At 32.1% G+C, this 72089-nt stretch overlaps 1 protein-coding gene across 1 annotated transcript; it reads right to left on the minus strand.

The window, feature by feature from the left end:
* Positions 1–14304: 14304 nt before the first annotated feature.
* LOC131851079 (spondin-2) lies at positions 14305–53762 on the minus strand. The gene is made up of 8 exons (XM_059201508.1): positions 53549–53762; positions 34954–35230; positions 22005–22204; positions 16865–16969; positions 16195–16374; positions 15416–15633; positions 14834–15018; positions 14305–14595 (listed from the first exon to the last, which is right to left on the minus strand). Exons 2-8 carry the CDS (start codon positions 35144–35146, stop codon positions 14384–14386), a joined length of 1293 nt encoding a protein of 430 aa, XP_059057491.1. The 5' UTR covers positions 35147–35230; positions 53549–53762; the 3' UTR covers positions 14305–14383.
* Positions 53763–72089: the final 18327 nt, after the last annotated feature.

Consider the following 72089-nt stretch of genomic DNA (forward strand, 5'->3'; position numbering starts at 1 on the left):
TTGAGTTTCTTGCCAGTTCATCTGAACGGAAAGGTAAAAAAATTTCAATGAAAAAAATTTAATAAATGATATTTTTTTGAAGTAAGTTACAGAATAAATCATAAAAACAGATTATGAGACTTACAATTAGTCATATGGAATTGCAACGCATGATTAGTATTACGGGTGTCATAATGTCGTGTTCCTGTAGGTAGCTGTCTGGTACTGCATACTGTTAATACTCATAGTATTAACATCGCACATACTGCCATGACGCGGTCGACATCCTACTGCGGCTGCGCGCCTTGCATATTGTGCATCTGTGGCGCTTTGCGTTTGCGCGGGAAATAACTAAGTAAAAAAATGGCTTCTTCTGCAGATATTCTTCTAAACTATTGTACCTACTTCTGATCACAATTTTTTTTATACTGTTCTTCATTACTTTATCTGCCTGTAAATTACTTTTATTACAATAAAATACTTATACACAACAAAACTGGCATATAAATAAAGCCCTATGATTATAGATCATACCGCTAACACATACAAACAGGTTAGTCATCTCCTTGTTTTCCATTATATAGGTACAATCCTTACTAATATTATAAATGCGAAAGTAACTCTGTCTGTCTGTCTGTTGCGCTTTTACGCCAAAACTAGTGAACCGATTTAAATGAAATTTGGTACACTGTTAGTCTACCCCAAGAAAGGTCAATGACAGCCCCGGTGGTCTAATCTATCCAGGTTAGTTTTTAATGCGAAAAAGGATTGTAAGGGCAGATAAAAGTTATTTTGAGGCAGTTGATATTTAATCAACATGACAATAAAAAATATGACATTTAAAGATTGTAAAAATTTCATATTTAAATAAAATAGGGATGAAAGTTGGTATTTCTTTGGTTGGTATTAAGTTTGTATATATGATTGGTTGGTATATAGAAATTCGTCATTCGTCGTTTATTCCACGCAAACTAAGCAGCTGCCGCAACTAGTAATTAAATTAAAAAAAAAACGCATCGTCTTTCAAAACGAGTGCGTAAACGAACTCAGGCGCGATCCACGGGCCGTGTTCATTATCATTTGTATTCAGAACTGAGAGTGGGAGGCGGGTGCACCTGGAGGACTGTCAGCTCAACAAGATTTATGTCCCTACCGTAAAAGTGAACAAAACTCAATGCTTTTGTATGAAAACGCCCGTTATTCTCCCGACACGCTCTTCAAGATTTTTCGCACTTTGAATTTTAAGTGCAGTATCGCTGATGCTTTTTGTCTTTGATTAGTTATTGTTTAGTTTTGACCGACTTCGGAAATTGTGAATGCTTTCAATTAGACTGCATTGAGTATCTTAATTCTTAATAATATTATAAACGCGAAAGTTTGTGAATAAGGATGGATGTTTGGTACTCTTTCACGCAAAAACTACTGAACGGATTTTGATGAAACAGAATAATATATAGGCTGTATTTTTTATTAAAAATTATATACTGAAATTTAACACGGGTAAAACAGCGGGCACAGCTAGTACATTATATGATACCTTTAGCTAATTTTGATATGATCGTGACTCGCGACTTCGTCTGGTTTTTAGATACATAATATTAATAAAATATAATATCTGGATAATTCAAACAGTGCCATCTGGACTACATAGATACTGGCACTAACTACAAGCTAAGTAAGTGTGTACAAGTAAGTGTGAGATAGGTACTAGACAACTGATATGATTCATAGATATTTTTTTGTAACTACATACATAATATACCTAGAAAATACCCAGGTAGATACAGACAATAATACTCTTGAATATAAATGTTTATACCTCGCAAGGAATCGAATTCGCGGCCATCCAAACCATTAGACCACTGAGGCTGTGACAGCCTATGTCCATCCTCGTGATCTATAATTCCATGTAGCCATTCAGTTGTAAAAACAAAAATTAGACAAACAGACAGACATACTGTTGAACTTATTATATTATTATGGATAGTGATAACTTTTTAATAAAAGGTTATCACTATCCATAATAATATAATAAGTTAGACAATAAGAGTGATCTAAATTGAATGATAGATCAATTTAGATCACTCTTATCGTCTAGATCTAGTCTGATCTAATGATCTGTCTTATCTAATGATCATGTATCAATCAAAAAACATCAAAATGTATCATAATGTAAATGTATCGTAATGTACATAATCTGAGGGAGGAATCAAAAGTTTCCGGAATTGGCGTGAATGCATCAGACGAGTTATGAATGTGAATGAAGCAAGAGCTGTATGCAAGGATAGAAGCCAATGACCTTTCTTCTCTCTTAATAATATCTTTACCATTTAACTTTACCAGTGAGTAACTTTAGTGTTCATAACTTTGTTAGTTATGTATATTAACTTATTGTACAATCTATGCCACTTTGGAGTATAAGTATAAGTTTAGAATAATAAATTTGGAAGGGGGATTGTTAGCAAAGTGGATTAATATAATTAGTTAACATAACTAGCAATGTGCTAGCAAAGCACCATGTCAGGTTGACCTTCACGCGGTTCACACGCCTGTTACTTGTTATTGTGTTTATTTATTTACAATAACATTTATTCAAAAGAGCAATACTAGTAGAATAAAAAAACATGACTATTCAAAAGTGCTTGTATTTTATCAAAACAAACTGACAATATTATGTATAGATTTAAAAAGAAATTGAGAAACTGAAGTGGCAATGGGCAGGGTATATAACTCGTTAGACAGATGGCAGTAGGGGCAGTAAAGACCTCGAGTGGCGACGGCTCGTGGCAGGCCGAAACACCCAGCGTGGAAAGGCCTACAAAAGGGTGGACCTACGATCTGGTCAAGATCGCTGGAAGGCGTTGAGCGCGAGCAACGCAGGACCGATCGTCGTGGAGATCTTTGTCCGGAAGACGTCCACTGCTGAACATAGGCCAAGGCGGCCTGAAATGATAATGATGTTGATGATTAAAACAGATCCCTACAATAATTGTATCTACGTAAAGCGGGGGTCGCTATATAGCGTAATTATGGGCAGAAATTTAAAATTCTATTCTCACAGTACATCCTAATATTTGCACCCCAAATTGTTCCCTTCCGCAATGCGTTAGCCGCCCCCGCCCATCAAATTGTGCGTAATATCCCGTCCCCAGCATATTTGCAAGAGGATTTGCATTTATCAAATTGCATTATTTGCAAAACATTAGCTGTCAGTGGTTTAGTTTATCATAATGTCTACATCAACAGTTTGATATCCAATAAGGAAATAGTCTCTTGAATTAAATTTAGGTAATTATATAAATATATGAATATATATATTTTAAATATATGTATTAATATATAAAATATATTTATAATATTGTGATGTTCTCTATATACTATACATTTTATCCATAACGTTAATTTAATTTTAATATTTGCAGTACAATAGTGAAATTAAATTAACATAATAATAATAATTATTATTATTATTATTATAATAAGTAAATATTACGAAATAAATAATTAATAATAATACCCTTGGACAATATAGACACAACGTCGTCTAGTCTTAATGTAAGCGGAGCTTGTGTTAAAAATCAAGTGCAAGTGTAAATTTAAAAAGCGGTTTATGTTAGAAAAATATAGTATTTAAATTTACAGACGGCCTCAGTAAAATTAAATAAATATTTTTATTATATCCGCATCGTCAAGTGTGTTTTAATTTTGCTTTAAAAATATATACTATTTAATAATATAGATCTTATTCAAATATGATATTAAAAAGTCGTAACTAAGAGCCGAACGTGAAAAACAGAACAACGAATATAAGAACATTTATATCACCGTTTACCATCGACAGGGCATTTATCTTCACATCCTAGAACCTAAGTGGTCTAGGACAGTGAGGTTTCAGAAAAACATCCACAATGTATATACTTAGATTGTGAAATAAAGTATCTGCCGAGAATTTTTCTAGAGACTACATAATGAAGTTTTTCAAGAAGATTACTTAAGGTTCCTTAAGGGTGAGCAAAGCGCACTAGATACCTCTGGTGTTTTAGTCGTCTATGGGGAATCGTAACCGTTTACCACGAGACGAGCCGTATGCTTGAGTGCTATCATTGCTATCATCAACATTTGCCAAAAAATTGATTGATTAATACTGATAATGATTTTACTAACTTGCGCACTAATTATAACCCCATTAACACTGTTACTGTACAAAATCGATAAATTTTAATTAATTCGACCACCTGAAATCCTATCGTACAAACTTCTATCCTTGTCTATATTGCACAGGAACTTATAGCCACAAACTTGTAGCTAGACTAGCCAATTCTGCGAGTATAATTTTAGGGATTTATTTTTCTTTAGTAAATAGAAAATTATAGTCGCAGATAATTCTTCAATTTTGCACCCGTTCCAAACGGGTAAAAAAATGGATTACTAGATTATCTTCTTTTTATATTTTATGTTTTTTGTACAGCTCCCGAACGGGTAAAGAATAGGTTGCTAGATTTTTTTTATATTTTTTATGTTATTGTATTTCAATTAACGTTTTTAATATCTTTAGTTGTCTATACAAAGATTTAGCCGTTGGAGTGGAGTACACGGAGCTTAACAAGCAACCGTGGATATCCTGCGTGGAGGGTAAGCAATCAAGAAACTCGTTTAAAGCGTTAAAAAGCAACAAAAGAACACTGCCTTGTGTTATGACAAAATATATATTGACAGAATACATATTTTACTAACCCAAAAGAAAGTAAGAAGTGGTTCAATCGAAATGCAGTGATTGTATTTTCACTGTATTTCATCCGAAAATAGGCGAAACAGGCACGGGGACCACTTTGTATAAAGTCTTCTTCTTGTTCTCAGCGGGATCGTCCCGAATAAATTAGAAGAGTTGACAACCCTACTTGTGGCACAGATTTGATAGACATTGTATTAAGGAATTAAACAGTTTTGGTCCTATAACTTTCCCCAGTATCTGACAGGCCGCAGCTCAGCTATCACTATTGGGGTTTCATTTCGGGTTCTACTGCTCCATTTGTTTGACATTCCTCACCTAGTGGCTTACCACCCTAATCCAAACTAATATCACAGATAACATAATATTACATACTAATATTATAAATACGGAAGTGACTTTGTTAGTATTGTATGCTTTCATGCTTTAACGGCAAAATACATAGGTTACTTTTTAGCTCGATCAATTATGGTAATGCCTATATATTTTTGTGCATCTACAGGTTTTTATATTGGAATTTAAAGAAAGTCACTACCAGGGGAAACTTAATGGGACCTACAGACCTACAAACTTATGTAGTCCCAGACTGTGTGGCAATAAATACCCATAATATAAAGGTGGCCACTGAACTCCAATCCAATCGATAGCACTGTTAAAAAAACATCCAGACCAATACAAATAATTATACTCATGAATACAAATATTTATACCGTGTCAGGAATGAACCCGCGACAATTGGAAGTAAAGCGTATGCTAAATCGCTAGATCACTAATGCCGTCAATGTCCTCAGGATTGGTAACGCTAAACAATTTTTTTTTAAACTATTCTAATAGCGTTAGTCGTAATTGTCCTTTAATTCTTTATCTGATGAAAAGGTGGGCGAGTGGAGTAGGCACTCCAGACTCGCGAATATATGAAGGGAATTTCATTTCTGACGGATCCGATATAGTTAGAAGGTACCACAAATACTTTTGGAGTTCAGACATCATAATTCTGTTTCCAGGTTGAAAGAAACCCTACATATAATAGTGTATGTTATAATTGGTCTTAGTGCTGCTCATGTTGTTATGTAACGGTTACGATTATTAATCAGATAAGGTCGTCTGTTTCTCTATTGGTAAACAACAAAAAACAGGATATACATAAGCTATAATGTCCTACATGATTAAATTATTTTTTAATTATCCTTAACTTCATAAAAAGTAGATAATATAGAAGAGAGCTAAATAGGAATCAAAAAACAATTAGGGCTACGAGTATTGCAGACGATAGCTGTTTAAATACATTCCCAAGATAGCAAAACAAATTATAACTATCAAATTGAAAGGAACAAGTTTTAAACTTCGAACTGATAAAAGTTCGAAATTCAAAGCAAAACGAGTAGGACGAGCACAGACGAGTGAGCCCCGAGCCTTTGAACCGTACCGGGCCGGATGCCGTTTTGATCCAACAACATTATTCATAGTGAGTTCACGAATGGAAAACTTCCGAAGGCATCTTGATGATGTCTTTAAATATATTTTGGTTGGTATTGCTAATTTTATATTGTTGCTCGCTTTTAGTAGCGGCTTCAATCCCGTTAATGTTGATTTGACAATTTAATCATTAAACATACTAATATTATACAATGAATGCGAAATTGTGCCGGTCTTTCTGTTTCTTTGGTACTTTATCACAACTAAAAACTGAAAGGATGCTACTTAAATGCATTGTAAAGATTGTATTACACAAACGGACATAGGTTATCACTATCTAAGTCATAACTTATGGTTATTTTAGTGATTTTCTACAGTAATAAAGAAAACCTAATTTTAACAAAGTTGCCTTAAGTGCTAAATACAATGTTATTATTTTTTACAAAATACAATAGCATATGCTGAATTTCATGTCCCTTCTTCTTAGTTCGAAGGGTATCCAAAATGACTGTAGATTTGACATATCATAAGAGGCTCTAATAGACCTACATGAATATATATTTATTAGCTGATTAATTATTATTTTTAAATTTGGAAAATTCATTGACATGACACATTCATGACAAAATCCAGTATAAAATAAATACGGTAATATCCGTTTAAACAAAATAATAACATTAAACATAAGATATAGTCCTACTGAACAGTTGGAACTAGAAAACATGTCTTTTTCAGTCTGTTAAAAATCGTCCATAAGGGGACAAACGGTATCTCACGAACCCTTTTAAAACTTCCACACTTGAATGGCTCTAATGACCCTTTATAAAACGAATGACACTGACGCCAAAGTAGGAAATTAAAGATTGTATCTACTAACGAACTCCCCAACGCGGCAAACAGAACAAAACTTTAAGAAAACGGTAATTTTATGCCGTCAGCTCAGACCAACAAATAGTCGAGAGAGAACATCTTTACATATAATAAAATCGTAAAATTTGACGTCGTCAATACTGTTTCTGTGTTAAGGTTTCGTCGCAATGCAGCTACTGTGTATACAGTGTTTTTATTCGAGGATGATACGCGTAAGTCAGTAAAATTATGGACGCATTTTAGAACCCTGAAGTAAAAAACCACCAGGTGTGCTACGGATACACATAATAGCGTGATGTCTGTGACGCTCTTTATGTATATAGGTTGCGACTTACCATAAAGTGGCCAATCAGCTTACAAGTCATTTTTATAATTATGTTCACAAAAAAAACTATAATTTTTATTTCATCACCCCTTTGAATTTATTAAAAATAAGTTATTAATAGAATGTATATGTTTATAATGTGTATATATTTATAATTCAATTAATATAATATATCGGGTGTCTATGATCAATACTTGTAGAATATAAAATATCGCAACATTTTAACATATTAGAGAAACTTACTGTAGCTTCACTCTGGTTAAAGTTCATGTTCCGTCTTGAAATTATCTTGCTCAGAGCTGTTCGTAAACTTATTTTGATGAAATTGTTTTCTTGCCATTTCCATCAGAATTTTATGCCTTATCTTCTTGTTCTATAAGTGATGTTACCCTTTCACATTCTTGCAGGTCACAACTTTGTATATTGCATTTCTTTGCAAGAAATTTCCTCATGAAAAAAGGTTACTACAAAGGTTAGGACTAAATTCCGTAACTCTGTTGCAAATTATTCTCGTTCGAAACAAATTTGTACAAATCGACTTGTGTTTTTCGAAGAAAGTAATTCCACTTTCATGATTACTATAGATGTATTTTGATTTCTCTTGTTGCTCAATTCGTTATATTTTGTTTATTTTTTTATAGAATTGGAATTTAAAATATGTTGTCGATATTACTTAATGGTAAACAGTAACCGTCATCTATATAGACCACGGTAAAAGAAAAAAAATTAGATAAGTGAAAAAGTGCTAGTAAACATTTTTTTCCAAAACTGAAATTCATAACACTGTGCTCTATATAAATTGGTGAGGCTATTTAACAAGTTACCCATTGACTAGAAAATTACTGTCTTTACAAATTCAAGATAAAGCTTTAAGTACATTTGTTGAAGGGTTGTTTCTACTCGTTAGGCGAATATAATAATTACATTTTTGACGTTTAATTTTGATTAGTAGAACGAATGGTCCAACAAAATAATTACATTTTTTACATTTAATTCTTATTAGTAGAACGAATTAATAACTGTTTATCAAGGATCCAATTTAATTATAATCCTTACGTTGTTATTATTTTCATTTCCAACACAATTGTAAAATTGTAATTAAATACATAAATGAATATAAATATAAAATTTACAACTTTTTAATAGATAAATATTAAAAAGTTGTAAATTTTATATTTATTTAGTAATTTAATAATGATTAAATTACTAAATGATTTCAATTATTTCATTTTTAAAATATATTCAAATAGATTCAGATATCTATCTATCTGTTACGGAAGGACTGTATTAAGGCTGGTTTAAAATGAGACAAGTTCCTAGATCTGGTAAAATATGTGTAATCAGCTCGCTATCAAAAATGTAAAGACAATTAATATGGCATAAGAAAACATACGGTATATAAAAACAGAAAATATAAAAAACATAAAACTATCAAAAAGTTTCCCATCGACAACACTATCTATAATTCCAGGACATCTCTAAGAGCTCACTTTTAACGATAAGGTCTCCTTTTATTGAGTATCCTTGTTCAGTATCCTTTTTGTGCTATTTTTATTGAGCAGTCATTGTCTTCCCAAAGAGTTCTTTTGTATTTATTTATAGAGGGTAATTATTTTTTAAATTTAGAATTATGTAGACACTTTTCCCGTTGGAAACAGCGAGTTAAACGTAAGATTGTGTGACTGTATCCCAGCTGCGTCCATCTCCTGGTATGTAGTCTACAATATCCTGCTCCTTGATGGCGTAGTGTAGGCAGGGCAAGTACATTGCCGGTTTAGCAGCACGCAACAGGCTCAGGCCAGGCAGGCAAGGCAGGCCCAGTGAGTGCAATGCCAAATGGATTTTTGGGTCCTTCTTGTGCCTCTTCTTCTGTACCATGACGAATCCATCATTATGACGGTCACTAGTAACATACGTAGTAGATCTTTGATACATCTTTGGCAGACGCTACTGTGATTAGTTTACTAAGGCTACGGTGGCAAAATCTCAAAAAAAGGTGGCAAGGCTATCCTGTCGACAATGGTAAGGCCCGCCTGCTATAACGGTATACGTTGACAATACTGACTGTTGTGGTTGTAGGAATTGTTATATTATATACTAGCTGTGCCTGCGGTTTCACCCGCGATAAATTTCAATATAAAATATACCCTATGTGTTATTCTGATGCTATATTACTGTAAACTTTAATTAAAATCCGTACAGTAGTTTTTGCGTGAAAGATTAACAAACGTCGATATTTACAAACTATCGCATTTAGGTATAATATTAATAAGATGCTCTAAATATACTCGAATTATCGATGCTATAAGACAATAATATCAATCTGAGCATATACTCGCAATCGCAATAGCAGCGTTGATTAAACGTGATTAGTTCTAGAGTAGATAATCGTGTATCATATAAATCAATTGAGTATGTAAATCAACATTCTAATAGTTCTAACATGTATTTAGTATTATTGACTACATTTACATTCTTAATAAAAACAGCATTAATTAATAAAAGAATTGGGAAGTTATTATATCGATATCCCAATTTTATTCAATTACTATACACTTTCAATTCACTTTGTCTACTTCTCTTTAAAAAGTATACAAACAAATGTAATAGTACTGAAAAAGAGAGAAGCCAACCTCCACGCTGTCTCCTGAATTGCATCCTTATGTTTTTTTTTTGCTTTATTATTGTAGATCATGTAGGATATATTTTATTAATAGAAATTAAAATACCTACAATAATTGCCCTTGTGTAAAACCGGGGCGCTTCGCTAGTTACAGATACATTGTCATTAAGACATTGTCTTTCAGCGATAAGGCCGCCTTTTGTTGGCATATTAAGTTCTTTTTGTAATTTTTTTATGCACAATAATGAGTATTATTGTTATTGTCTAAACCTTGTGTATTTTATCATATTGTTTACTTCGTTATTTAGCTCCGAGCGAGTACTTTTAAATTGGGGCGTGTAATTACGTCGACGGATGACAATGCTTTTTATTCCAACGAAATGAGGGCAAAAAACAAATAAATAGTCATTATTTGCATGTCTCACGTGGCCCAATTTCAAACTCACTATACGAGAGGCACTTTTTTCAGGGTAATTTGTCAGTTGATTGACGGCCAACGCGATGCGACGCAATCCAACTTTAAAAGTTTTGGAAAGCAAACTACATTTTTTTTATTACAGGTAATAATATTTTGTATAGCCATTATCTTTACAAACAACTTGCACTAATTATGACACCGCTTTATTTCCGATGTTCGCGGGTTCGATGCCTCGCACGCTGCAAACATTTGTATAAATGCGTATGATTGTTTGTATTGGTCTGGGTGTTTTCTGTGTATGATAATAATATTTTTTATTTTTCATCCAAGATTTACAATTTACATTGTTCCCTAGTACCTAAACGAAGTAGAAACCTTTATTTTAGGTACCGTCCCTCCTCTTAATTCACAATTATTGGAATACAATTGATCGAAAACATAACAAAAAGTATAATATCTCTATATTTACAAAACAAAATATCTAAGTATTTATATCACTTGTCTAGTACCCATAACACAAGTTCTGCTTACCGTGGGACTAGATGGCACTATGTTAATTGTCCAGGGATATTTATTTATGTATTTTAGAATTTTTCTTAAACATAATGCACTTGAGAAATAAGTATTCCTTCAATGGTATAACTTGAAAATATTTTCTTACCAAAATGGACAGTCAGAAGTACTATGACATAGTTTTTATCATCTTAATTATGATAAGGTATGCAAATAAACATGTAGGAAGACACTAGTAATAAAATAAAACCACATAACTGTTATTTAAGATGTTTTATTATTGAAATCAGAATAATTTACATTGTAAAAAATACACATACTCCAATTATTTATACGCTAAGGTTAACATTTTTCAGTTTTCATCAGCTCTATTTTACACTTCCTATGGCTTTAATTTCATTTACTAACCTAATTTGACATTTTACATCTAATTTATTGAAGATCTTCAAAAATCACCTCATACATGTACATTCAACTACATAATTATAGTACCAGATAGAAGAGGGAAGGGTATTTTTATTAATGTGGTAGTAATAACACCATTTTTAGTAATATCAGGTCGACCTCCACACGGTTCTCTAAAAACCGTCATGATAAATTTCCATTTAGCAAGAGGCTCATTTTATCATCCTCCGCTAGCGTAAACTGTTAGCTTAAGCGGGTGCATCATTCAATTATTATTCATAAAAAAATGTCTGATAAAAATAAATTAATATATACATGTTAATTTTGTATATATTAGCATATTTTTACTTTTTTTTATTTGTTTCTGCGTTTACCTCGACTGATTTTGATATGGTATTTACTATTATGTAGAAAATTTCATTAGGAAGGTTTATTTGCATAATACTTGCATTTAGTTATATGTAGATCTACCATTATATACATATCTGTGAGTAAGGACCATGAGTAAGGAGCTATTATATAAGTATTTTTTAAACGTGTGCTATTCAGTTATTACAATAATGAATTATTTCTTTTTCATTATAAAATCACGTGAATTCGATTGAAATCGTGTCCTTATAATTTCTTTTTCTGTACTGTTTCCACCGATTATTAAGGAAAGAAGGAGGTATTAGACCTTTTTTTTAAATTATTAGTGTGTTTTAAACTCTATTAAAATGTATAATTAATGTACATGTATGAAATGATTACACTTAAATTACATATAAAGAAAATCCCTCGTAAATTAAGCATCCATTTTCTTTGGCATAAGCGATATTCAAAATATTTGGAATTTTAATATCGCCTGTTTGAATTGCGATAATTTATATAAACAATCTAGTTATATATTTAAATAATGTCACGAAATTAACTAGAATTTGAGCGATTTAATATCGTCTTTGAAATAGAAAGAGAATTATTGTTTAAATCATTTATATTGACAAATTTAATATTGAATATTAAAATAAAATTTAATTACACCCATCTTAGTATCTGTGATCAACGCGACGGTTTACTGGTGGAGAATGCCATCAGGCATTAAGTCCGCCATTTATACCATTTTGTGTGCAAAAGAATAAATAATAAATACGTTTTAAACGACTTCATTCGTTTTAGTACATTTTTAAATCTAGTTCAAGTTAAAATGCCTGATAGAATAATATTGTAAAATGAAAATGGTAGAATAATTAATCATCCATCTTGATATTAATTTATTCTGAAAGTCTGTATAGTTACTTTTTGCTACCTGGGGCAGGAATATAAGGAAATTAAACAAGATATTTTTCATCTGCTGAAGCTGTAAAATTGTTTTTATAATACAAAATACTGCTTGGTGAAATATTCCTCTTAATACATGCTGGTATACAATAATAATACATTTTCACGACTACTCACCCGGAGGTGGTGGTCAGAGATTACGGTTACCAAAATTCATGGAGACTGCAATACTTACCATGCTCACATTTCGCTATATTAGAATCATAACGTGACGGGGTGTGTTATGGGTGTTTACAACACTAGTCACTAGAGAGTCATATAAATTGATTAAAAATTAAGTTTTTTTTGGTGTTGTGGCCAAATTTGAACTCACGATCATTTAGGCGCAATTGAGAGTAGTAAACATCCTAGACCACGGCGCTCTCTCTAAAGCTGGTATATTATATATAGTGTAGATTTGCTGGTTATAAATTAAATTTGATACATAGTATAATTAAAATACAGTACATAAATTAATAATCATATCTAAAAACATATTGTTAATTTTTTAATAAAAATAAAATTTGTTTCTTTGGATTCACTTTATTATTGCATCTAAATTAACAATCGAATATTTCTCAAAAGTCTTAGGTAAGCGATATGTGTTTTTATTACTATTTTTAAATCTCTTAAACCGCTTTCTACGAGAGATTATCATAAGATTTATTTACTGTAGCGAATCGACGAATTTTTTCTCAAGTATAACGTCACAAACTAAATAAATAGCATACCCTTCTCTAAAATACTTAGTTAATAATATTCTGAATTTATTTAGTCATATTACAGATGGTAATTTTGAATAATTTAGTTTATTACATCATAAGACACAATAATATTTTGTACTAGAGCAGAAAATATTTATTCATGTAGTTTTAAAATTACGTTCAAAAATAGCTCAAATCAATAGAAGCATCTATTTTGGCGGGAAAAAACTCTTTACAATAGTTTTATTTATAAGTAGAGGGAATATAACAGGAGTATAATTTTGAGACTTCCTAATTCAGCCGGTAAACAGTGGACATGTGTGAACATGAACATCCATTGACGTATTATGTATATAAAGTAGATAGAGCAGACGCTTATACACAACCCACGCAGTAAAAAAGGTAAAAATTTCTCTTCTGTATTTGATTACATAACTGTATTCATATTAATTTTATTTCTGCAGTATTTTGTACAGATAACTTATTTTTATTAAAATACTTATCCATAGCTGTGAACATAGATATATGAAGTGATTTAGTGAAATACAGTAGTAATACCGCTCTAGACTGAAACTGCGGCGGCAAGTGCGATGTCATCTCTATATGTGTATAAATACATAATACCTCAATTTGAACATCTAGATAATGATGAGAAGAAAACTCATTACTCTTTTCCATTTAGCCTAAGTCTTAATACTAACCATAATTGACAAACGAAAAAAATATTTTAAGAAGCTTACATAGATACAGCGGTAAACAAGGTGTATCTCAAACATCGACAGTCATCTCTTATTAAATTTATTTTATACAATAATTTTATTGAATAGTTTTCTTTACACACTGAATTTACATTAAAACATTGAAACTAAAATGGTTTTGGAATAGAAACAAACTAATACCTCTGGACGGACAGACAAAGATTCTAAAAAATATCTATACGTAAAATGAAATAGAAACATGTATATGAAGAATTTAGTTACTTATTATTTCCTTCATTATAATTAGAATTAAAAAAAAACTACAGTTTGAATTTCGAAAAGGGAATTAAAAAATTTCAACCAGCATAAATTCGAATAACTTAACCATTTTAAATTTGAAAAAGGAATTACGTGAGATTATTTCGCCAGTCTTCGCGCGGCTGTGGTAGGGTGCAGTTGGTTGCACACCACCGTGATTGCGCTGTTGGAGGACACGGTGCACCACCGGGCCGTTGGCGGCGGAGTATCCTGCGCGTACGCAATACGGATCCGACGCAGCCGCCATCACTGCGGCATGGACTCCATTCTCCCCACGCTGAGACGCGGCAATCTAGTAGCTCTGCGATATGAAAATTATAATATAGTTTTTATCGTTTTTTTTACTAAATTGTAACATTAATTTCGTCGTCCATAATCAATTCAGAGTAATGCAATAAATTTCAGATATAATTTATTCATGCAGGACATCTTAGTCACTTATCCAGCTATCTTAGCTAAGTTTTTTTTGTATTATTTATTTCCTCTAGTAATAGGATAGACAAACATAATGAAACTAGTTTGAAATATGAGAAACGTACTAGCTCTTTTTCGCTTTCTCCTCTCCGCTGGGTCAGCATTGTCCGCGCGTAGCTTGCGTCGTCGCCTAGCCCGGTACCGGCGTGCTAGGCTGCGTAGCGCTGACCTTTCGCTGGCAGTAGGCCCTGACGTTGGCAGCTCGTTAGCTGATCGTGGTTCTTCTGTCGTGTTGGCCGATGTATTCGTACTATATACAAAGATATATACATTTGATATAATATTCTGATTTACTTTTGACAGACGAATGCTTTAGCAATGTTCTTTGTTTCTTTGTAAAGAAAGGTTTCATAGAAATATTACTATCATTATTATCATTGTGTATATGATCTAATATCAATCTATTAACATCTCTTAACTGGATATGGGTGTCGTTACCTTTTTGCTATAATAATTATACTTGTTGGCTTCTAGTAAAAGTTATAGTATAACTTTTGATGAGTTCTATGTTCATCGTAATAGTAAAAAGTATTTAAGCTAGTTTAATTTTAAGTTCTATTTCGATTAAAAGATTAATGTTCTCTTGTCAGACCAGAGAAAGTAAGATTCGAGAGAAATTCATACAATAAAAACCTTAATGTACTTACACAGTGTAGTAAGAGTAAGTGCCATCAGGCGTGGTCATAGACCCCTCAGAATAGATTTTGGGTGCTTCAGCACGTTCAATTTCCTCAGCAATGGACAGTGCTCTGTTACCATCCAACACGTCGATACTGTTGTGGCTGAGCTTATCCAGTTGAAGAACGTCGTACCTTCGATCATCACTAGATCGGTGAAATACTTCGGACAGTTCGTATTCTCGCAGCTATAAACATATTAGTTCCATGTTAGTTATTGACTTATTTCTATACGACCTGCAATGTCTATCAATGGCTGACGTAATGTAAAGTGGAAAATATTGTCTATAGGAGTAACCAGCATCGTAAATATCATAAATAAGATATTGTACATAAAATATGGTAATATTACTGCTTTCTACTTATCTTGTTACTCAGTTGCAGAACTAAACAAGTGGGACATAGTAGCAAAATAGTCATCGAGGTGTATGAATCAAATTTTACAGAAAATCTAAAATTCTAAAATTGATTTTTACACTGTGTAAAGCGCAACATATTTGTAAATAAGTGAGACGTCTTCTCTAATCTATTTGTAGATAATATATCAATGACTACAATATACATGTTGCACCTATATAGACATGTCTGTGAGAGTATACATCCAAATTTTACTATGGATATTTAAATTGAACGTAGTACGAGGTCAGTCATTACATGCCATTGGATGTTCTATTAATTTTTTAACATTTAAAATTAAACCGTGAAGTCAAGGAGTTAAGTGACTTTTGTTGTTTGACAATAAACTGCACCTTAATGAACTGGTAAGTGGCTATGGGCGGCAATCTTCTCAGGTGAGGATAGAAGAATGATCCAGCTGGGTGTGACGGGTACTTAGATGTAATACGATAAGCGACGCCTTGTGGTGCAGTCGGCCAGTTTGGAGCCGTGAATGTGAATCCGTTGTCAGTCCCAGCGTCTAATGGATCCACCTGATATAAAAAACTCGAATTATGAGATGAACTTCTTAGTACTCCACGACGCCGTATGAATACCAGATGGTAGAACACACTGTTTTCGGAGGAGATAAAAGGTCTTGTAAAACATTATATATTTTCTTTATAATAAGGGTACTTGTTTACCCCTGTCCGGGAAATCCGGGAATATAATATACCAGGTGAATTTGTCACGACAGCCTAACTGAACTCATATCATGCTTATCTTAGCATACTTCACTGATGCTCGGGCAGCATAAATTGTTAGCGCAGGCACATGGACTTTCATTCCATGAGCATCCATTAATAAAAACACATTATAACAGGCCAATATGTTGAATAAAAAAAAAATTATTCGTCTATTAGTTTCTGTGTGGAAAGATACACAATCATCCATCTATTCTTGCAAACTTCCGCGTTTCTAATATCAATAGGATATAAGCTTAGAGATAATTACAGATATAATTAGATCATTATATATACATACCTCAATAGTAATACTGTCAAGCCAATTTCCGTCCACGCAGAGATCAAAGCTGTCTATACCTATAAACCAGTCCGGAGATGGAATCATTCTGGCCATCACAGATACCTGAAACAAATTAGATTTAATGAATTGATTATTGCCTCTATGTATTGTCTAATACGATAGATTTGATAGATTAGTCAGATACAGTCTAATATTAGTTACCTATTTATTTTATACGTAATGAGAAATAAAATAATAAAAAAAGGATTTGCTCACAACTGGTGAAATTTTTGCGATACATCGCTGGCTTAAGAAAATTAAAAATATATAAGGAATAAAGTTAATATAATTATAATAAAGTTTAGTTCCAGATTACGTTGGTACAGTCAAGTCATGAGAGGACCAGAAGATTAGAAAGATACTAAACGTCAATCCTGAACAAAAGAAGCGTAGAAGACTACTCGACTTACATGGATAGGCGCTATCCAAAAAGATATTCCATGTGTAAATATAGCCCCAACGACTATCCAGACAAGAAACCTCAGGAGACGTATGATTAGGAGAGTCGATCCCAATTAAGATGTGATAAGGCCGAAAATATAGTAGTAGTAGTAATATACTACACTAAAATATGTACCTACCCTTCACACTGTGTAAAACATTTGTTCACGACCTAAACTAAGATAAAACAACTTCAGCAGGTTTAAAAAAAGAACTGTTTGTGTAATCTCGTAAAAGCAATAAGACTTCTTTAGAATTGCACTACGTTACAAATATACATATAAAATAATTTGAATAAAGAACTATATTCAATACAATAAGCAGCCAATATGTCTAGGATACTCACATACAAAAACAATATGATTAACGCAAATTTAATAACTCTACATTACCTTATTTTCATACACTTTCAATATTATAATTTACAACGTTAATTTTAAAGATTGAATTACTTTGTGGTTACACAAGGAAAAACTCGTCAGAAAGAATTAACGACGAGTTTAATTATGCTGATCAAAAGCTTTCCGTGAATATAATGACAGATAATTATTTTATATCTGACTGCGGGCTTGTTCGTAATAGTCATTATAACAATTAATCTGTGGATAATCTTCTTTTGACCTGGGCTTTCACATTCGATAGCGCAAACAAAGTAATTATTATATTTCAATGAACTGAATTCGTTGCTTTCGTGTACTTTAACAGAAAAGTCTGTATAATTTATTTTTATATTCACCTATTGTAATTTTAACTTATTAATAACTTTATCTTTAATATAATAAGATCATGATGAGGCGAGAACTATTATTTTATTGTTATTGTTTAACTGTTAATGTGGAATACAGGCCACTTATTTAGTTTATAACCTATTTTATATACTTTATATTTCGAATACCAAAATTCTATTCTAAATTGTCACTGGTTGATATTTGTCCTTTCGGTTTCCCTTCCTGGCCCTAGTTAGTAGTGTTTCTTTATAATATACTCTTATAATAATATATACAATATATATATATGCTACAATTCTCTGGTTTCCTTTATCGCCCACAGTTAATGTTTCAACGTCTAGAAGAGATAAGATGATCTTTCATTACAGAATCAATATTCCTATTTCTAATTTTGATTGCAAAATTAATTTGTGACCATGAATAGGATATATAGTATATAGAAAGGTACGAAATGGTACAATTCAATTGTAGCGAATCCTTGATGAATATTACATAATTTTTTAATTTTGTACTAATATTTTTTTGGCATACGCTTTTTTTGTAACTGATACATATCGCTATCATACTAGTTGCATCTAAATTGTATCCGTATTTTTCCTCATAAAACTCTTACTCATCTTGTATATCAGATATCTCCGCTACATCAATATAATTAAATCAGAATTCACTTTTAGAGCAGAATCGTAGTTGTTTCTCAATACAATTACATAATGAAATCGAAACTTTATATATAAGTATTGATAATATCGCTGACAAATAATGTACGAAATACAGTACCAGATACAAAGATATGTCACTGATATCGAACGATATCGAGCTGTGTATAGATATGGCTCATCTCTTGCATTGACATCAAAGCGTGTACGTCACTCATAAAGCGACAGCATATCATAAGCTACATCTGTATTGACAGGTTACTCACTAATGCGGGCTGATTTTTTGTTCGATGTAATTTAAAATCAAAATAAAAAATACTTTATTCATCTAGGTATACATTTTAGCCGCTTAGGAATGTCAAATGTTTTGTATTATAATTTTTTTTCTCTGCCGTCCAGTTCAGTATACAGATTCAATTGAGAAGAACTGGCAAGAAACTCAAGTGTATTTCTTTTAATTTGCAAGTACTGATAGCCTGACTGTCGATAACCGTCGCCTCATGGTCTAGCTCTTTAGCATACCGCCTTACATTCCGATGGTCGCGGGTTTGATTTCTCGCACAGAAATCTAGTCTGGGTGTTTTCTATGTACATTATGTATCTATTTGAAAAATATATTTATGTCAGTTGTCTAGAATCCATAACACAAGCTATGCTTACCGTGGGACTAGATAGCCCCGTCTGAATTATCCTAAGACATTATATATTATTAGTATTATATATATTAGTCATATACATACTATAACTATATGTGATATCCGTAATACTTATACGTTATCATATTACAGGACTGAGGTGTTATGGCCTTTATTTCATGGCGATTTTAGTCTTACTGCATTTCTGCAAGCAGATGAGTATGTTCGATAAAATTCTTTTTTTTATCGAACGTAATTTAAAAAGATTTTTTTAAAATACATAATGTATGTCTTATTCCTACACCACCAAGGTCGCAGATACAATGATTCAATAATACGTAAAACAATACTGTGACTAAAGTATCCAAAGAAATTTATTCTTGTCTGTGCAATGATTCAGAGACATAGTAATGTTACTCATAAATATACTTTAGAAATAGATTGGCACAGAAACATAATAACCTCAAAACGTATAGACTAAAACCGCTCACTTATCTGAATTATATATGAACCATTGACCGCCCGTCATTCATTATGGAGGGACGGGTATGTTTTGTAATAGTTATTTCGTATGTATCAAATAGTCATTGATGTATACAATATCTATGTATCGGAACAATGTTTGTTTTTTTTTTGGACTACTTTAACTCTTTTGGCTGCAGCGGGCCTTTACAGCTTCGTCGGACGATAAGAGGCGAGTGCAGATGACACTTCCGCGGAAGGACTTATGGATCGGCTGAAGGCCATCTCCCGCCTAACGTATACGACTTTAGTCTGAGGGCACACCTAAAAGTTAGAACCTAGGGTCAGAGCTCTGTAATCTCAGAGCATTGTTCGATTCCAGTTTGTATTAGTCGGAGGATCGTTCAGAGGGAAACAATATCTGGTATCTAATAAAAGGCATACCATGAGCGTCACGTGATATAATGATGACTTTGCTGTACATGTCTATAGACAAAACTTTTCATCCAGTAGGTGTTAATTTATTAACTTACATCTTTCTCTAAATTGATAAATTAACGAAGTTATACGTATAATTAGCAAAAATCACGGAACCTTACCACGTTTTATTTTTATTGTGTTCCCGACATCCCGTAGTCTATAGTAGTTACTAACAAATTGGATCTCTGTTATTTGAATAAATAAAAATAAATTTAATTTAAATATATGTATAGTTCCCGTTTTTTAATATTAGGAACAAACGAAGATGTCTGAAGGTAGACGTGTCTGCCCATAAAAATAAATTTATTTACCATCTACCCGGTGCTCTTCAGTTTATCAGTGACCATGGCAGTTGAAATACTGCCTAAATATCGCCAAACAAAAATCGCGTCAAATTTAAAACAGTATATAACGAAGTCATTTTCTCCTGAAAAATATGGTGTTTTACTACTGGTGAAGTAACCTAATCTCATTATCACTCTATAATCTTCCTGTTGCCCAGCCAGCGTATACTTTAAAGCAATTCACTGGAATTGTTGGGTTAAAAATTCCGATGAAAATTGTCGTTTATCTACATAGGTCCTTATGGCTTAACTGCCTATAAAACGCAGACACGATGCATAGTACGATAAAGTTCCCCTTTTGTCATTACGCCATTTGAGTCAACAATTTTTCTACCCGCGCAAACAAACGTGCCGTAATTGTTATTTACCCTGGGGAGCATTAATTATCGACGAAATACGATATTTTCCGATATTGTAAGCGATACAATTCCGTAGCTTTGTACAGCTCCGCGGAATTTAATTGTAAAATTAACGTGGCTTTGTCGGTATGATTTTCAATTAGTAGAGTGTATTTGTAATTTGTAACTGTAATAACATATTCAACGGAATATTTGTAGTGTTAATGAGTGTTAATTGTCATTATTATTTTGATTTCCCGGATTTAGTCATTTGTGGAAGTGAGTACCCAAATTTCGTGAGCTTATTTATCGGAAATATGAATATAATGGTTTATTCGGCAGTTGAGTTAAAACAGAAAAAAGAAGGAAAAAATTCATAACAAAAATAAATAACTTGACATTTATTTAAATGTGACTGTATTCCGTGAATTATTTGACATTAGCTGTCAACGAATAAGTCGTTTAGTGCGATTTGCAACTGTATCACTTAAGTTGTCGAAAAATAAACAATTGCAATTATTTATTTTACATTATATTATAGACTTGATAACAAATTGCTACATTATCAAGTCTCGAGTACTAGTAAATGCTATTAATATTTCCTATAAATAACCTATAAAGCTTTTACGATTCTTTCTTTATGTAAACAAGTTGACGGCCTACAAGATAGTAAGCGGTACCCGTCGCCTATGTAATAGAACAACAACATCACAATATCGTGTAATACCAGTAATACTACTCATACGTTGCAATTCTAGAGGACTAAGATGTCTATAATTTCACTGCCTCTCTTATCCTATAAATTCACTGCCTCGTATGCGCCCTACAATCGAAACACAACTTACAAAGCAAGTTGCTTGTCGTCTTAAATAGATGAAACTGAGGTATCCACGCAGATGACTTTTTACATTCTACTCTGATCAAAAATTTCATATAAACAAGAATAAACTGTTTATTTTGTACCAAAATTATTTATATCACATTCTAAGTAATTTAAATAAATAAAATGCTTACTCTTGAATGATTGCCATCGACAAAGAATTCGGCCTCAGTCCGTCCCGAGCCTTGCACAATTGCCGGGGCTCCGAATACGTCCATCGTACCCGGGGCTGTACCCAGGGCATCCGAGCGACCGGATTCGGCGAACTGTCGGACCGGAGATGATACTCGTTTCCCCAAACGGAAGAGGACGTATGATCTGTCGTGTGATACTCCTGTGAACAAAAAAATAAAACTTATATTTAATGAGTTCGGTTTAGACTCAGAACATTTAGATTTTAGTCAAGGGCGCCGGGACCTAGTTTACTACCCTGAAATACTCCCAAGAGGTCGTGAGTTCGAATCTGACCGACATGCGACACCAGAATAATATTTGTTAGCGTAGATAGGTGCACCATGCCTAGATCTCGCGACCCTGGCATTATGGAAGAGGCCCTGGCGGCGAGGAAGAATGCCGTGGGGTTTTTAGTGAGTAGAAGTTTCAAAGTCCGTCCAACGGGTCGACGGTCCGACGAGTCTTCATAAGATTCCCTACGTAAAAAAAGACGGGATACACTATAATCATCCAATACAAAAGCGTGGTCCCAATTTTATACACAACCAAAACTTATGTAAGTTTAAACGTCCGCCAAGTCTACAGTATAAGTGGATACATTTCCTGAAACTCGTAATGTTATGTAATGTTATTGTGAATGTGTCTTGTTCCTGTACATGTCGATAAGTGTCTATTTTAACACACTGCTCTGGACAAATGCCAGAATGGAACGTAGGGCGCACGGCGCTTGGGAACGACTTTTAGGTGCCGCCGATGAATGAATCACTTATTGTTACAACACAGATACATATCTAGTGGTTTTGCATGGGCGCTGCTCGAGGGGACTGGTTTGTTCGAGGTACGGACACTGATTAAATTTGTTTGATTTAATTGTAGTATATAGGACCAACATTTATTAGTTTTTTAAATATTATTGTTTAATCATCATCTAGTAAACGTATGTACATGACTTAGTAGATTCGTATCCATAATAACAGTAGTTTAGTTCGTAAGTTAATCCTTATAACATTAGCTACATGCGAGTGAAAGTCCCGTCAAAATCAGGTAACCGAAACGCTTATATATATATAGATATATACTCCAGTTGTTTATATATTTTGTAATGTGGACAATATAAAATTGAAGACCAATTTACATTCCATTTCACATTTCATTACAAATTTGTAAACGGTTATTTGGAATTTACTCAAACAGTCGTTCATACAATTAATACTAAAGATAAATTAGCAACGATCTCGTTGCTGAAAATCTCATAAAATCTAATGAAAGCTTTGAAGTTTCCACCAAAATCTCTTTGATTACAGTGAACAATTTTCATGGTTCCCGTTTTGGGGTAAATTATTATTTTATTAAATAACTACGGTCGAAACACTAAGGCAATCTTTGAAGAATACAAAATGAGGTAATTATAACGCCGCTAAACGTTCTCATTAACCAATGAAATGATGATATTTTGGTCATTTATTGTCTGTGCTTACAGACCATAGATTGCCATAATTACGGTGTCGAGCACAGATATGAATTTACCTATAAAACGATTTCGTAATTACATGTACTTGGTGTGCTAATTTTTGAACCTAAATTAGCCACTTTATTGACTTTCACTTCAATTAAATTTCAAGTTACTGGATACAATGTACCAAAATAATTCTTTTTGAGGATTACATATATATTATAGTTGATAATAATAACATTTAGACAGATAAAGACAGAGCAAGTCGGTAGCTTAGTGAGTATTTCTATTTATTTTAGTAGTCCTTTTTTCTTCTACCAAAGATTTAAAGTTAAGTTAAAAAAAATTAAACAAATATAGCTGTAAGCTAAATAATATATTAAATTGATAATTTAAATATGGTCTAGCAATACTTCAAAAAGCCATTTATTATATAACACACAGTATAGAAAATATACACGTTCGTTTTATCATAGTTTTACTGCCTCATAATGCTGACTATTTATATCTAAAGAATGTACAGTAAGGGGTACAGAATACTTTTAAAGTAGGTACCAAAAATAAAGAATAAAATAAATGTTAGGTGCTACATGGTAAACTGTCCTACGACGTATAAATATATATTACAATATTTACATTCATTTAACAATAAGTTACAATTATTCTTACAAGTGGTTACAATCACAGTGGTTGTAATCACAAATCACTTGAAAATAATATTCATAGATTACACAGATCGTCAACAGTGCACAGAAGCTTTCAGAATAACAAAGGGTCGTGCATTAAATATCAGTATAGTACGAAAACGAAATGACAAATAACCCGACCGGCGAGGGAAGGTACGCATTCCCGTAGTTATTTATTACTAGTTCGCGACAAACAAGATTTGCCGGCTACACGGCAGAGTAAACATTCATAGCAGATGGAAGCGATAACTTACTTTTGTGAGTTTGTTGCATCGTTGAAATAGAAACTGGTATTGCAGAGGAATAATTTATAAAGTTTTCTACTAAAAAACACCGTATTCAATCTTCGCGAAATTAGTTTACAGTCAGCTACGGAATAAACTGTATTACTACTGATTTAAGGAATATATGCATGAACTTGGCAATTGACATAAAGTTATAATGTGACGTTATGCGTTACCATTCCAGAGAACTAAAATGTCACTATTCTGTAATTTATTAATCCTATAGATACCTTAATGGATTTATATTAGTTTCCTTCAACTGCGTCACTATCAGTATGCATGAGATCACGAATACCCAGTGCGGAAACCTAACCACCGCTACTGGAAACGTTACGACCATCTCTATTATAGATCAAATTCCGACCGTTATTGGATCTACACCCATATTGCAACACGTGTTTGACCTTTAAGCGAGGCATCATCAGGGAATGAAGAGAGGTTAAATATAGCTTCGAAGCCTAGTGTTGATTGTTCGATGACCAAAATGTAAATTTGTGTACGAAACTTCATTCGAATCTTCATGTTTTATGTGGAAGAGTAACAAACATTCATCCTTAATTTTTGTTTTGTTTTAAGTGTGTTTTATTATTTCTGTTTTTTTTTCCAATTTTACTTTACGACCATTGTGAGTGTCGTGTTCTGAGCATAGATAGCATTTTATTCATTCACTCTTACAAGGTCTATGTATGGTTTAGAGGCATGATGGTCGAGTTCTTCTTTTTGTAATCCGTTAAAAATATTTTCTTTCAAGCACTTCATTCATCGTAAATTTATGTTGAAATTGAAAGGTAAGATAAATATTTCTCATATTCAAAGTTAGGCATTAATAAAAGCCTTTCACAGCGCCAAATATGTCACATAATACGAAGTAATATTTGATGGTGCTACAAATCTTGGTTATTGCATCGAATGTCTCATCGAAATATCGAGTGATGATAAAATAATCTCTGTCTCAATCGAGTGACGTGGGTATTCAATTTACAAGGCGTCTTCAAAATCGATTGACAAAATGAGGGCAATTTTCTCGTGCCGAGTGGGCGAGTAACAATGAACTGTACTGATATCCCAGTATTCTGTGAATAAAAGTGAATCATTCTGTTTTTTCCATCAACAAATGACACATTGTTTTTTTATGTCTTAGAAGAATATACCGCACGATGCTGTAAAATTTGATCGAACCTGTGACTATCTGAGGTAAGACGGTGTGCTAAACCGATAGACTATCGAGGCCGTCGCACAGTAATATAGTAAAATACTGCGATGTATTAGGTTTAAGGCACAAATTGAGAGAGATGTTATAATTTCGTCGTTTCGTATGAGACTAACTGTTTTAATATTGGCAACCCTAAATCTGAAATTATTCACAGTTAGTTATGAGTTGGCGTCCGGGCGGCATGCGGCAGGTGTAATCATTTTATACCTACTGTTGGTCTCAAATATTTTTCATGGACGATGATCGAATGGCCAGTGTTGTGGTCTAGCATATTAATACAATAATGAATAATGAACTTATTTTTTTTATACTACTATAGTGGCAAACAAGCATACGGTCGATCGGATGGTAAATACTCTACGTAGCCTATGGCCACCTGAAACACCAGGGGTGTTACGTGCGCGTTGTTATTATTATTAAACTTATTAAATTCACACAGCGCTATCTACTAGATAATAGATATAATTACATAGACTTTTTGTTTTGTAAATACATATGCATAGGAAACATTCAGATCGACACAAATAATCATACTGATAAATATATTTGACTAAATAACATTTAGGCAATTTTCATTTCTAGGCATTGACGGTTAGGCAAATTGATTCATAGTCAATTGACTTAGTAGATGTTACAACACTAGTACACAGTATACAGCAGTGGTTCCCAAACTTTTTGACGTAGACCCCTTGTCATATTTTTCGGGTTTGGGTAGACCCCCCATTCTTATCTGGTATTGATTTTTTGTAAATTTCTAACTGTAGTAAAGTTTAGTGTTCAAAACATAAAGTAGAAACAACAAGATGACGGCTGACGTAGACCCCTTGCAGTTTGTCATAGACCCCTGGGGTTCGATATAGACCACTTTGGGAATCATTGGTTTACAGTAAAACATGTAGTTTTTACATACTACATGTTTTATCTACAAGTGGATAAGTAAACTGCCGCAGTAGCAGGTTACAATACGTTTAATCTTAAATTACAATACATTAATTCTTAATCTCCTGTCAATTTATAATTGCCAATATTTCAGTGCGACTTTCAGCACAATATTCAATGGGATATTACAAAAATGTTCAGCTTAAAAAGAAATATCCAGCCTCCAGTTAGTTCTAACCGGAAATTAAAATGAAATTGAATATAGCATATGGCAGTATTAGTAGTTTTATTGAAAGTAGATCGATATACTATGGTACGGTAGAGAAAAATATTATTAGTACAAAAAACTTAAAAGAAAAGATTTTTTAATTTCGAATTCAATATCTATATTTATATTATATCAATATTTTGACAGACTCGGTGGTCAAGCGGTTTAACATATCGCTTTACCTCTGATGGTCGCGGGTTCGATTCCTCGCATAACTTTTGTAGTCATCAGTACGATTGTTTGTATCGATCTGGGTGTTTTCTAAACATATTACGTACATATGTATTTACAAAATAAAAAATATCTATGTATTTATATCAGTCTAATACCCATAACAAGTTCAGCTTAACGTGGGACTAGATGGCGCTGCGTGAATTGTCCTATATGTTATATTATTATTATTTCCATATTTTTTTATCTTACTACTAGCATGGTAATGATAAGTATGCCCTTTATTTATAACTAGACCTTCCTCTTGAATCACTCTATATATTAAAAAACCGCTTCAAAATCTGTTGCGTAGTTTTAAAGCGACAGCGACTTTACTATGTAATACTTATTTTAACTGTAATGGATTTTGTAAAGACGAGTTTATTACTAACAATATTCTCTACCGGCCGATCTTTGAGAAAGCTAAGATCTTTGAAGATATCAGTTCCTTTTCTCATGGGAAGAATCTCTGGGGTTTCAATGTGTTACGGAATGTATTTTATTATAGATTGAATTTAAATTGATAGAAATTCCAATTGAGTAGGAATCATTTGTGTCCCTTTACGATATTTAGTTAAATTTCAAATTCAAATCGAAAATCATTTATTCATGTAGGACATTTTAGGCGATTATGAATGTCAAATTATTTATACTTTATATTTTCCCGACTGTCTTAGTATTTGTTTCAACAGATATAGATATAGACATAACCATATATTATTTTGTTATATTCTGTACTAGAAGAAAAAATTGAAAATTTTAATTGAATTACAGAAATATTACTAATAATTTAGTAACTTACTAGCAGAGTATAGAAATAAATACCATTTTGATTATAATTTCATTAATCAAATAATACGTAACTTTATATAGACGATTTATTTATTGTCAGTTCTTCTTAACTCGAAATCACTTCGACTGACTAACGTAGATTTCACATATTATAAGAATTCGTAATAGCCTACATGAATAAAGATATTTTCATTTAATTGATTTGATTTGTTATCTATTTATTAATAGCAATAGATCTAAAAATATATATCCATACGAGATGACTGACACCATAAATTCAAATAAAATTTAAAGACCATATTACTTATGTGATTACTAGGTGCACCTGCGGTTTTACCCGCATTTTTATAGCCTATTTGTTACTTTGATGTATAATACGCTATATTACTGTGAAGTTTCATAAAAATCTATTCAGTAGTTTGTGAGAGAGAGTAACAAACATCTACCTATCCAGCTAACCATCCATACTCCCAAACTTTCGCGTTCATAATATTAGTAAGATTTGACAGCTGCAGTTCCGAACTGCATAGTATCTATATTATTTTATAATACAAAATATATGGTATCTATAACTGTAGTGTGGTGGTATCTTCATCACTGTTGTAGCGTTATGTATGATCTGATGAGGTCATCATCATCATCATCTACGCCTTCGTTTTCCCATTTAATTGGGGTTGGCGTAATACGTTTGATATGGTATGTATGATGTGATGAGGTGCCGCTACATAATTTATTTGTTAGTATATAGGTAATGAGAATACCGGTGAAATAATTGTACATTAGTATGTTTATTTGATAGTGTGGTACATGGCTTATTAGTAACCCGTACATTCTACGCAGAGTCGTAACGTGGACTGACTATACACTTAACTTAAATCTGTGTTATGTAGATAAGTTCTAATGGAAGATTCTCAAATTTATACACAATCGAAAACTTTACAGAAAGAAACGGTTGCAATAGTGATCATAATCAAACCGCTGATGAGCGAAAACAACGAGTCGCAAAGAACAGACATTAGCACGCGGCCGTTAACCTAAATAAAGTTATTGATGTTATTGTCAAAGTTTGCTACTTCTAAAATGTTTATATGTTTCCATAAATACGGGCAAAATAATGGGGAAGGTAATTTAGGTACCTGGGGGTTTAGTACTGCCACTTTCGTGATTCATAATAATGGCACACTGGGCGCCATGCTTGTAGGGACAGGTCTGCTTATCAGGACTGATTTTGTTATTAACTTATTACCGAACCAACTTTATATTTAATATTTTTAATCTGAATAATTGGTACCATTTCATAGTTTGTAATCGACCAAACTTTGAATAAAAATATAACTTATACATTAGTAAATTATACATCATATAATATACACTTAATTGTAAAGTCATCTATGAAAATTTGTAGAATATTGACGTAGACTAATTTGCTACGCGAGCGTGGAACTGTAATAAATAGTCAGCCAATTCATTCGTCTCTGTCAAATACACTGTTATTGTGATGTTTGTCGCATAAGAAATAAGACTCAAAATGTCACTTATTGTTACAGAAAATATGATGTCTCTTTTACTTTGTGAATAAGCATATTTATTTTGCTCGCAGCGCAAATAGGAGTAAGTATAGAAATTATATTTTTTTGTTTTATTTTTAAACCGATTGTGAATTGTGTTTGTATATTACGTTATTGTATAATAACTATACCAATATAAAAGACTGCTCTAATTTAGTTTTTAGAACGATTAAATTCACTTTTTTAATTGGTTTCAAAAAGATGTAATCAAATCACTATATTCGACTACAATTTTTGTCTGTCAGGAGATATTTAATATATATATAATCATTATGTTTGGAATTAAAACGTATAGTATAAATTCTGTTTATTAGACACGTAATGTATTTTCATCATATACCAAAAGAAAGAGGCTCTATATCTATATTATGTAACATATATATTCGATTCTGTTTTTATAGATAACATAAATTTTACTCAGATTTGTCAAATTATGTTTATTTTATTATAGGTTTATTTTCTCGTGGAACAAACCCTTATGAAAAATCATTTAGTACGCACTGCACGATTCAAATTAATGTTGTCATTACAATGTAAGTAGAATTTTTTTCGAGGAAAAAGGAAATTAAGGCGCGCCTCCGTAGTATGGGAAAAACAAAACCATTAGTTTAAGGTAGGCCTGTTCTTAATTGCCATCGTTAGCCGGAATACACGCTAATTTGATATATGCTCTATTGGTAGGAGCATAAGGATTGAATTGGCAAATACACGTGCACAGTCTTAGACATGTGTCCAGAAACGTGTGTACACACATGCAGTGTTTTTTGCTAGTGCTTCAGTTTAGCAGTGGTCAATTACTTATCTAATATAATGTATATATTTATTAATTAAAAAGAAATATATATTACTAATGAAGAAAACATGAGCACAACTTCAACCCTACATTCTAATGAACACTAGGAAACGAAAGAAGAGAGAATATGAACAAAGTTTCTTTCAAACCTCTTTTTCACGTATTTGTAGTAGGTTCTTTTATAAGCTTATCCTATTAATAACAAAATGAAGTAATAAAATTACAGGTTAAAAAGTTAACACCTTAGTCTTTAGGAACGGCAACAAATTTGAAGTTAATCGGTTTCACGAATAACTTTTCGAAGTTCTGACTATATAGTATGTAATAAATAATCTAAATATAATAATATTAATAGTGTCGTAGCCTAGTAGCTTACTACCCTGAATTACACTCATGAGATCATGAGGTTAAATCTGACCGAATTAAAAAAAAAATGTGTGGCAAATTATATTTCTAACTCTTCGGTAAAGGAAACACCGATATTAAATCAAAACTTAATCCACCAGATGGCAGCTGCCACGAGGTGTTCAAAATATATCGAGCGAAATATGAATATGTCATGTGCTGTGTTCATCACTACTGCGACACTCAATAATGCCTCAAACTACCTCATCTGTGATTACAGTCGTAACGGTATGTTGTTTGTTATAAAAAAAATTAAGTATTCTAAAAATGTCTTGCCGGGACACCGGTACCGATAAGTACGCCTTAAAATACACCTGCCGTATAAATGACACTATTAAAATACAGCAATATTATAGAGTAGTGCTGTAACCATGCCAATTGGCAACCCGTGAGTTCACTACACTCTGATATCATTCATGAATCACTGTAAACAGTATTATATATTTTTAATATAATTAATTTAAGAGTACGTGCTGCCGTATAGTAGGATTCTATAACTGACAGAACGATAGGACGAGAACCGAGGAAGACTGTACAAAAGCAGTCTGAGGTGCCTACACTGATAGTCTGACATGACAACTTATTGATGGAGATATTCAGTGGATTACAGATATACAGCAGTAAATATAATTTATTCTCGTTCCAATCAGTTGCACGTTACATATAAACTGTTACTTAGCAACGCGGGTTTACGCAAAACTTAGTTACGCGGGCCAGCTCGTTATGATATAAATACAAACTTTTAGATTAAGTTTATTTCGGTATTTGTTCGTCATACCTCATTAAACTATTTAGATCGATTAATTTTATTATAGAAGTAGTTACGACATAACCTGTTTCCTATAATTCATAAAAAATAAATATATTTTTCTTGCATATATTTGTTCACGGTCGAATTTCCCAGGCAAAAATATTTGCTCCGAAGTAGGACGCCTGCGTGGGCAGACAATTAACAAAGTTGTACGCTTTATTTTTAAAGTTGGTCCGGCCTTTATAAACACTGGGATGATTTAAAACTCTTCGCTCTTTTTCCAAGAAAAGGCCATTTGGAAGTTCTTATAAATGAATTAATTTCAAATAAGCCGTTACTTTATTGGCCGATGGCCAATCGTGCCAATATTTCAGCGGGAGCCAATATCTTTACACGTTAAATGCTGTTTTGACATTTATATAGAAGAAGCAATAAAAATAATGAGGAGGACTTGTACGGAAAATAAATACACACTGCTGTTTATTTCATTCCGCCAATTTATTGGCGTTTTTCGAGGCAAGTGATAGGTTTATCATTGGTTTCAGAAATAATATTGACCACTCGAATGTGCTGTAACAATATAGATTTTAATTATTAAGGTTTTTTATACGTTATACTCGTCAATAGGTGCTGCTTGTAGGGAATGATCTGCTCTGATAACTATAACTAATTTATTCTGTTCTAATGAGTAGTAGATTCAATAGAGTATTAGCTATACAACTTTTTTTTTAATTTATAAAATGACCAGGTATACTGTTATAGGCTGTTTACAGAGCATTCCAATGGCATAAATAAATTACCTACAAAATACCTACACCAATTTTCTGATTGAATGATATAGCTATCATCATTAAATGGTTTATTCAGCATAAAATCATTCAGATTGTTTGAATGGATGTATTATATGTACGTCCATTATCACGTGTCATTGACTTGTAGCCTTGTCTGTTATGAACATTATCATTGCAAAATGATTCACAATTTCACATTGAACCACACATGTTGTTGCACTAATTAAGGATAATAAGCATTATTATATTTCAGGATGCAAAGCGAATAATAATATATTAAGTCCACCTTTTGTACTATAGTTTATTGATACAATGTAGATTTTGTTCAGAAAATTATTATTTATTTATATTGAATTTTAAAATAAAATAAATTATAATTTTAAATGTAACATAATAGTTTTTATTGACAATTATAATAATTTTATTTTAGAAAATCATTTTTTTTATACCATGTAAGTGGCAACCAAGCATACGGCCCTTCTGATGGTAAACGGTTTCCGTAGCCTATGGACGCCTGAAACAACAGGGGTGTCACATGCATAGCCGACCCTTAAGAAGTTATATATCGCGGCATCGCATCGGCTCGGTAGTCTAACAGTTTAGTAGACCACTCTACTTTTGATGGTCGAGAGTTCGATTCCTCATATCGTGCAAACACTTGTAGTCATGAGTATTATTGTTTGTATATGAATGGGTATTTTATATGTTGTTATGTACTTATTTACAAAACGATATCAATTGTTTAGTACCCATAATCATTATTACTCATGACTCAAGCTCTGCTTAGCATGTGACTATGTGGCGCTGTTTCAATTGTTCAGTGTTCTTATTTATTTAGTAAGATTAACATTTACTTTATAACATTACCTTTTACTCAAGGTTGTCTGGAAGAGATTTCTTATCGACAATAACGTCTTTTGTGCTATTTATTTGAATATCTTTATCATCGATCAATTCATACGTTTCTATAACTGATGCAAGAAAACAGTAATATAAGTAATATTAATAAATAAATAAATGTATAAACTATTGATTTGTATATGGTATGGCCAATGAAAATGACCCTGAATAACGTAACGGATCTCTCCCGTTACGTTATTCAGGGTCATTTCCGGTACTACTGATCGAATTTTGAAAATTCCTTTAGTGTCCAATAGCTCATTTATTAAGAATTTTTTTTTTCTTTGATAAAGATAAAGTCTTCATTAAAAAAGAGTCTTCCTTAATAAATGGGCTATATACATAATATATATGTATATATTATGTAAGATCTGCATATGAACTTAAGTGCTATCATCGTCGTCGATCTTTTATTATATTAATTTACTAATAAAGGCTGTAACAGAATAGCAGGGAGGGTGAACTGCCCCTTCTGAGTTGTAGACCGTTTTGTCTCGTTTATTACTTTTATATGCTGCAATGAAATAAATTCAAAAACGAAGAAAATGGTCTGCTAGTTGCTAATAAATTAATTAATTTAAGAAAGTGTATCATAATTTTCGGTCAAGTAAACAATTCTCCTCGCTAAACTTTCGATGGTAACTACTTGAATTGTAAATTTATGCGAAAACAATTTATTCATTGCTATTATTGCAAGTAAATTCACACAATGCCGCAAATTTATTCCCGAAGCCCCGAACTTTCAAGTGCTTCGCTGTGAATGGGAGAAATTTTGCAATTATAATTTATTTTATATACTTTTCAATGGACAAAGTTTTCAATACGGCGATCATTTTTATCCAATCAATTTTTTTTAAATTTATAAATATTCTCACTTTTATTTCCCTAAACTTCAAATATACAAATGTATCTAAAACTCCTACCATATTTGGCACAAGTGTATCTAAAGCGTACTAGCAGACTCGTTCTAAGTTTGGCTGGGCAGGGAGAGAAACACGAGCGGTGAAGGTGAGTGTTAACGTATGTATGCAAAGGACACAATTAAACCTACACCCGAACCATAAGTTCCGTGAACTGCTCGGAGTTTCCCTCTCTGCCACACGATGGACTCGGCACCTGCACGGTGAGTCCATGGAATTCTAAGAAGTGAGGGAAGGGGATTGTTTGTAATTTGGACTGTTGTTGACCCATTGCTAGCAATGTGCCATGACCTCTACTATCACGTTAAATTCCAGATGAATTTTCCACGATGGGCTAACTGACCTGATCGCATGCTCATCTTATTATCATCCTCTGGTTCCAAACCAGCGCAGTCGGGTGCACCATTCCATTATCATAAAAAAAATGCTGACCACTGTTATCCCAGATAGGGTTGTCAGAGGCATTGTCAATTATCGATATAATGTTGAACGCAACACTTGATATGACCACATTTCGCTGAGTATATTTGAATGTAACGAGGCAGGGAGCCGACCCACGGCCGTCTCTCGACACTAATCTACTAATATTATAAGGGTGAAAATGTTCTGTGTGTATATACACATACATATGTATATATATCATCGTGGACTCACTGCCCATCTTAGTTGTAGACAATTTTGTCTCGATTAGTACCTTTTATTTCTGGATAAATCATAAATCTTCTAATTTCTCCGGTTTGTACTATACATATGAACCTTCCTCTCGAATCACTCTATCTATTGAAAACTGTAATAAAATCTGTTGCGTAATTTAAAAGATATAAGCGAACAAACAGCGGCAGCGACTTTGTTTGTTTTATACTATGTAATTTAAAAATGAAAAAATACACATAGTAAGAAAATAAAACATACAAAGCAAAAAGAGTTCATCATTTGAGACAAATAAAGATGAAGAATATTATTAACTAATTAAATTGTAATTATAAAGATTCTTACCATACATCTTTGACCACTGCGCCGGCGGCCTCCAATCCGGGTAATGTTTGGGGAATTTCTCCCTGGTCCAATACGTGTGCAGCACCACCCGGTAAACTGTCATTTTATCCGGATTGCACGTCTCCGTGTCGCCGGGCGACATCGCAGCGGCGGCCAGCGCCGGCAACAGCAACGCTAGCAACAACCGCGCCATTTTATCGATATCGATATCGACACTTTCACAACACTAACTCTCCGTCATTGTCACCGTGTCACAACATGCCACTTATCCTTGTACCTGGAACAAGAGATTATTTTAAATATTAATTATTTATGTTTTAGGACTATTCACACGGCGCACTCTAGTTCCAAAGCTACAGTTAGCTAAACAGAGCTTGTGTGATGGATATTAGACAACTGATATGAATACAGATATCTTTTACTATAAACACATACATATAATATATATATATAGAAAACTGACCGATACAATCAATCTAGTCATGAATACAAATGTTTGTACCGTGCGAGGAATCGAACCCGCGACCATCGATAGTAACGCGGTGTGCTAACTAACTAACTAACTGCTAGATCACCGTGGGCGTCAGTATACTTATACTTTTTAATATTATTATCATTGATGCATTTAATACCAATTTGCACCAAGTTGTATGTATATTTAGGTCTACATCAATTTATGACCTGTTGTCTGATCGCAAAAGCTACTTTTAAATACTGTGCAGTGAAATTACAAGGTACGAGGCAGTTGCAGAATAATTGAAATAAAAAAACACATTATTATCTCAGTCACTTTCCAAACTGGTTAAAAATTACACAGATGGGATTCATTCATTATTTCGTAGTATGAATTCATAGCATTCCTTTTCATCTCTTACGTGAGTAAAAAGAGGGTGTTGACCTGATCTATTTATGTTCCTTTGAGGTGATATATCGGTTTGGATCAAGACAGAATTGTTGAAACATGTCCAAGTTTGAACGACACTAGACGCGTAAATCACACATTGTGTGGTAAATATTACCATCAGATAACTCTTGTGAGATGAAAGTAATGCATTTGTATCACTATGTAACATAGACAATGATAATACTCATAGAATAGTAATCATAGAAGAGGAGTAGATGGACTTTCTTTGTAAAATATTTAATATCTACACTCCTATATATAACTTTCTTATTATTTCTTATATATTCGAGTAAATGCCGGGCTTGTCTTATTTTTAAATGTTAAAAGGTATTACATTATCAAATATATTAATTAAATTGAGTTTATTTATGATAAAAATAATACAGTGTCGATGAAAAGAGTTAAATATTTTTTATTTTTAACTTATTCTAAATACGAATATTCTTTTTTATTATACAGATAATATATTATTTGAATTTCGAAATACAATTGTCTTATCCGTGTAATTTACATTGTATTTTGTTTCATCAATGTGTAAACATACAATTTGCTAGCCGGAATCGTTAAAAACATATTAAGACCGTTAATTCCGGTAATTTGTTCCGTTCCGTAACTTATGTCCGTCCAAAACGAACAGTTGACATCAATTTATTAACCGAATAAAAACACGTGAAAAACTACATTGCAGTTCGTATGTCACTGACAGCGTGGGTTTCTATGTGCCACATATACATATATCCACATATAGTATTTGAGAATATTTACTGTTTTTGTGGTATAGAATATAATATAACATAAATAAATTATAAATATAAATTTAAAAACTTTAATTCTATTTGTAAGGTATATGACTATATGGATGGTTATGAATTATGATATTGCGGTACTTGGTATTCACACGAAATAATTATGAAAGATTGCAACAATAGTAAAGTTTCTCATTTCTGTTTGGCTGAATTCCTGATAGATTTATTTATTTATTCACTTAATACAATATAAACTTACAGCTAGTTGGTTTGAAATAACTATAGATATAAATAAACTATATAAAGACATTACATTCACTATTGTGATACACAATTATTAAATGAAATTAATTAATTTAAAAAAAGACGAATCAAAAATAACCTCTATATAAAGATCCAAGAAAGCATATTTTGAACGTAGCACAATTAATTAAATGTATAATTTAAAGGCACTTTGCAGTACCTATAATGCTATAATTTTTAATAATAGCTATTAGATATATGTACATATATTTATACGTACAACATTGAAATACACGCTATATTCACAACTATGTCAATAAAGAAAATGTTGTTTTAAACTTTGTTGGTATTTAAACATTCTTGTTTACATTTATAAATAAAATGTGTACACGATAAATGTACCGTTACGCAATTTGTATAAACAGAAAATGGTTGAAAACTTTCAAAGCGAATCATTACGAACGAAAATAATGTTATATTGCAACATTTGTGTCTGAGAACAGCAATAAAAGTATATGACTGTTATAGTCGGCCATCATTATTGTAAAGTATACTATTGCTGCAATAATTCGCTTTTATCGCGGTAGAGTCCGTACAAAGACGTCCCTCTCTTTCTCTTTCTGACTCACCTATTTCAATCGTCAAGCAACTTGCTTTGTAAGGTGAGTTTCGGTTGAAGATTGAATTAAAACAGAAATTACAGGATATTTTATAATATCAATCATAAGTGGTATCACGGACGTTTCATGATAACGTCATACCGCTGTTTACGCAAGCAGCTTGCTTTGTAAAATGTGTTTAGATTGAGGATTGAAATTAAGACAGTAATATAACAGTGCACTCTGGAATATCAATGCAAGAGTACCTCAGATATCTCTTGATAACATGATACCGCTGTTCATGTAAGCAGCTTCCTTTTTAGGTTGTATTTCGGTTGAATTTTGATATCCTGCAAGATGGACCAACGATAACGAGAAGGTAGCCGGGAATGGTTGCGGAAGGTGGAAGATAGCACGTGGTGGAAAGGCCTATATATCCAACAGTGAATAGATACAGACTAAAATGATGACGATGCCAAATAAATAGAGTTCAAGAGAGGTGACGGTTATATATGTAGTTCTACATAAACAAAAAAACATATCATTTTATGTTCCCCATCATATCGATTTATATGATATGACGGACCCCATGGTACACAGTGTACATACTCACGTAAATATTGTGTAACGCCCACATTCCCTGCGGCTCCCATGAAGGGTGGTACGGTACAATTTGATTGACACTTTTTCCAATATTTCAAAGGGTAGAAACTGTTAACGTCATCGAAAACATCGCCGTTCGACATTAAAAAACTACGACGTAAAATATTAGTTATATGATAAAGTGGAGATCCCGTGCTCCATCCAGAATCTATTGAAGAACCCAGAAACCCTATTTTTGAGTACGTCATATAAACATTTCAAGATAACTTGTGAAGACAATTATTTGAAGGAAATACAATATGAAAACAATACCGAAATAATGGCTGTATAGGCTGTGTACTTTTGCCTTTCCCAGAACGGGAAAACTCAACCAAAAAAAAGTAAAATATTAGAGATTTATATATATTTACTTTTTTTTTAAATGGATGGTAATGGACTTTTTTTTTAAATGCACCTGTCTACGCTAACGATTTCCGTTGGCGGGGCACCAATGAAGATGAGATGAGGTCGGGTCTGCTAGCCCATCGTAACAAATTCACCAGAAATTTATTATGATGGTTTTCAAAGGGAAGTATGTGGAGGTCAACCTAACATGGTATATTGCTATCAATAGGGTCATCAGTCTATATTATTAACAATTCTCTTTCCCACTGTATCTGTACTATAATTTAGATTCTGCTTACTTTATTTTATTACTGATTACAAGAATGCCGCACCACGACTTGGTCTGCCTAAATTAGAACTTGTAGTTATGTCCAAGTATAAAAGACAACATTTTCAATACTTGGTAAGATTATTTTGAGAGTAATAAGCCATAATCAGCCCTCAATACGTTTTACAAGAGCTCCACGCTAGAACTGAAATGGGCTAAAGAGCGTGACCTGAATGCTAGTTATACTGCTGCTATGTAAATACCTCGGCATTTTAACGGCGCGGTGCTTCTAATTTCAAATTAAAGCTGTATTTTTTTTTGGAATGATCCGGTTTGTATATACAGCTATACATATAAATATATATTATGCTACGGATTATGTATATATATAAAGTATATTTTGTAATAAACAAATACTGCGCCTGCGCCATTTGTTAAGAAGCGAAGTAGAAATGTAAAATATTTTTTATGCACTTCAATAAACATTCTATTCAGGATGAAAAAAAAATTTGGTTTGTTTTTTGCTTCCTGAAAAGTGAGACAATTCATGATATTAAATTGTCTCACTTGCTATAGAAATAACTGTAACCTTTACAAATAACCATGTATATAACATCTGTCAATGCGTGAAAGGAAAACCTAGATATATACTAGAAACAAGTCGAGCAAGCTAGAAAAAAAAGTAAATCGAACGAAAAATTACAATAGTAATTTAAAATAAACAAACAATCTCTATAGCCAAACATAAAAAAAATTGTAAAAGAATTTTCATATATTCTCACGGTAATGAGAATCGCAGTGAAACTGCTATAAATAGCCAGCTGATATTCCATAGTATCATTATTACCTTGCCTATATTTGGGCGCAGTATATTCTCTTCTTCCACTGATCTCTATCAGCCATCATATCTGAGTTTACTCTCCTTTTATACATAAGTTTTAATATTATGTGCATCGATCGTGAGCGAAGTTCATACATTCGTATTGAGAAAACTGAAGCTACAAGTAATGCTAGCTGCATTACTTATCGCTTTAGTTGAGTCGACTTTTGTGTTTGAAGTAGGTGCATTCATTCCGAAACGTCGTGCAGACGAAAAATGTTTGAAACGTAATAAAAGAGAAGAAAAATATCTACTTATCCTTACCTATTTATGCAATAAAACTGTTTCATCGTTAGATAAGATACTGAGACTGTATATAGCGTAAGGTTCTTCCAAGAAAAGCTGAAACTATTTCTTCAGTATACGAAACGTGAATCTATGGTCTGCTGTATCACGCACTATGGATGCCATGATATCTTGTCATATATGTTATCTTGGTGATATTCTGAATATACTACAGAACTGCTGAATAACTCGATTTATTGTAGTTCGTTTGAATTGAATTTGATACAAAGATATCTCTTGGTCATAGCGCTGTACGATGATAAAGCATATAGATTGTCTCTTAAAATTTCAAACAGATAACATCTCTTAGTAGTAGGGCTGTACAGATTGTCTCTGATATTGCTAATAGGTAAAGACAATTGTATAAAATAAATAAATAAATAATGACAATTTGATTTAATCAACTTCAACGAAGTCCAATAATAACCAGTTATCGGAGTCGGCCTTCATAAACATAAACCCAATAAGTCCATAAAGCGAGTAACAAAATAAAGTAAACGCCACAACCGAAGCAAACTTCTAAATATCTAAACTGCTTATAAAGTCCGCCAATTAACATTACGAAGAGACCACGACTCGAATACTCCCAAAACTTAGACGAAGTGCTTCGGAACATTTTGAATTATTAAAACTTCATTAGACCTCGCAGATTCGGTACCAACGAAATTTAGCAACGTTATATATCTCGCTTGGTTACTTAGTAATATCTTAATGGAAGATCCGGTTGTATATAATATAACATAATGGGATTTAGCTGCAGAGATAAAGGAATAAGGAATGCTTTCATGACGTTCATTTGATGTTCCGTTTTCTGCATAATTAGGTATGCATATTGAAATCTGACCTGGTAACATAAAATATACCCTAAATATATTGATATTAAAATACAAATTTGATTATAGTAACCTATGGTACCCTTGAGTTTTTGTATCTAATATAATTCAAATTATCTAAAAATAAAGTTCTGTAAAACATCGTAGGCATCTGTATAAATTCTCATAACGGAACAAACTGGATTAAGTTCTATATTTAAAATTCAACAAAAAGTAATAATTAATATTTTTACTTACATCTTTTTTTTAATTTGATTTTAGAATGAAAATGAAAAATTAAGAATTGTTCTATTTTCGAAACGATATGTATTGTGGTTAGACTACTTACTAATTATTAATTTGAATATAGAACATTGGAACTCTAGCTTGACTTTTGTACTATTAATTGATGATTTTTTTAAATAACACATTTTTTATTAAAACATTTTTTAAATGTGTATAATAGAATAGAATAATTAAGCTCATCTTTTATAAATATACCATACAAATATTCATATGAATATTGTATGTTTATAGAAGACATTATAGAAACCTTAAAATAGTCATATTACCCATTACAAACAAGGTATGTACTTATGATCAAAACCACAGCTATCGGAAGATAGGGCAATAAATCACTGCACCACCAAAGTTATCAAAGGAAATACTAAACTAGCTGGTATTCTGCATTATGCTGCATTTAGAATATTCTAGAATCGCAATATTTTTATTTTTCTGAAAGTTAATTGTTTGGAACTATATTTATGTCCTATTACTTAACAAACTTTTAATCTGTAACTATATATATATATATATAATATAGACCCTTAACAGCATATAAAGTAAGGAAAAAATATTATATCTCAAATTCGGTAGTACAGCGCTTTAGCACATCGCCTTGCTTCCGATGGTCGTGAGTTCGATACAAGAATGCAATCATGAGTATGATTGTATATATTGGTCTGGGTTTTTTCTATGTATATTACGTATACATTTAAAGAACAGGTGAACTGTAATGAGACAGCTTTCCGAATGAGCGGTAGATTAAAAAACAATGTGATGACTATTCAAAAGTGCTTCAATGTAAGTTAGTAGTGTTTTTATATTCTATTATTCTATAAGTATTTCTATCAGTAGTAGTAGTCTAGTACCCGTAACACATGCTCCACTTAGCTAGAGACTAGTTGGTACTGTTTGAGTTATCCTGAGATATTATTATATGGGCTTAATAAACGGTACAAAACTTTATACCAAGCCACATGAGTGGTAGAATACTCATGAATGTGAACCACTTTTACCAAGAAAAATACTTAAAGGAAAATGAAAATAAATTTTGAGTTTTGAATATTTCGTACTAATTTGATCACGTAACCAGCATCTTGTAGGAAAGTCTTAAAAATTGTTTTAGTTTTCCACTTTGATTTTTATATCAAGTTGTTCAGTTTTATGAATACTAACACTGATCTTCGGCTCAGTACTTTTAATTTAATATAATTTTAACTTTGTACATAAGGAGATAAGGTTGGTTTTTCATTGAAAGCAATATAGGTATAGGTACATCTGAATAGATATTAGTCCAAATTATGAAAGTAATCATCGGTCCGGTCGTTTAATACTTTCCAGCATATTTATTAAGCGCTTCAAATATTTTCCAGAAAATTGAATTCCATTTAAATCAAGAGCCGGACATTATTAATGTATCCAAGTCATTAAGCGTCCGTCGATCCTACATCATCCGTCGGCCGTAAGAGCCTTGTCGTGTTTCGGCTGCCGAAATAATTTGATTTCCGTATCGGCGGGGCGACTAGTCGATATTTATATTTATATAGGTCCGTACAGTGGTTTTTGTGTTAATTTAATTAAGAAATCATTTTCACGGCTTACATTTACACCTTTTCTAAACTAACAGTCATCATTGCACTACTTTTTTTATTGTGAATGATAGTGGAATGGTGCACCCGCCTGCGCTAACGGTTTACGCTGGCGGGGCACCAGTGGAGGATGATAAGATGAACATGAAGTTAGGTCAGTTAGTACATCGTGAAAAATTCATTAGGAATTTATCACGATGGTTTCCAGGGGGAACCGCGTGGAGGTCAAAATATAATATAACAAATACGTATAAGATTTCGTATTTATAATATATAAATATAATAAATACGAAATCTGTTCTTTTTATAATAATGGTTCACATATTATGCATGACAGGAGAGTAAGGTCACATATCTCGAGTGATGATGATGTCTTTGCTGATCCAAACTAAAGTGATTGAAAGCAAAGAAATGTTGACTGTTATATTTAATTGAATTAGTGAAGTGTTGAATTGAATTGAATCAAGTAGTGCAATGAGGTAAGGGGATTGTTAGTAATGTGGACTTATAACCCCATCACTAGCAATGTACCAAGTCAGGTTGACCTCCACGCGGTTCCTCCTGAAAACCATCGTGATAAATTCCTTGTGAATTTGTCACGATGGCCTAACTGACCTGACCTCATGCTCATCTTGTCATCCTCCACTGGTGCCCCGCCAGCGTAAACCGTAAGCGCAGGCGGGTGCACCATTCCATTGTCATCCTTAAAAAACAAAAAATTAAAACTTGGGACTAGATGGCGCTTTGCGAATTGTCCGGAGATATTATTATTCTTACTTATGAATTAATATGTCTACTATAATCTACGATGACAGCTGAGAGTAACATAAAATGTATTCACACTGGCATCACCACGGTATACAACTAGTCATCAATATTAAATACTTAGTATTTGTGTTCCCACTTCCTGAAAATAATCTTATTAAAATTTACCACAAATATAGTAATATAAGTAGCCGCAACGCCCACTTGTAATGGTGTACATAAATTATTCACGAGAGCACTTGCCGATTGAATGAATAGCTGATGTGCGTAGGCGTATCGTAGGATACGTTTCTCCAAATGGGAAACGTAAAACAAAATATCCACTGTCGCAATGATATGGACGAATTACTCACACCTTTTCTTAGAAATCTTCTTTTTAGGAAGCTAAGAATACTTCTAAAAAATAAGAATAATTCTTATTGTTTAGAAGTAAAAGTTCTGTCTCACCTATTGCTAACACCATGTAGCTTGTTTTGCATGCTCAATCGTTGGAGTGAGATAGTGAAATTAACAGCTACCATAAGGTATATCAACTGGTTTATAATTTCCGTTCCATAAAAAAATACCTCAACCCGTGATTTAAATAAAATATCCTCCTTTTGTCATCCCCATGTATCTGAGGAATGTCGATGGATTCCGTGACAATCAGTATATGAAAAAGTATACTTTGCTAATGAGGCCATTTAATATTCTATATTATTATTATATTTTAAAAGTAATAATAAGTTAGAAGACCTTGGTATAAATATACACTGACACGAAAATGTTTCAGAAGACTTTAAATAAATTTTGAGGTTATAACTCGTGCGCTCAATATTTTGTTATTGTCGTGTTATTTATAGAGAATTATTTATATTAATCGGTCAAACATGAAACCGAATGAACTGAAAAGAAAATTTGCACGTCGATAACGTCAAAATTTCTCTTCAGTTTTTTGTGAAAACATTCACTAAGTAACTAATCACTACGTTTTTAGAAACATTTTATTTATAATAATATAAGTGACGTCCATACAAGATCACATCAATACGCTAACATTTAAATTTTAGTAAAAAAAGAGAGACAACTTACAAAATTCCTCAACAATAAAACCTCAATACCTAGCTAGCGTAGAGACAAATGTAAATGCAGACAGATTACAATGTATCTTTGCTTATAAACACGTGGTATTATTGATTAACCAAAACATAATTTAACGTGTGGTAAATTTATCACGTCCATTAAACGTGCCACGGTGGCCGTTGTCAACGTCCGATGACCTATTTCAGGTCTATTTTTGTATAGTTCCGAACGTCCAATGAGGGGATTCATGGATGAAGGAACGAGATTCCTTTGCCTCGATACCTGAATAAAAAAAAACATTGTTGTTTTTTGGCGGGAATTTATAACAAGATGCGGCGAATGAAATATTATTTTAGTTACTTAATGAATAGATCTAAATTTGTTTCATGTTGTGTTAAGTGTAGTAATTAATTTTCTTTTTTTAATTATTTTGATGGTGTGGTATTAAATAAAATTCCGAAGTTGTGTATTTAAATATGAATTGATGTTCTATTTTTAAAAAGAGAGTTCAAGCATTTGTTAGCATTTGTGAATTGATGCATATTGTACAGTCGTTAGTGTATTAGTCTTATATATATGTATGTATTTATATTTAGTCCACTGGGAAAGGAATCACTATATTTTATTTTCCCTAAAACTTTATTGAAAAGGTATAACAATGGAGTCGACTCATTTTATTTGCTATTTACCTAGGTATTGTTTAAGTATACAATACCTACTAAACTACCAAATAGGAAAGTAGAAATTTGATATTACATTTATACTGTCCATACTATATCTCGTGACAATGAAGTCAAAGTTTCAAAGTTTTGTCTTATAGTAATTACACATACAATAGCTTGACGATATAACAGAAAATATACTCTTTAAGTGGATACCTAATGAGTATATTATAATTCTTACATAGTATAAAATCTCTTGAACTACGCTACGGATTTTAATGCAGTTTTTAGTAATAAATATAGTGATTCAAAATCAAGGTTTATATATATAATACATGTACACCCGTGCGAAGCCGGGGCGGGTAACTACTATAAAATATAATATACTCGTAGCAAAATGTTTGGAAATATGAACAGAACCCAAAATGAACTTGTTTAGACAGTCCCTCAGTCTGAAATAAGATAACACACCTGTGTTTAAAATGTACTGAAGCATGAATTCAACAAGAGTCTTGCTTATAGAAATAACAGTAGGTAGGTACAATCAGTAGTAATAACCCGAATTTCTTTTATTCTATATATTTTATTTACAAAAGAATGAGCTCACGATAGACTCGAAGTGATTAAACATTACGTAAGTCACAAAATATCATATATAGAGTTGTCCGAAGTAGCACTTATGAAGACTAGGACGTTCTTTCCATATATCTTGTAATTCCAATTTAATATATTTAAAATTAAGTAAGTGACTTATATCCATTTTATACTTACTCATATATATATAAATTAAAAGTCAATTATGAATATGGATAAGTATATATATTCTCATTCATAATTTAAGAGCTGTGCTCTTGTCGGTGGAGCTCTCGCCACCTTCCACGATCTTCCATCAGTCCTTTTAGCTGTTGGTACGACACGACTCCAACTTTTTCTTTAATTTGCTTGATATAGCTCTGTCTTGGTCTTCCCCTTCCTCTCTTTCCATATATTAGGTCGTCGTGTCGTATCAAGTGCCCCAACATTTTTCCCTTATATATTAATAAATTATTTTTAATGTCAATTTATGTAAGTCACCATTTTTTATTACTATCCCGACAACCCAATTCGACTAGATTCTTCAGTTGAGAAGAATTGGAAAGAAACCCGATCGGTACGTATATTTATGTTGTTATTATTTTCAATTAGTTGCTGTTATTATTTTAAACTTTAAATACCCTAGTATTACGTTTAAATTTGTATATTACATTAAAATATCGAAAATTCCTATTTTTAAAATCAATTGAATTTAATGGAATAGTACACTTCTACATTATGTATTCTATGTGTAGATGCAATATAACATAAACACCTGTTCACATACAAACAATCTACTTACTGAAATAACGGCAAGAAAATAAACATAAAAGCGGTGTAAGCGCTGCAACCCGAAATTGATATTTCCTCAAGCGCTTCCAGTCGTTCACTCGCTACGTTTTACAGCTTAAGTCACTTTCAATTTCCAACGTAAAGCGCTTTATAGCTTGCTTCGATCGTGACGGGCATAAAACCTCGAGAGAATGCCCCGACTTGTCTCCATCTATGCAGAAGCCGCGAGATTTAGTGATTCCTTAAATCTTCCCGCGGATAAATTTCAACCATATTTCTCTTGTGCCAAAGCAGATTTTTCATTTCGCACTCGGATGTAAGATTTCTTAATCTATGTCGGTTATTTCAATTTTTTATCTTACAGATGTTACCTTGTTGCAAGTGGTTGTAAAAGTTTACGTTTTATTTTATGAGTCCAATCGAAATTATTTTAGTAAAAGTGCTTTGAAGGAATATTGAAATCATTACGGATGAAATAATAATGATACAAATAATTACATTTTGATGTATATTCATAACCGTAGAATGATACCAAACATCAAACGTAATGCACAGTTACTACTTATACTCTTTATGTATATAGATTTAGGTTGCCACTTACCACCAGGTACGCCGTCAGCTTACTTACCATCCCATTTATATATAAAAATTACCAATCAAAACAGAAATAGTAATAGTAAAAATCTACAGATATTCCAATATAGGAAGCATTGTAGTTCCTTGCCAGTTTCTCTCAACTGTAGCTAGTAACTGTACGAACTGGATGGTAGGGATAGTGACAAAAAAATATGACCGGCACAAGAGGCCGAATAGTCCTATGTTAATAAATAATTTTGAGTTCGAATTTATGCTTTAATGACAAAGCATGAGGGTGTACGATGGAATACATGATTAAAAGCTATAGTCTGTGTCTATAGAATGGCAGATTCTACTAAAAAAATTCCCATTGCTATAGTAAAAAAAAAAACTTTCACAAAATCACAACCGTTACGTCGCAATATTATGCAAAATGTTACAGAACATTTACTTTCTCAGTTACATAATTTAACTAAGAGAGCAAAATTAGCGTCTTACGTCACTTCTCGTCTCCGATCCTTGGAGATTCATAAAATGCCAACAAAAAAGTGTTCCCTTCCGTAATTTGAGCCGTAATTTCGCGAATATCAACGGAATAACAATAAAGTTACACTCGACTTGGTCTACAGAAGTAAAACGGTGACAATAACTCAACGAGCAGCATCCCTATATCATTGGGCATGGCGTCGCTTTAATGGAAAATGGAATGGTTAAACATTTTTTCGCAATTGAAAAATGTATCCGTTCGAAAATTTATCGAGTAATGTGTAGTAGACACTTATCACAAGTGTCATCACATCAATGTTGATTTCAGGATATTAATTGCATACATTTTATACTAGCTGTATCCTCGACTTTGTATCTATATACATTTTTTTTAATTTATAAACCATTTTTTAGTTAAAATTTTTGTCTGATTTAATCTAATCAGTCCATTAGATTAAATCAGACAAAAATTTTAACTAAAGTTTACTAAATGTTTTGTATCACTAAAGACTACACCCAAATTGGTTATGATGTTTATGAGATAAGCGCGCACAAACGGACAAAGAAGCAGACAAAAATTCAAACTAACATGTTTTTGGGATTGGTTTGGGTAGTTTTTCTTATAGACATGTTATGCTTTAGTGGTCTAATCGCGGGTTCAATTCCTCACACGGTATAAACATTTGTACTCATAAATATAAAAAAAATGTCTAAGTATTTATATCCGTTGTCTAGTACCAATAACATAAGCTTAGAACTAGATGGTGCCTGAGGAGTCCTGAGATATTATATATATACAGTACTAGAAACAAATCACATACATTTTTATTATATGTATAGACAACCGTTTCATATTGTTTACTACTCCTAATTTAGACTGGCTATATGTAAAGTGATAAGATGCCCAATAATCTTGGTTAGTAAGGTCTTATTTCACCCTAGCAATTAATGATAACAATCTATTCTAGTTAATACATTGAAATTAAATTTCAAATAAATTTTCGATTCATACCAATGAAACGATGCGCCTCTTAATACCACAGATAAAATATCTTAGTTTTCCTTGTACAGGATTTGAAGCCACAGATCCATAAATTACTTAGGGTAAGCCGGCACATTTGTCACCCCAGCCGTATTCAATGATAAGTAGGTTATCAGTTGTTCCCACTCTAATTAGATTCATGAGAATGCAGCCCCCGTACGTGCTGCTAGATTGGTTCTCAATTGGCTTTAGTGACGATAAAGCTCAGATTACGGAATTATATACCGGTACTACATACATTATATCAAGCACCTTTGTAAAAGGCCGTATGCGTGAGTACCCTAGTTTCACCTTATTTAGCTACAAAGTAACTTGCTCTGTAAGATGTGTTTCATACCCACGATAAGATGTATAACCCTAGTCTGCAAAGCAACGTATGAGTTACCACTCATGCATTCGTTTTCCGGAGGACGGGTACCATATAGGCGATGGTTAGCACTGGTTATATTATATGGTATAACCACCATCCTAACTTGCTATGTGTTTTATACACACGACTTTTTTTATATCACAGGGGACAGACGAGTTTGCAGCTCACCTGATGTTAAGTGATTACCGCCGTCCATGAGCACAGGAGAATTGCAAGTGCGTTGCAGGTCTTTTAAGAAGGATTAAGCTCTTTTCTTGAACATTTCAACATCGTGTCGATTCGGAAATACCATTGCAGTAATTCCATAATGTGGTTGTGCATAGCAAACATTTTTTAGAAAACCGCACTGTTAAGGAGTGCAGGTCATCCAGATGACTAGGATGGTATTTTAGTTTCTGTTGAAGTAAGAGACATAATATCGTAGTCCTCTGGAATGGCATTTGAGTGATATCACGGGCGTAGGATTGGCGATGGTTACCAGTTACTGTCAGTTGATTGTTAGATTATTGCTATTGATACCTTGGTTGACACTTCAACTAAATCAAAACTTACAAATCAGGCTGCTTGGTGGCTGAAATGGGTGATACAAAAGGGTAGCTACGTTTACCTTACGGGTACCTTAGTACTTACTATACTAGTCTATGATTTATTTTCTATTATTATTTTGTATTTTGTTATTGTCATACTTTTGTAATAAAAATATATATAAGAATAGATCTTAAGAATACTAAAATAACTGTTAAGTTTAATTCACCTTTTATAGTTAAAGTTCTTATAAAGAAGATAAACGAACGCGGAGAATCATTAACACTCAATTTTAGCAAGAAAAAGTTTTAATTGCAATATAGTGTTTCACTGAAAACCGGTAATTTCAAAACGGGTAATTTAAGAAATACCGATTATAGTATACATAAAAAATAAATAGGCATTATTTTGCTTACAATTCGCAGAAAGAAATAAAATTTCGGTATATTATTTCGAGGAATCGAGTCGAAAAATATTCTTACTTTATATTTGTTTGATTTTAGTACGCTGAATGAAGGAAAATTAATACAAATTTTTCGAAGAATCGGAATCCCAAACTCAAAATACTTTAACCAACTAGGTATATATAAATAATGGTGTTATACTAATAAATCATCAGAATATTCTAGAACGTAAATAACATGAAGAAGAGATCGTAAGGGGCACTACGCCGTAGGCCCGTAGAGTCCGGTACAGATTACTACAAAACCTCGTAGAAAAGGCATCTGTTTTTCTACGATTATCGATAACTGTGTATAGGTAAGAAGAGCAATATATTCTTAAAGAATTTGAATATGGTATCTATATATTAAAGCGGACGGATGAGTATGAATTTCGCTCACTTATATGTAGTTTATTTATACAGAAGGAGTGTAGAATGCTAAATTTTCTAAAGAATTATGTTAATAAATACATTAATTCAATAAACTATTACACACACTGTATGATTTGACATATCCACGTATACCACGAACCATATACACTTTTGTTTATTTCTTGTGACTTTTTTGTGTGTTACCAGTACCTAAGATTATAGCAGGATAGTCTTAATAACTTATAAATTAAATTTATTATAGTGTAATTTCGACGACTAGTTTATACAATTCTGTATAGATTAATTTCTTCAATCAATCAATAACAGATTTCAAATTTAAAAATAATTGATTATATAATAGTAATAATCTTGGAGAATTCACACAGCGCCCTCTTATTATATTTTTAATTTTGAAAACAGCCAAACCGATACAAGCAATCGTACTCATGAATACAAATGTTTGTGCCGTTCGAGGAATCGAACCCGCGACCATCGGAAGCAAGGCGGTATGCTAAACCGCTAGACCACCATGTCCATCATTGAAATTATACACATCACAATGTATAAAAGATATGTAAGAAAAAGAAATCGTCAATATCTTATTCTTTGGAAACTGCGCAGTATATTATCTTTCCTTGATCTCTATATGATCTATCTGAGCTTACTCTCTTTTCAAGCGTAATATCATCTTTCACAGAGTCTATCGATGTTTTATTCTAGCAAAAGCTAGTTAATATTTTCTAACCATCTGCTATTTAGCACTATGATTATATACATACAATGTCTATATTGCTTTAGTATGATAAGCAGATAGTGTGTGGATTTGAATGTTCGGAGCACAGATTACATAATATTACATAGTTCGGAGTAACCTCCGGTACTAATAATCCGATTATAAGAATTATTTTACCTTTAGATAACCGATTTATCGAAGAAGGCTATATAAAAATGCAGTGAAAAATGTTGCATGAATGGGGAAAATCTGACGCAAAACAAATTGCGCTGATCCACTTGCAATTATTTGATAATAATAATACATATATAAGTAGATCAGCAATCAATGTTTACCACCGTGTCTCGGATTATTTCTTTTAATTTAGTATCGATAATTCCTTCACCGAAGAGTAATCTTCGTCGGTGAGATTTGAAGTCACTACCTCTTGGGGGTAATATGACTAAATAACTAGGCCACGATGCTTACTCTCCATTTGTATTGAACAGAAGAATGTTCTCTGTATTTTATACAATTGTATTTTAACTGAATTGTAAAATATAATAAATAGTATTTTCATGCGGATGGATTAAATGTACGACATTTAAACCATAAATGCACGTAATTTTTTTATAATGTTGACTTTTTTTCAATACGCTGGTAGTATATAAAGTCTACGTGTAAATAAAATAAAAATAAAAATAATTGCATACCTAATGAGGTATATACCTATACCAAAATATAATGGGACATTATATTCTAAAATGACAATTTTAATAATATATTTTAGTCATCATATTATAATTTTTTAAGCTTTTTAATTTTAGTTTCTTAAATGACAACTAATGTAGGTATACATTAGTTTTTTTTATGTTCGTAGCAAATAAATTTGATTTGATTTGATTTTGAACATAAGTAGAAATGTTTACTCTTAATTATTGATGTATATATATATATATATATATATATATATATAAAAGAAATAACGTCTTTAAAACAATCGATACCTCGAGTCATTTGACATCACTATAACTGTAATAAAATTGAGTGGGCTAGCAGTTTAGCACTCTACCTCAGCTTCCGATGGTCAACGAATTCGATTCCCGCACAATACAAATCAATATACGAGTATATTTATAGTCGTGAGTATAACTGTTTATATTAGCGTAGTTTTTCTGTTTACTTACAAATAAAATTCGAGTATGACTATCAGTTGTCTAATGACAATAGTACCTAATTGAATGATTAGTTTGGGTCTGGGTGACGGGCTATTTATTTATACATTTTTATGATAGTTGGGAACAGTCCCAGTATTATTCTTAATCTATGGGACTATTAGTGTTACAAACCTCTTGTTCAAACATAAATAAAAATTCATCTTTGATTCTAGAATCACTTTTTAAGAACTCCTCCAAGAGAAACAACAACTTTATATGTATAATAATAGTTAACAGAATAGTCAATAATTAGTCTCTTCATGTGAGATAGCCGGGAGACACCCTGAACTATCATGATCAGATAAATCATGAGATCATAGATAGATCAAAATCGATCTAATGAAAGAGAAAAAAGCGAGTTATGACAAGCTGGAAGAGTTAGATATAGCAATAAAAGTCAATAGCACTCAGAAATTTCTGTCCACCCCATAAGAAGCCCAATGAGAGTATAGAATTTATATATAAATATAGTTAATAATAAATAAATAATCCTGGACAATTAACACAGCGCCATCTAGTCTTACGGTAAACAGAGCTTGTGTTATGGGTAATAGACAACTAATATAAATACTTAGATATTTTTTTTATATAAATACATATAAACAATCGTACTCATGAATACAAATGTTTGCACCGTGCGATAGTTGATTCACAAATATGTGTAGTTTCAACTAATTGCTCCAATACACGAAGCTTATAGACTTTGTGAATGAACAATCGATTCAGAATAATTCAGGAAAGGTTCATCTCTAGAGAATAATATTTGAGTGAAACTCAGTCCCTAAGAGACGTAACATACATTTATGAATTAAATAGAATTTTAATGATGCTATTATATTATATACACTTTAAAATATTATTTTGTATAAAAGGAAATCTCTCTAGTTACTCTACATTGAAAAGTTGAAGTCTACAATAAATTATGTAATTTTAAGGAATAGATAGAGTTAGATTCTATGAGTATATATATGAAAGTAAACATTTTTTAAACAATGTACAAGTTTATAGTTCTAGGGTTTTTTTTCTAATATTCGTTTTTTAGAACTAAGAAAATAAGTAGTATATATACGCTTCAACAAGTCAACAATGGTTTGTATTACCTGCGTAATTAATCAGAGTTTTATGCAAGGTATATTATTTACAATTTCTTGTGAACAAATATATTTATAACGTTATATTTACAAATATTCACGTATTTCTAAGTCTTCATGTAAACTTATTGTTATAAAGAAGAACGTCGATGTTCAAATGGAGAAAGATGTAAAAATTTATTTATATTCTAGACAAATAAATAGCGAATAAACAACGGTATCTATAAAGAGTTTATCTCTGCCCGTGGTCTCTGAATGACGATTTTCAGACACGTTATCTACCTGAAATTGGCATCGTAACATTTGCACTCACCGTGTCAGCAACGACTACATTATACACTCAATATCCATACAGCGCACAAAGTTTAATTAAAAACACAGTCTAAATACGCCTCTGTGCAGTAGGGAGGCTCGTTAAACCAGCGTTTTCATCAATTTTTCATTAAGGCCCCGGCAAAACACGCCCGTAACGTGTCGAAGCGGGTTGCGGTCGCAAAAAATACGTCCATACGCCACGAGCTCACGGGCAAAACTAGGAGCTCAAAGTGCTACAATCCCGAATTGAGACAGAAAAAGACGGGTGTATTTGTTGAAGCGGGATAGATGGGGATGCAGAGGTGCGCAGGAAAGAATTAGATGTTTATTTGGGCTACGTGTAATGGGATAACAGAAGCTGTGCGTGCGAGCTTTTTCTAGTTTCAAGTATCGAGTTGATTAGTAGAAGCACCGAACTTTTACTATTTATGTTATCCTGGTAATTTTGTTGCGCATTTGCTGAGCAAAAGTAACAGGATGGTAGAGACACGTTTCTTGGTACCACGTGTACTTATTATTTTTATGGGACACTTGTTGTGAATATTACATAATGAAAATACTAAAACGTTTGATGTCTAGTCTTGTGAGTAATCTGTTATACGATGCAGTAATCTTGTGGCGATGTTCTTAAAAATTAGAGAAGATATTATGTGGGCAGATGGGATAAACAGAGGCAGACACAAGACTCTATTTTTTATCTGATGACGAAATAGTGGTCTCGCCTTTACTAATGAATGGGCGACGGTGAAATGACGTCACATGGCTTCATTATAGTGCATTCACTATATCTACAACAGTTTCAAAGGAGGATGTTGAGATATATGGGAGAGATCTTTGTTCGGTACAGTGCTTTGTGGTTCGATAATACACGTGCATTGAAGAGATAGATACGTTGTATCTTAGAACTGACTAAGGTTATTACTACATTATTACGTATGTATATCTGATTAAATATTGTAATGGGTGAAAACTGTGATTGGTACAGTTTATGCTATAAATAATATAAATGACGTAGTGGAGTAACTTGAAACAGTTATTTTCGCTACAAAGTTCAAACTTGTGGCGGTAACCCTCTAATATGGTTGAGTGCAATGATGGCTGGCTCATCCGTCATACTCGTGATCGGGTGCTGCTTGTGGGGACTGGTCTGTTTGGGTTGCGAACACTGATTAGATTTTTTTATATATAGCATATGTTGGTGGTCACTATATTCTCCCAAATTTGAATTTAAATGAATAGTATTATTGTAAATATGTACAACATTAAAAAAAAATACGAGCTGAGTTTCTTGTCAGTTCTTCTCATATCGAAATCATTCCGAACTGACTATAGATTTGCCATATAATAAGAGTCTGTAATAGACCTACATGAATAATGATATTTTGAATTTTGAATTTTATAGATGATGTCGATTCAACATCATAAAAAAATATAATTTTAATAATATTAATTTTATTTCAGACAACATGATCCATTTTGTTAGTAACAGCTTAATGACATAACCTATCCTATGTTAGTAATAAAATATAAAATAAAATTTTGAATTGCAATTAAATTTTGTATAATATTACATTAATTATTATGTTAAGAGATTATAATACAATAATTATAAATCAATTTTTATTTTCATTATATTTAAATATAAGCTATAAATTAATTTTATTAGGAAATTAATATTAATCAAAATTACCTTCTCACATTTGACAAAAATATTACAAAACCTTCATTTTGTAACAAATGGGAACGCGACCGACGCAGGAATTAATAAAGTGATTCTGTAGCTAACGATAAATTTGACAAATTCAATAAAAGAAATTCAATTTTAATACAAAGGATACGTTCGGAATGGAATTCATCTGCCAAACCAGCGTTAATATAATGGCCAGTAAATTAACTCTGCCCGAAAATCACCAGGGTGGAATGCATAAAATAAATAGACTAAGGGACCGGGGACATTCGTTTTATCCCATTGAACGTAACATTCATCGGGCGATTACGAGCAACGTAAATTTTTACGAGTTACTGTAAGCTAAACGTGCAGTTAACATTCGTTTTCTTTTATTTTGTATATGTTTCAGTTTTTGTACGTTAATCTTTATATAATAACAATGTCACTGATCGCTGTCAGATATAGAAGATATATAAGAAAAACCTTTCAAAGACTTTATCAACGTGACAAAACTGAAAGAAAACATTGATTATTAGAATTTTATCTATACATTTGTGCAAGTTAATACCGATTGAGGTACGGTTTTATGATAAGCTCAACATACAATTGTGTTACTGTTTCATATTACGTCTTGTTTTATACTAATTTGTTAACTTGTATTGTATTTTTACTCCTTTGCCCATATAAAGAGCAACGACTTGTTAATCTTTTTTAGATATTGACTTTAATATACTTATTTTTATTATACAAAATACTTACTTTGTGTGAAATGTTTTTGTTTAGACTTTTCTTTATTATAAAAAAAATGGAAAAATACTTTAAAGTGTTCATTGTCCACTATAATAAAAAAAACTTATTTTATCTTTTTAACCCATTTTAGCTTTAATTCTTATGAATAAGATGGATAAATCTATTTCCAGTACTAGTATAAAAAGAATCATCTAAAGTATACCCAACAAAGACTAATAAGCCACGGCAACTAATAATAAGGTTTTAACTTAGTTTCCAGTTGCTTCTATTTTAAACTTCATTGTTGAATTACCTAAACAAGTTTCTGTTTATAGAATGTTACAATTCTAATTTAATTTATACTGAATGTCAGCCCACGAATCTCTAATTTTAAAAGTTTAATTTCTCAAATGTACTTTTGAAGTTCTCTGTTTAAATCTGCAGATTAAACTTATTTTGCGTAATCATAAGAAACTTACTACGTTTGTACTACTATATTATAATGTATTTCTAGTAAAACCTCTAATACACTTGACAAATCTGTTTTCATAAGAAACGAACATGTTCCATAATTATTTATGTATTATATATATACATAACAACAAAAAAAGTATTTTATTTTAATTTAATAAATATTAACGTCTTTTTATGTATAGTCAAAATATATACAAACAACCTGCAATACATGTTATTTGGGTTTGAATATTTACTGTAACTGCCTTGTATTTTGAAAATAATACTTTCAATTTAATTTTTATTTCAAAACCTTATTTTATACTACAAGGCGTCAACTCTGAAAGAGAGAGTGTAAGAGAGTGACTCTCTACTTTGAACTCCGATTTCAATAATAAAAATCAAATTAATATAAAAAACATATGTACGGTGTGAGAGAGTGATCCTTGAATTTAAACACCTAATACAGTAAAAAAAAATTAAAAAAAAATCATTTGAGGTTTATATACGCGTAATGTTGGCATTCGTGTACATCTATATTATACTTTATATCTAATTTTGTTTAATATTAATGTAATTGATAAACAAGGCTGTTTTTCACTTATATACCTTTTCTTTGTGTAAAAAGGTCATTATTTTATAGAAAGTAGGTTATATTATTATGTATGTTTTAACTTCATACCTACACAAAAATCTTATATCTATTGGAAATAGATATGAGATTTTTTGAATATTACAAAAAATATACACAAAAATATTGTTAAAATTATATATTATTAAATTGCATAGTGTTAAAATTGTATAATTTTTTTTTAGTAAATACCTCTTGTCTCCTACACTAGCGGTGGGTGCCCACTTGATAAATATTGATAGGGGCCGATGGAGACTATAAAAATTATGAATAATACATCTTCACACCTATGTAGCAAAGGTTAGACGATTCTGATATAAATATCATACACATTGTACCATTTTTATTCAATGTTTTATAAATAAAATCAATATATACGGTCCTATCAAATGATACGTATTCCCTTAAATAGAATATAGTCTTAGTTATATATATTAAAATTTAAATTTTATTATGTCTTATAGAATATATAACTATATATATCTCTATATATATATATATATCTATATATATGTGTGTGTGCATTGGTCACACTTTTCATAGATAACTTAAAAGGGATCAATGAACGTCATAAAATAAGTCATAAGTCAAAAGTGTGACCAAAGCATCAACAGGTGTCTTTAAATGCCAATAAAAAAAAATGCGTTCCTTAGAATATTTTTTGTATGAAATAATAATGATTTAGAAGCGCGAAATTCCATCATTATTAAAATGTACATTGGATACTATGTGCTCTTTTTTAATATATTTTTATAGTACATCTACATAACCTTCGTATAAAGTGATCTGCGTGGCCTCTATCCCACCCTTTCTACAATGACTTGTGAACTGTGTTCCGGGGAAATATAATGGTACAATTTCGGGGTACGTAGGCACATGACGGCATGAGTCCTAATGAAAGGTACTACGGATATAGAAAATTATTGTCTAATTCTGAATTTTCGACGGCCTCGATGGTCACCACTTTTCTTCCCCATGGTCGCAGATTCGATTCCTCGCACGGTGCAAACATTTGTATTCATGAGTATGATTGTTTGTATCGATCTGGGTGTTTTCTATGTATATTACGTATTTACATAAAATAAAAAATATATCTTATAATTATATCAGTTATTACATACCGTATTAAATGTCGCTGTGTTAAGTGTCCAGGTTTGTTTTTATTATTACTATTAATAATGCCCATGTTTCTGTTAGGTCATTTTTTTTAGAATAGAATAGAATAGAATATATCTTTATTGCTAACTGTGTGGATACATTTTTTTTGTGGGTGGTATAACAATATATATAGTTATGTATCAACAGTTTCACCCTATCGGGTATGCAACAATTTACAACATATTAGATTTTAGATTATATAATAAATTACATTAATTAATTATGTCATGGTATTATTATAAGTATATTGTCAAGAATGTCCATGAACTATATATTATTACATGCTTTAAAATTACGTTATTGTACTAAAATATTCATTTATGTCATAAAATACATTGTCAAGCAGCCAAGCCCTTAGTCGAGCCTTAAACATTCGTCCACTTAGACATTTTCGGTCTTATTACAAAAAATCTGTTAAAACTCGGACGAAACGTGGTCTAAATGGTCGTGGTTTAAACCATTCCTAAAGTTAACACTTGGAATTAACATTATACAGATCTAACAGAGGACTACTTAGTACTACAGTTAAATCGTTCATTATGTATTCCATACAGAAATCAGATAGGAGTCCTATACGTAGAAAAGGAACGGCGGGATATTTTTATTGGATCGATTCGAATGGTGACTATTTCAAAGTCAAATGAGTGAAAAAATAACATATAACGTCTTTTATATATTTTTATTATCGTAAAATTAGCTTTAAATATTTTTAGTTAATATATTTTTAATTTAGTTAAAATATTTTTCCAAAAGCAACAACTTACAATACAATTTTTAAAATGGAGTTTGACTTTTTGCATTTAGACCACTGTTAAACTAGGGGCATCGCAGGTCTAACTTTAGACCATAGACGAATCACGATTTAGAGATAAACTTCATTTTGTAATAAGGAATACATTGGTGAATGGTTTATTACTAGTGCTAAACCAGGTTTATCTTTTTGTAATAAGGCCGTTTATGTCCAACGGAAGATGATTATATACTTTAACACCATCATTTTGGGCCGTCAGCTTGTTTTCTACATAAAATAAAATATATAATACGAAATGATACTCCTAATAATAAAAAAAGGCCTGAAGTATAATTATTAATGTTATAACAATTTAGGTATATTATTTGCCTATTCCCATTGCCAGTCATAAAACGCGATCTTTATTATTAACATTGCGTATATAACGTTCTGCCCAAATCTTCCACCAAAATTATACTTATTACGCGTTCATTTATACCTTAAATTAATTATATTGCGTACGCTTTGGGCATATATATGCGAGTTTCACAAATTCGACGCTATAGTAATTGTTGAGAGTTTATCACGTCCTTAGGGCACCCGGAATGGGGCGTCTTTTGTAATAATTTGATTTGCCTTTCTTTTGCCTTCGTACCACTTAAGTTATAGTAATTGACTTTTTACAGAGACATCAAGAGTATTTTGAGGGGTAGGTAGGTACGTTTAATTATTGAGTTTTAGGCTTATTTATTAAATTACTGAACAGGAAAAGTATAATGACATACACGAGTAGGTTTCCTACCTTTTGTAGACAATAGCCTATTTTGTTCATACAGTCTAACTTGACTATTAGTAATTTTTTTTTGTTATAAATGGCCCCCCTTGGTTTATCAACTCGGAGGTTCATCAGGACCTGGGGATCAACTCTGTCAAGGAAGAATCTCACAGACAATAAAAAATATAAAATCAAACTAGACAGATATCCGAATAAACTTGCTGTTCAACTGACATTGCCTGATTATGTGGCACGTTTTAAGAGACTTAAAATACCAGACTTCAACAGCCTATAACAATAGGCTGGAATATCTGAGGCTAGATTCTCAATGGAGAATCACCTCTCATGAGATTTCATAGGATTGAAAAAAATTAAATGGGAAATAAGCTAGCTCAGCCCATGTGATGGTAAGTAACATGATCTTATATGTGGTAAGTAGTAACCGGTAGTTGACGGCCTCGGTGGTCTAGCGGTTTAGCACACTACTTACTTCCGATGATCACGGGTTCGATTCCTCGCACGATACAAATATTTGTATTTATGAATACGATTATGAGTGTCGGGTTGGGTGTTTCTAGGTATATATAATATATATATAAAAAATTGTTAAATTTACTTGTCACCCCTATATTCAGCAAAATAAAGTTATTTTAATGTGACAAATCGGTATGAAAATATAGATTACTAAAACAACAAATAAATAAATATTTTAATTTTAAACTTATTAAAATGTTACCCATGTCACAAAAAGAGTTAAAAACATATTACTATACGTATGTGTGGACGTGAGAAACTTCTGTTTTTGTGCGTATGCCCCAAAAATATACGTTTTGACATTCATATATGTGTGTAAGTTTTTGTGGCGGTCAAACTGCTTGTCAGATATCAACGAATAAGTTATCATGCTATCACGTTTGTTGTTATGTATGTACCTAAAAGACAATGATATAATAATAGTAATTTTTCAGGACAATTCACACAGCGCCATCTAGTTCCAAGCAAAGCTGAGCTTAACTTTTTTTTAATACCTAATAACATAATACATAATATTTTTTTAGTTAATATACATATATAAAAAACACCCAGACGGTACTAACAGTCATACTCAATAATACAAATGTCTGTAATGTACGAGGAATCGAACCCGCGACCATCGGACATAAAGTGGTGTGCTAAATCGCTAGACCAACGAGGTAGGCAAAAGAGGTATCTAAAAGATATATAGACGAATAGTTATTTTTCCTCTACCACTGTTCCTATTTCAAGATGCTTGTGGACTTTAGTGTTAGTTATGTACTATGGTTTTTAAGACTTTGTTTTGTTGACGCAGTTGTATATTTATGTTAGAATCGCTTGCGCTGCCCTATAGTTGCAGACCATACGTCCGAATAGGTTTCAGGATAAATAACAATATATTATTATGTATTGTATGTATTATAGTAGGTATATATTTACATTTATGTATGTATATTTGTAAGTATTTTTAAAGACCTATTTACCTATGTTAGGTAAAATTATAGGTTAGTCCTTTCCCACTACTGCCCATCAACCGCTTTCTGTTCTGACCTAATGGTTAGCTGCTACAGAATGCCATATTATATATTATACAATTTTTAAAAGTGCAATAAAGAATAAATAATGTTATTTATATATACAATATTGGCCCATATTAGATATACCTTACGAACTAACATGTATATATATTATAAATGCGCAATTCCGATTATTTGTATGTTTAATGCCTTTTCACGAATAAGCGGACGGATGAGTTTTAACTAATTTTGACTTGAAGGTACTTTGTATGACTGGAACGTATATCTAAGACTAAGCGAACTTTTACCTCAAAAAACTGAAACGGGGTGAAATAGGGGCTGAAAATTTATCCAGACAAAGTTGTGGGTAACAGCTAGTTCTTGTTGTTAGCCACATATAACTCCTATATTAACTACATATAGACTTACAAGCTCACAACATCGTAACATATCCCTTTGGAATTGGGAAGAAACTCGTGTAACGTACAATGAATGATAAATCATCTCGGTTTTACGAGCTATACATCACTCACAATTGGATTTACTTAACATATTATTATTATTATATTGCTTACTTAATAATATATTGCATAGTCTCGAAAATATAAATTTATGAAATATATTTTAACAGTAAAGCTTTAAAGTCGATTTTCAATATTTATATATCAGATATGTATTTTATGTGGGTACACTAAATAGCATACTTAATAATAAACTATAATTATTAAAAAATGTAGAAAATGGACTTTATAGTTGTAATTTTAAAGTTGATTTTCCATAAGTTTTATGTGCGAATTGTTACATACATAAGTCTATTTAAAGTGAGAACACCAAATTTCTCAGGAAGATTAATATTTAGCAATTTATTATTAGCTACCTACCTAGTACTTAGTTATATACTTAAACAATAAAGGGCTTAGACACGCAGCTACCATTTCCAAATACATTTAGACTTCCCTCATTAAGGTAAAAGAAACTTTACAGCCTTGAACTTTAAGAGCTATATTGGAGAACTTTCAATTTCCCATATTATGAACCTATATACCAACGTACTGTAATAACCGATAGGTATTATGACGTAGTAGCTGTTACTCACGACTTCGTCTGCATAAACTTCCATCCCTTATTTCACCCCATTTTTCGCATTATTCTATGACATAAATTAATAAATAAACAAATGATACATATTTTTTCATAAATACATAAACATTATATATAGAAAACATCCAGACAGGTACAAATAATCATACTCATGGAATACAAAATGTCTGTGCCGAGCGAGGAATCGAATCCGCGACCATCGGAAGTAAAGCGGTGTGTAAGCGCTGGACCACCGAGGCCGTCAGATATAAGAGATAACCTATGACTATTTTCGTGATTAATCTATAAAATTTCATTAAACTCCGTTCAGTAGTTTAGTTGTAAAAGGGTACCAAACAAATAGATAGGCAAAACCGATATACATTCGTATTCATTAACATAGATTTACTTTCAACTCAAGTATAACCTCAATCAGTATAACATTAACTATGTTTACATTATCAACAGGTCTAATCCATTTCTGAAAAATGATTATACTTACATAACTTTTATAAAACACGTCTTGAATACCTAAGTATTGCTTATCCACAAAAACACCTTAGTAAATTTCCAAATTAGCTTTCTTATAAACACCTACCATACATAATAAACAGGTTGAGACGCGAAATTTCAGTGAGCATCGCGCAAGAAATAATTTTATCGATATTACTTGTTCACACTTGCGTGTAACCTTAATAAAAACGCCACAATTTCATACATATTAACAGACTGTAAACGTGAGTTGAGTTTTTATTGCATACATAAAACCGACACAATGAAAACGTAATGGTCCGAATGATGCCTCCCTTCGATGTCCATGCCTTTCCTCCTAATGTTCTTTACAGCTGAAATTCACTGTTGTTTTGTAGTGAGAGAACTACAATATACCTTAATGTACAATGAACAATATAGTATATGTATAGGTGTGTTAAATATATAGTAGTATGTGTAATGTTTTTTTTATTAATATATTGTATTTCATATGCATAATTGAAATAGTATATTAGCATTCTGCACTCCTTCTCTGTAAACCATATGTGTGCAAAATTGCATACCTTCGTCTCCTTCCGCGAAATTTTCGTAAAAAGGGGTACAAAGTTTTTGCTACAAATACAAGTATGTATTAATAAATTATTCTGTTGAATAAATTTATATGGACTTAACAAACAATAACCAGATTCTTTACTCCCGCAATAAGTGATGGGCTTAAAAGCCTTCCATAATTTTCGTTTCTTTTTAAACAAATTTCCGATGTTAACCCCCAACAGAGACATCCTTAATGACTTTATTCAATCGATCCGCTGACACAATGACAAAATGCATTATTCGCGTGTCTGCGTGGTGCGGACAAAGGAACGGAAGGATATTTTAATATAACGACTAGGTATAACGGCTATTGTTCTTTGTGAATACGTAATTTTTCCACGGAAAGCACCGGTTGAAATAATGGTGACTCAAATCACGAGTGACTTTTAAAATTCATAGATGTGTTTAATAAAGAGAAATAGGATATTTGTTTCCTGTTAGATTCCAGTTAACTGGAATTAGAGGATTAAAAAAAATTGTTCCCAGTTGACTGATCAAGTCATCTTGTAAGCTGTGTTTCGGTTATATGGTGCAGTTTAAGATGCAGTTTGGCATGTTATGAGACATAACATCTTAATCCTTTGAAATGCCAAATCTCGTGTAATGGTAACACGGGTATTAATGATAACGTGATGTCTGTATTGCTGTTGATGTATATAACATTAGTCAACATGTTATCTATTCCAATTACAAAAAAATTAAATGGGCACACTAATTTTATTTGTTGTTAGCCAGATTTAAACTTGATATGGGATAAAACTATACGCAACAAAGCTTACAAATTAATAAAATTTAATGTATTTATCTTCCGACATCTTTACTGCAACGCCCCACGTTAAGAGCAAACGAAATATCATCCACAGACGAAATAAAAGCATCTCCAGACACAACTGACGATTTGTATGTGCTCTCGACACTGGCATGGAACCGTCCCCACGGGAAATCTGCCCCGTTGTGTACAGTCGACTTTGATATTATGTATACTCAGCACTATTTGTGTAAACAACATTGTCAGTTTATTTTCTTTTTATGAACAATAATTTAGTTATAGACTACTCTTGTTAGAGCGAACTTTTCTATTCGTCTTGCACAGACAAATTAAGTTTTGTTCCATTATTTAATATTTATTACAAAAAATGCAATATTAATTTTAAAATCAGAATGTTTCTACCTTAACCCTTCAATGTTTTTACTAGACAGACTGAACTATGCTGAGTATAAATGTATATACTCATATACTCAGCACTATTTGTGTAAACAACATTGTCAGTTTATTTTCTTTTTATGAACGATAATTTACTTATACTCTTGTTAGTGTCATGTTTTCTAATCGTCTTGCAGATACAATTTAAGTTTTTAATAAATAATTTAATATTTTCTACAAAATAAATTATATAACATCAATTTTAAAATTAGAATGTGATCACTGATCATCCTTCGATGATATTATCGGATAGACACAATCAGTGCTGAGTATATGCGCATAAATGTACTCAGCACTATTTATGTAACCAACATTGTCAGTTTATTTTCTTTTTATGAACCTTAATTTAGTTACAGACTACTTTTTTTAGCGTCATGTTTACTATTCGTCACATAAATTAAGTTTTCATTACACAATTGAAAATTTGCTACAAATACAAATAGTTGTATATAGAAATTTGAACTTAGTGAAAATAAATATATGTAGAATCCATATTCGTCTTGCAGTATAACCTCTTGGGATTTTAAATATACTGTATCATGTTAAGAACAATGTTAAGATGATAAAATGAGAAGATTAGTGTTACATATACAATATTTTTTTCACTAACATAAATATTCATATAATAACAAAATAAATGGAATATTCTAGTCTTCCACTAAGTCATATCACGTCCCAATCTAAGCAGAGTTATGGATAAGTACTAGCTGAAAGTTTTTTTTTATATTATACAAATTACACATAATATTGCATATAGTACCAATATATTGTTTTCATAAGTGTATCTCTTATACTCGTAGTATATATAGTATTTATCAGTTTTCTATTATCTTTACTATAAGCTCTCCTATTTGGAACTAGATGCCGCTGTGTAATTTGTCCAGATATTTATTTATAGAACGGTAAATATGAGGAAAAAGTTTTTCGATGTGGCCATCTGAAAAAATCGTATTGGTATTTCCATTGGGAGATGGCGACTCAATCTAACTTGAAAACTAAATTTTAAAAAAATTATTTTATTACGTCCCCTTACGGGTCGAGGTGAACTGGAGTTGCTTTGGCATGAGAATCATATATTTACCAGAGGAAGATAATGAGATTGATTTTTTGTATCTCACTTTTATTTAATAATAATAATATCTCAGGACAATTAACACAGCATTATCTAGTACCAAGCTAAGCAGAGTTTTCGTGATGGCTAGTACCCATCACGAAAACTCTGCTTAGCTTTGGCGAAAACACGAAAAAAAGTACATAGGCATATTTTTGTAAACAACACTGCATGACTGAAATCCAAATGACAAATAGTAGTCGAATAAAGTGGATTTCTATTTTGTAGTCAAATATTAGACCTGTCACACTACAACCTGCATATATATTGTGCTCGCCCTTTTTTCTAAACCTAGGCCCATCAGGGAAGGATATTCTTAGGAGGGATGATTTTTACCTCCTCAGGGTACATGAGTGGACTACAACCACATTGGATGTGTAGTAGCGTTTCCTCTTCTGCTTGGCAGAAATTGCAGATTGTTGTTAAGCTGAGTAGCCCGTTATAGAGGCTTTTTATATTTTTCTTTTTATTCTTACGTAACGTTATTTCATTACTATTAACAGTGAAATATCCTCTTCCATTTCGAAATCAATTAAAAATCATATTGCAATCGTTCCCGGCCAATCTTGTGTTCGGTCGTCCCAAAACGATTCTCATAATTAATTGCCTCGTTAATTAGTCACTTAGCTAATTAAGATAAGATGTAGACAAGTTAAATAATGTCCCCGTTAATGGTTTCTAACATCTCATTGATTTATTAATTTGGGTATTGAGTCCTGATCACAATTATCAGATTTAATGTATAAAAATAATAATAATATCTTCTCACAATAATTCACACAGCGTCACCTAGTCCCAAGCTAAACAGAGCTTTTGTTATGGGTACCAGGCAACTAATACAAATACATAGATACACTTTTTTGTAAATACATAGAAAACACCCAGACCAATACAAACAATTACACTCATGAATACAAATGTTTGTATCGTGCGAGGAATCGAACCCGCGACCACCGGAAGAAAGTAAACGTTAGACCACCGCGGTGGTCAATAATATATTATATTTACAACAAAGTGCCGAACGTGGGTGTCCTCTATATAGTTTCAAAGTTTGTCTTGAGTATATAAGGTATAATGAAATACTGCTCAACAATCTATACCTGTAATAAAAATGTATGTGAAAAACTATTCACTAGAAGACTTCATCTATACATATAAATAAAATTGGAGTGTCTGTTTGTAATATTGAAATAACCGTTTTTTACTACATGCATATGAATATAAATACGGTCCATACACCAAAATTACAATTTTTGTCTCTCTGTCTGTTTGTTCCGGCTAATCTCTGAAATGGCTGGACCGATTTTGACGGGACTTTTTTTGGCAGGTAGCTGATGTAATAAGAAGTAACTTAGGCTACTTTTATTTTAGAAAAATAAAGTTAAATTCCACGCGGATGAAGTCGCTGGAACAGCTTGTTAACTAATAAAACCGTAAACCTTACTAATATTATAACTGCGAAAGTTTGTAAGTATGATGTAGGATGTATATTTATTACTCTTTCATGTAAAGACTACTGTACGGATTTTGATGAAACTTTACAGTAATATAGCTTATACATCGGCATAACACATGAGCTATAAATTTAATAATTGTGAAACTGCGGGCACAGCTAGTTATGGTATAGGTTATAGTCGGTTATACATACATATGTAGATTAAAAGAACTGGGAAAAATACTCCACTCAATTATTCACCCAACCAAAAGGGTGAAATAATTAATTTTGTGAATATTTTCAATGCACCATAAGCTACCTACTATTTTATTAATTTCTTTTTAAATAAAAACGAATGTTTTATTCATTACTTACCCGCGATTAATATAAATATTTTTTTAATACAAAAGGGCTACTCCTTACTCCTTCCTTATAACATTAGCTATCTGAGTGAGGAAACAGACAGACAATTTTTTTATATAAGTATCATATGCAGTAGAAAACTGTTAATTACAATCAGACATTCATTTTTATAATATGCCACAAGATACGCATGTTTTTTTATTCCTGAAATTAGCAAGAACAAACGTTTGTTTGCTTGTTTTGTTGTTTGTCTAAACAGACGGACATCTTTATGTAAATATCATTTTTATTTAAGAAGCTGTGAAGCTGAAAGCTATTAAATACAAAAAGATACTTTAACTTTATTTATTCGTTTGATTATCCAAAATATAACTACGTGCTACAGTGTAGGACGCGTATATTTTTTTTATTCCTTGATAGAAACAAGAGCAGGGAGAAAGGAAAATTCACGATTTTATATCGATAGAAAATGTGCATAGCATTCAATTTTCTGCACGTTACACTTGATATTGACGCATAACTAAAAAGTAAGTTAGTATATTAAAAAAACTAAAATTATTCCCAATTTCCAAGTATCACAGGATCTATAGAGAAAAAAAGACCAGATTGTATAAGGAAGAAAATTTAGAGCTGGCATTTTTGAAATTGGTGGATCGATTGAAGCTGTTATAAGCAAGTGAAATTACATGATACAGTCATGACATGTTATTCCTCTGGAATGGCAACTCAGGGGTAGTGCCACTATCACATACTTGATATCTGTGGTGCAGATAATGTATACAGACAACGGTCATCATGCTGGAGGAAGGGAATTTGTAATGTGGACTAATGACCTCATTGCTATCAATAACAGACAGACCGATAACTTTTTTATGTAAATGCGATTGTTATTTGAAAAGCAGTGGAAAGCTTTTAAAATCAAATAGACACTTTATCTTTATTTATATTATTAACTTGTCTTTTTATTATCTAAAATAGAACTACTTGCTACAGTATAGGACGCGTATATTTTTTTATTCCTTGATAGAAACAAGAGCAGGGAGAAATGTAGGAAATTCACGATTTTATATCGATAGAAAATGTGCATAGGATTCAATTTTCTGCATGTTACACGTGATGTTGACGGATAGCTGAGCGGCGTGCTACAATTCGATTCAGCCACACCCGATAGAGATTAAATGGAGATTGCCTCGCTCTTTTTCATTTTTAACCGAAGCAAAAAGAAGGTTCTAGATTCTGAATTGAAAGCAAATTTTAACAAGTAGAGGTATGTAGGTACATAAATCTTGAAGAATTAGCAAAAATTCGCAATATAGGTACGTCGAGTGGCGTAAAACACATGGCAAAATTAGGCTTTAGTTTAATCTGCAGATTTTATCAAGCAGAAGAGGAAACGCCACTATACATCCTATGTAGTTGTAGCCCACTTATGTATAAACGAAATATCTTACTTGGAAAGTATACACTCTATCCAAAGGACATAAAAACCATCGCACCTAAAAATATCCTTCGATTTTTGTCCCTGACGGGTAGTGAACTTTGAAAAAGGGCAAGCACAACAGATATATGCAGGTCGCAGTGTTACAAATCTTAGCACCTGACAATAGCCCAAAACCCCCAAAAATAAAAAAGAATACGTCACGTGTAATTCTTTAACGACTTTCATAATAATAATAAGGTCTGTTTAATTTTGATGATTATATTTGAAAACATTTTAATGCTATTATTCTATGTTGTTTAGTGATTTGTATTTACACAAAACTTTACTATTTTTTAAGTAAAAGATATAAATTAAGAATCATTTTCAAATTATAAATTTTCTTGAGTTCCTGAGATGATTAACTCTATACGGTTACACTTAATACACAACTACATAGCCATTTCATTACTGAGATGGCGGGACTTGCGAGTCACGAATTAACTGTACAGGGTGAAGCATACCAATACCTCTTGATTAAAATAATATCATTTAATAGTATAAAAAGTCAAAGTCACTGTCTGTCCGTCCCTATATATGTTTAAATCTTTAAAACTACGCAACGGATTTTGAAGCGGTTTTTTTAATAGATAGAGTGATTCAAAAGGAAGGTTTGTATATGTATTAAATATAAAACAAAAAATATTAATAAATTTAAACGGGGTTTAACGCGAAACATTTAATGGTAAATATAGGTAAATACATATATTTACTATAATTTTTTTCATGGTGGACTCCTTCACGCGGTTCAGCCTGGATATCATCGTGTTAATTGTTGGCGAATTTACCACGTTAGGCTAGCTGACTTGACCTCATGATTATCTTGTAATGCCGGATGTTAAGATGAGCAAACCGTTACCGAAAGTGGTTGCATATTTATATTAAAATAAATGTTCATCACTTACCATCAGGTAGGACGTCAACTTAGATGACATACAATTCTCATTTAAAACATATTTTCTTGCCTATAGTCAATTCAATTTAGACGGAATCGAAAATGGACTTTTAAAAATAACTAATTTGAAGATAAAGTAACCATTTCTATAGAGGATAATTTTCTCGAATGTTTCTTTTATATTAAAATGCTTATCCGTATAAGTGTAACAGATGGGTCCACCCTATATATTGGACAAACAAACGTACGTACAGCAAACTGAGCTCGATTCATTCAATTAGCGTTGCTAAGCGACCCCGTCGTACGTACTTTAAGGTATCAATTTAATTTTGTCTAACCTTAATTACGCACTATAGGTACATCAATTTCCCTCGAAACGTTCACGATCGTTTTCGCCTTCATTACGAATATTCTAGAACGTTTATCTATTTTGTTGCTATCTAGATACTGTATAATCCAGTGGTTACTTCTTCGGGTTAGTAAAAAGTCGTCGGTTTGATATCCGTCAACATAACCAAAATATGTGTATTTTTGTATTTTTAGAAAGTAATTTAAATTACAAATACGCATATTTTTTTGTAGTTATAACGAATGTTAATGTGAAATGACAACGAATTGGTCAAAAATAAGATTTTTGTATGTCAATATATATTTTTATACAGTCAGTTAGTAATTTATATTGACACATTTTTTACGATGATGATGAATGATGATGTAAAAGGATGATGTGTTAATACTCTGCACCCTCCGGTTAGGGTGTATGCAGGGGTCTTCAAAAACTCCCCTTTGCTTAACTCCCCTGGCAAGCTATTCCTATTTGACGGCCTGTGTGGTCTGACTAACTTACTTCCGATGGTTGCGGGTTCGATTCCTCGCACTGTACAAACATTTGTATTCATGAGTATGATTGATTGTATTAGTCTGTTGTTTTCTATGTTGTGTATTTACAAAAAATATACAATATGTCTATTGTCTAGCACTCATAACACGAGCTCTTCTTATCTGGGGTCTAGATGCGATGTGTGAATAATCCAGGGTTATTATTATTATTTTATTAATTTAACACTTGACATTGACATGAAGATATCTATTTTCATATCATTTTTAAAACCTGTTCAAGAACACGTTCGTGCTTCACGTGTATTGACGTGGCCTATCATTTACATCAAAAAACCAAACGTAGACGCGGATAGCCGTTAGTTTATAATAATGATATAATTGAATAATAATAAATATACTTATTTCTGTGAACGTATTTCATATTAGCTGTACCCGCGACTTCGCGTAAACTGACGATACTTTAATATAACTTTTCATCTCACTTTTCAACCCCTTACAACGTTTATTTCGCATTAAGAAGTAGCCTATATCCTTTCTCAAGGTCTAGACTATCTGTTTACTAAATTTAATTTAAATTGGTTCAGTAGTTTTGGCGTGAAAGCGAGGCAGACAGACAGATAGTACTTTTGCATTTATAATATTAGTAAGGATAAATTATTCCCGTCATGCGTAATATAAAAGTGTTATTGTGACCGCAGACAATTGGCAAATGTTTTCACGTTGCTTTTTGTATACATTTACATACATACCGCTCGTTATTTTGTCCAATATAGACCAAAGACAACTATTATTGTTCAAAAACTCTTACAGTATTCACGAGTACAATCTATCATGAAATATATATATTCTTGTTGAATTAATAAACATTCAGAGGTATAGGGAAGTTTTTTTATGTAATTGGAAGGTCAAACATGATGACATTCGTAATACCACTCATGCGTTACCATTCTGCTATAATATATCAGAATATGCCTGATATCCTGATTTCACTATCTTGGCTCGTGCTTAAACTGAAACACAGGTTTCAAAGCAAGTTTCTTAACGAACGAAACGAATAAATTAAAATAGAGAATAAAACTGTCTCATTAATTATAGTTAGTTTTTTATATTAGTTGCTGGTTCGATTCGCATATTGCAAATATTTGTTTGAACAGCTTTTTGTATTGATTTGAGTGAATTTCTATATAAATTGTAACTATTATATTATATTTATAAATATAATTGCATAACATACTCTTTTTATTTTGGGAATAGTGTTGTCCGAGAATATATTTTTATGTTACTTCGCGTTAAAAATTTAACGCGAAGTTACATACAAATTACATATTTAAATCAGAAAATGAGCTCATGCACTCATAATAACTTCAATGA

This window comes from Achroia grisella, unplaced genomic scaffold (genome assembly GCF_030625045.1).
Source record: "Achroia grisella isolate CSIRO2021 unplaced genomic scaffold, CSIRO_AGI_Agris_v1 utg780, whole genome shotgun sequence".
Classification (NCBI taxonomy): domain Eukaryota; kingdom Metazoa; phylum Arthropoda; class Insecta; order Lepidoptera; family Pyralidae; genus Achroia; species Achroia grisella.

What these genes read in the sequence shown, in the direction of transcription:
- LOC131851079 (XM_059201508.1), bottom strand. Translation starts at nt 35,146, where the DNA reads ATGGCGCGGTTGTTGCTAGCGTTGCTGTTGCCGGCGCTGGCCGCCGCT. An exon ending in TCGATGGCAATCATTCAAGA is followed by an intron (nt 16,970 to 22,004) that starts GTAAGCATTTTA and finishes AATTTGTTTCAG; the next exon opens with GTATCTGTGATGGCCAGAAT. An exon ending in GAGAAAGCGAAAAAGAGCTA is followed by an intron (nt 14,596 to 14,833) that starts GTACGTTTCTCA and finishes TTCATATCGCAG; the next exon opens with AGCTACTAGATTGCCGCGTC.